The following is a 72,089-nucleotide window of genomic DNA, read 5'->3' as shown; positions in this document are numbered from 1 at the left end:
TTTGCTAAGTGGTTATAGATGTGATTGGTTAGCAGACATGCTATCGTTGTGCCATGTATATGTTCAGCTCATCTGTGGGTACTTTCCACACATGCTAGAGAGCAAATGTGATTTAAACAAAATGCATGTTAGTATGAAAGCAGAACAGATTTTGGGTAGATATGTCTTGCTGTAATGTGAACAAAGACTTTGTGGAGGCAGCCTGAATGCCAATATTGCACTTATTCTGTTCAAGCCTTGCCCTGGAATGTTGGTTTGTGGTGAGACCACAAAACTGGTTGCCATCTAATTCAGACATCATCTCAGTTTGTGGTTTTCTCAGTTCAGAGGCTTAGCAGACAACTGGTTCCCCCGCCCTGTAAATTCAGCTTGACTTCTTTAGCAATTGCTTCTTTACTGTTTCTATCAGCCACACTGAACACATTGAAAGATGAATAGCCAGACAAATCACTCCATAATTGATAGTCTGGAGTGCTCAATGATGTCATCAACCAGAACCTGGAAACCTCAGTTCCTCCTATGGCATTTAAGCCATGAATAGAGCCTTTTGCCCCTCTTCCCATACACACTTGTGACAAGAGATAGGTGCTGCAGCCTTCATCACTTATGAGTGGAGACCTTTCATTTATGAAGGGGCACATAAATGTCTTGTCAGGGTCTGAGGCTTCCAAGTTCTAGTGCATGATAAGGAAGGTGTCACCTTCACCACATAGTTAGGAACTTTACAGGCACAATCTAGGTCTATTTTGGCGGAATCCGAATCCTGCATAGTCCCAAATGACTCCTCCAGACTAAAAATCAGCATCAGCTCTTATCTCTTGGCATTTAATAAGCAGTATGCCCAAACAATTTCTTCATTTCTGCCTAAATTCTATAAAATTCTTATTAACCTGTGGTCCCATGAAAGGAGAAGGAGAATCCAAAACTAGTATCCAGAACAAGAATCTCACAAACTCCACCCACTCACCTAACATCTCAGAAGCGTTATTCTCAGGGAAACTTATTATGTTCCATTTTATACCAAAATAGATAACTAAACACATAATGAACACTCATACCATTTAGGTCACTGTGTGTATATATGTGTGTGTATTTATGTGTATAAATTACTCTTTTACCTATAAAAGAGGGTGCTGGACTGGATCTATTATGAGAATAGAACAAAGGAGTAAAATCAGGTGGTTAAAGAAAAATCCATCAAGAAAAGCCCTACCTACGTTATTTAATTCTCATGTAGCAATTTTTGATTCATAGACAATTACCAAAATCTTGCTAAATTAGTTGCCAAGGGATAGTCCAATCTATGTATTAACACAGAAGACAAGTCAGCAAGGAAACGTTAATAGCTACCAACTGCATACCATTTGGAATGGCAACAAGTTGAAACTGACAGCCAGCTCGGAGACTAGAGTTAACAGTAAGCTAATGCACAGGCTGAAAGAATTATACAGCTGTTTATGAAAAACAAGATAGCTGTGTGGAATCCAACTGAGGAAAGCTTGCTGAGCCGGAAAAGAAATCTGTCAGAAGTTTCTGATAGCTGCCTTTTATTCTGATAAATTCTTTTCTTCCATCTTTAGCAACTGATGTAGATGCATTATGGAAGTGACATGCTGGCACTGTTAAACACAGAGTAGGCATAAGATTTGGCCCAGGCAGTAAATAATCATTTTAGAGTATTGGTTTCATGGGGCTCACACAGAACTAACATCTCTGTCTCTCTCTTTCACTGTGGTCCTGATTTAATCCAAGACTTTGATTCATCCATAAGTTTTTGGGTACTTAAAAAGACCAATGCTTATAAAAAAAACAGATCAGGGTTCAAGATAGCTCCAAAATATATCATTATCCTCATCTGCTTGTATACTTAGGGTTATCTTGGGACTAAATAAAAGGCCAGATGGTAACCTTAACAAAAAATCAGTGGAGAGAGGAAGTAATCATTTCTACTTAAAGTTTTGTATGATTGTGGTGTTTGCCTATGCTGGTAGGACTGCTATGAGTGGAACTGCTGGCAAAGGGCTTTCTGGGAAAGGACTGGAGTGCGTGTATTGATTTAAATTTCATTTCTAACATTTTGCATATGCGGACCTATAGGGTGATGGTCCGGAATATACATGATGGAAGTTTACATTTTTATCTCATAAATACTAATAAGTAAAATAAATCAGGATGTTCATCTATACAAGTCTAAGGTATGAATCAACAAAGCTTCTTATCAATAACATTGCTTTCTGGATATCTGCTGTTGTTTAACCAGGGGTTCAAAATGTAGCAGAGTCTCCTTGGAGGTGTGGCTCTGGGAGCTGTCATTATTAGAGTTTGGATTTGATATCCCGCTTTATCACTACCCGAAGGAGTCTCAAAGCGGCTAACATTCTCCTTTCCCTTCCTCCCCCACAACAAACACTCTGTGAGGTGAGTGAGGCTGAGAGACTTCAGAGAAGTGTGACTCGCCCAAGGTCACCCAGCAGCTGCATGTGGAGGAGCAGGGAAGCAAACCCGGTTCACCAGATTACAAGTCTACTGCTCTTAACCACTACACCACACTGGGCTGTAAAACAAAATGCTAAATGAACAGGAAATCAAGGAAGTGTGGAGCAATGGGAGACACAATGGCAGGATTACTTTTGAAGTAAAATGCAACTAAAAGAATGACTGTATGGCAGTTATTCTTGTGTAAGAAGAACCCTCCAAAATCCTGTGAATCAACTCCACCCCCCTTAAAAAAGCACTAAAAGCAAAATGCCAGTGATGCAGTGGCAAAATTTGACTATAACTTGTAGATAACTCTTAACAAACTGCATTTAAGCTCTCTGCAACGTTTTTCCTCTCTCTCCTTAAAGTCATGCATATATGTAGGCAAATGGGGCAAAAAGAAATATGTGCAAGTGTCCTGCACATACATAAATATAACTCTTTGTGCTCATGTGTGTGCATTTTTTCCCCAGTACCTCAGCATTGATTAAAGTGAATTCAAGTACGGTTTTCCATCCCTCCTAAGCCAGGAACTCATGAAAATAACCACTGATGCCCCGTTCCCAAAAAAGACAAACTCAACAAGAATTACGGAGGAAGGAGGTAGCCTATTTTTCTTCTCCCATCTCTTAGCAGATGCCACATTGTAATGTGAATAAATTGTCTGATTAATGGTGAAGGGTGTGTGCAAAAATTGCTATAACCACAAGTGGAAGAAAAAGAAATCTATTCAACCCAATGCCATTTTATCTTCCCCACGGCTGTGGTATGAGCGAGACATAAAAAGAACAGAAGTAGCTAGGATAAAAGAAAAGGTGGAAAACTTGGAACATGTTCCTTCATTTTGTACACACTCTTCCAAATGGCTCACCTTCCAGATGCTCCCCAGCTAAAGCTGTTGGCAGGATACAAATACTGCAGATGAGTCAGCGTAACAGAGACATACACAAACAAGTGCGTGCACACACATACACACAGTCAAGTACACCAGTCTGACTCAGTTGTGTTTGTTTTTGTATAACAGAAATACAGCGTTGCCCTTTTGCAGAAGAAAAGAAAAGTTCTCATAGCATTTCAACCCACATAGAAGCTAAGTGGCCCTCAGGGCCATGGCCAAAGCTTATAAAGCCTGCAGTCGTGCCCCTGAGATGCCAGTGAGTATGTACATGCCAAGTAATCTCCCCTCCCCTCAACCCTGGGTGGCCACAAAACACTCCCAGGCACAGTATTGTGCGGCTGGTAGGAGTGGATTCATATTCAGAAAATCCTTGTTTTTAAACATTGCTTTAAGTTATGATCATAGTAATAAAGGTTCTGCTTTGGTCAAAAACCCCATAAAGGCAAAAACAACTCTACTGTGGATAGGCTGAAGCTGCACGGACAGGCAAAATATATTAGCAGAAAACAGCAGGTGGAAGATTGTAGGGAAATTCGCACAGGGTAGTTAAGTAAGGCAGATATTAGGAGAAGCAGGTGTCAGGACTAGCCATAGTGTCTGCCTAACTACAGATCTCTCCAAGGTAAATAGTTTTCTCCAAGGGGGTTCCTACCACCCAATGGTTTCTGTGGGTTAGCAAATGGAGCTGTGCTGGGAATCAAATAGGATACTGCCTTCTTCTCTGAGCTGTTACCCTTCCTGGAAAGGGCCACAACAGGAAGTATGAAAGTTACCACACACAAATTATCCACCATATTTTATTATTGATTTGGATTTGCAACATGTTTCCCCCCTAAAATTCTGGGTAGGGAATAAGATAATCACTAAACTTACCCACACAATCAACCTCTGAAGTTAAGACTCCATTTTGTGCGTAGAATATCATATTGTTGCTTGGTATTTGCAGTCACCAAGAGACATCATGCATGTACAGTGGTACCTCGGGTTACATACACTTCAGGTTACATACGCTTCAGGTTAGAGACTCTGCTAACCCAGAAATATTACCTCGGGTTAAGAACTTTGCTTCAGGATGAGAACAGAAATCGTGCTTGGGTGGCGCAGTGGCAGCAGGAGGCCCCATTAGCTAAAGTGGTGCTTCAGGTTAAGAACAGTTTCAGGTTAAGAACAGACCTCCAGAACGAATTAAGTTCTTAACCCGAGGTACCACTGTATAAATTCACCCTACAGGCTTGGCAAACCTTCTGGGGAACTGAAGTGTGCAACTGTAGGATGCCACAACAAATAATGGTTAATAATGTGCACTTTCCAAACACTATGGTATACAAACAGTATGGTTTAAACTAGTGTTCCCCAGTCTAGTTTCTCCCAGTTGTTTTTGACTATAATGCCAATTATCCCTGATTATTTGCCATGTTGGCGAGGGTTGATGGAAGCTCTAGCCTGAAACATCTAGGGGTTGCTAGGCTGGGGGAGATTGGTTTGAAAAAAGCTGTCAGAAGATTGTAAAGATTGCAGTGGAATCTAGACTTTGTTTTTAGAGAGTAGAACAGAGTAAATGGAAATACCTTGCCTCTATGTGTCAGTAAGTCAAATGCTTGGTGTGTTGTTCTGGAAGCACATCCAGAAGACCATAAGCTGCAGAACAAAAAGTTGTTCTACACAACCAAGTGGGTATTCCTACATCTACTTTAAAACACATTACTGAACACAAAATTGACAAGTAGCCTGTTCATTTTCCTTTTCTCAGACACAGTTTCTGATCAACATCTGTGGTGCTTTAAATGTAAAAATGGAGCATCTGTATCAGGTTGTATGTGGAAAAGGTCTATAAACTGTTAAATTGGCTAAGTTAGTAAATCAATTCTTTAGCGGGCTTGCCAAGCAGAGTTAACACTGATTTATGCACCCTGGGGAGTACATAAAAGACTAGTCTCCTGGGACAATCCTTATATAAAAGAATTTACTAGGCTCACTAATTCATCTGCTATATTTTCCCCATCCTCGACTGTAGCATTGGGTCAGCTGCTACATTTTTCTAACAGATATATAAAAAGTCATTTTACCATAGTGGGATTTGGTTTTGTAGAACTGATTTGTACATTTGGGAGGCTGGGCTGTCTTGCAGAAATCTTCAGCTTCAGTTCAGGCTTTCAGTTCTGTAGTCCCTAACCACTGAAAACCACATAAATGTGATTTTTCTATTTCTAATGCTGGCTTTGGTATATAAAGCTTAAAATGGCCAGGGCTGAGATGTCTGAAGGACCACTTTCTCCTATATCAACCCACCTGCTTGTTAAAATCATCTTCTGAAGCCAGCACCCAGGTGCATACATCTTTGGAAGTTCAACAGGATTCTATAGGTAACAATATTTTTGACCACGGTCATGTTCTGTCAGGTACATTGAGTGATTTCTTTCTATTGAAATTATCATATGTACCATGGCCTTTGATTAAATGTAATTAAGGATCATTACCGAACATTACATTAAAGATAATTATGGATTATTAGGACCCCCACCCCATAAACTTCTTTTCTGGTGGTAGAAGCTGATGTTTAAAAGATGTTGGTATGTATTTCTAAGAGTCAATTAAGGCTACATTGTGTGCTTCTGTAAATGGAAATTTGAGTATATAGTATCACAATCGTCATCAGAAGACAACAGACAACTGCACGGTATTAAATGTTAGTCCAAGCCCAAGCTGGTGGACTAGAGTTCTGTGGCCTGACTACATAGAACCCAAGGCTCTCCCCCCCCCAGAGAAGGGCCAAATTATGCCTCAGAACAACACAAGGAGGACTGGGCCAAGACACAGGTGTGTCAGTTGCCTTCAAAGATGCTGTGAGGAAGGAACAGGGATGTAGATGTCCTAGTTCTGCACAGGACTAAAGTCCACCCTGTTCTGGTCTGGTATGGGTATATGTGTTTTATGGGAAATCCACAAAAATCCTGAAGAATAAAACCTAATGGAAAATACATATTTTACCATTAAACACATGTACACACATGTGGCAGTTCAACTTCCACTGCTAACAGTTGTATCAGGTACTTCCATCTTCTTTTGTAGTTTTAAAAACTTATTTTTTTGATTTTAAAAACTACAGAAGTGGCAAGCTAGCATTAAAACCTTCTGCCGCAGTTTCAAGTCCCCCTTGGAGAAAAGTATTTCCTTGTCTCCCTCCTCCCTACAGCTCCCCGTTCTTCTGTGTGCCCTATGGTTTGAGAAGAGCCGTAGCTCAGTGACAATGTATTCAATACGGACCCATGGCCAATGACTTGGTATGCGGCAGCTTCCTATGTTCCTGTATCCTCCTATCTTTTGCCACCTCAGGAAGGAGGAATGCTGGTGGCAGTCTGCATCTGGCTCTGCCAGCTGAACCCAAAGTTGTTTATAATAATATAATAATAATTTATTATTTATACCCTGCCCACCTGGCTGGGCTTCCCCAGCCACTCTGGCTGGCTTCCAACACAGATTAAAAATACATTAAAACATCAGTCATTAAAAACTTCCCTAAACAGGGCTGCCTTCAGATGTCTTCTAAACATCAGGTAGTTGTTCATCTCTTTGACATCTGATGGGAGGGCGTTCCACAGGGCTGGCGCCACTACCAAGAAGGCCCTCTGCCTGGTTCCCTGTAACTTGGCTTCTCGCAGTGAGGGAACCGCCAGAAGGTCCTCAGCGCTGGATCTCAGTTTTTGTGGCCAGAAAATAGATACACTGGTACCTCCAAAGTTTTGTATGGGGGAAAACCATAGTTTGGTGGTCGACCACATGCTTTGTGTGAAGGAGGTCCAAGCTCAATCCTTGACATCTTCAGTTTGAAAGGATCAGATAACAGCTGGTGGGAGAGTCTTATTTCTCAGGGTATAGAGAGCTGCTGCCAATCACAGTAGACAAAACTGCCCAACATGGACATCTGATCTTATATAAAGTCACTTCCTGTGTTCCTTCTTACCCTGCAGGCTGCTGGTTGAGAACCCTATGCTTCCCTATTAATCTTAAACAGCAACTTGAGTCTTGCTCTCAGGTAAATCTGATTGCATTTTATTGGACACAGTTAAAATTCTCTTCAGCTTTCCCCCTTCCTTCATTATTTGCTTTTCAGAGCAAATACTAGCGTGCTCTTATAGCAGAACTACAAATGGAATTTAACCTTGTTCCCAAGGGCATACTTCAACAAGTTCTTCTCTACATGCAAAATTTTGCTATGTAGGTCTTGGATTTGTTTACACTACCTATTGGATAAATATATATATATATGTATATTTAAGAAGTGATGAAGCAGTTATATGGAAATGGGGAACGTGCATTAGTGCAGACTTTTCAAGATGTCCTTGATAGAACAAAGCATGTACGGTCTGCCATTGAATTACTTGATAAATAGTTCAATATTCTGAATGACAATTTGCTTTGCTTATTTTGATAAAATGTGCAGCTATTGTTGTTATTCAGCAAGGGTGCATGCAGGTAATCTGTACAGAAGTAAATTAAAAATGCATTATGATAAAATTATCTTGAACCTACAGAGTACTTGTCCACAGGCAATATTTTCACCTCACAGAAAAGGAGTTACACTGGATTAAGTGAATGGCCCATCTCCTCCAGCATCTTGCTCACATAGACATCAACCAGATGCCTATGGGAAGCCTTCAGACAGGACATGAGCGCAACAGCAATGTCCCCATTCATCTTCCACAGCAACTGGTATTAAGAGGCAGACTGTGATACTAGAAGCAGTACTCACCATTCTGTGCAACAAGACACTGACAGACTTGTTTTTAATGAATTTGTTTTACCTACCCCACACCTTGTATATGATGTCATATATGATGGCAGCTGTAGGGAAGGTAGGAATGGCTTGTCCAAATGTGCCTTGCGAGCCGAATGGAGTGCCCTAATTAGGCCTGCAGTCTAGAGGTTCTCCACCCACCCGCGATAGTAGAGATGGGGAAGAATTGGTTACATCTACTTTTTGCAGTGAACTGATAGAATCTGATACTCCTGGACTTGCTGGCAGATGGAAACACAACTCCCAGCAAGACTGCATTATTCCCTCAATTTTCTGATGCAGTTTCACTGCACAGAAAATGCACAAACATACACATTGTGCATAAACATGCACATTCTACAGGAAAGAAATGCACTGAAAAGCATTGAGAAATGCATAGTTTAAATAAAAAGGAAATAATGTATGTAAATAAATATGTACAAAATGCATACAATTTAAATGAGGACGTCTCTTGTGTTCTTTCAAAACCACATCAGATGGGACAGAAATGATCTGTGGAACTGAAACATGATGAAATTAGATTGCTATAACCCTCCCAAAGCAAAAGCTTTGGTGACATCAGTTCAGGGAGGAGACATGAGACTTGGAGGGGGGCAGTGTAAAAACATGGTCGTGCAACACTTGTCATGAGTCAAGAGGACTCAAATTTACATGTTCATTTTCTTTTTTGCTCCTCAGGCTCACTCTGGCCTAGTAATCTTGCAATCCATTTTAACTATGGCAATTTTAAAGAATAATTCCAATAAGCTGGTACATGTGCAGTTTCCCAAGTAGCTTCTGTTTCTGTAGTTAATTTGCATCTTTCTGCCACTTTGCATTGCCAGTGAGCTTGTATGCAAAACAACAATCCTGATGTGATTGTAAATTATGGCCATGTAAAGGTTTTTGTTTCAGTGTAGTGATTTACCAATATATGAGAGTGTACATGAGAATCACTAAAAGACACTACACCGAAAGACACAAAGAATTTTTTGAAGTATGCTTCATGGCGTCCTAATGTATACACCTACATCTGTAATGTAGAAAGAGGGGGTATTAAAAGGTGCTGTAAACTACATTCTGTGCAGAATTTGGAAAATCGGATCCTCTTCAAGAAGGGTACGCATTGCGCTCGGGCCCCCAGGCATCTCCCACCTCCTGGTGTGGGCAGGGTTATGCCCTGCTCCACTCTGGTTGGTTGTTTCGCAGTCACTTGGTCCCTAAAGCCAATAGCTTGGCTTGGGGGGTGGCCGCGAAACATTATTTAATCCCTGCACAATCTTTGCTGGACCTCTTTGCCTTCACACAGTGGATCACTCACCCACCCACCCCCTTAATCTGGTGTGTTGGCCTTGCTATGGACATTGTTGGTCGCCTGTTTTGCAATGGGGGCCTGGTAGGAATTTTTCCATCTGGCAGATTGGCGGAGCCATTTGCTTTTCACCTACCGCGTAGCAATCATGACAACTTTGTAAGATTTGTCGTTAGGCATTGGATCAGCAATGTGTGGGGAAGGGAGGTGCATCCATCACCTGCCCCTCCAAGCTCAAGGGTATTTTGTTAAAGGAATCAGGGGTTGACCTGGGTCTTGTCCAAAACCCAGCAGTAGGAGCTAGGGCCTACCAGGACCCCACAGAGGCACCAGGGGTGAGCTTGAGTTGGTCCGCATCGGTGGGGCTCCTCTGGTGGTGATTCACCCTTTTATCAAATTCACCGCGATGTGGGTGGGAATAGTTTGGATGTTACCAATACCTAAGCCAATACCACTCATATTCTGTATTCAATAAAGTTGTGACCTAAATTTTGCCCAACAACTTAAAGTAAAAATCCCATATCACTGTCTTCATTTTTGGGGGGTGGTTGCGGGTCTTGAAGCACAAAAGCAAAGCAGGGAGTGCAGTGGTTTGGGTATTTGAATAGGGGCAGGTAATTCAAAACTGCAGAATCTTAAAAGAGAGTCAGATGAGGAAAAATTGAAGAGGATTCCTAATAACATTACAGGGCAGTTAGACTTGGGACTTGCTCTATACAATATTTGGCCTGGTAGTTAATCCAGTCCTGCTGTCCAGTGTTTATTTTGCTACAAGTTGCTCTCGTGTTTATTGAAAACACATGGCACAAAATTAGATCTGGCGTAGCCTCACATTCACCTAATCCAGAACTAATTTGGGCCTTGTGAAAACGCAGCAGATGTGATACAGAGCATTCTAAAACAATAGTTTGAATCAGGCCTAAACTAGCAGCGATGCTCTGGCTTTTGAAAGGAGTTGCGTGGGGAGAGCAACCGTGTGCCACTTTGTATGCAGGTGCTAACTCCACAATTGTTACGTACTGAATTCCTTCCAGTCAAAAGAATTCGAGGATATGAAGTAAATCTATCCTATTACACTTAAGACATTTTGCCTGGAGAGAAAATTGAGGCGTATTCAAGAGGCTCTGAAGCATATTTCCCCACTTCGCCTGTTACATATACATACAGAGCTTCCTGCCCTGTATATACTTGGAACATGTCATGAACAGTAGCACCAAGGGTATTTAATCCACATGCCATTAAAATGAATAGCTCAGCATCCAGTGCCATAGAAACTCACTCTTCCCTTATCAGAAGGTTTTAAAAGGAATGTAAAAGGGGTATTTAATGATGTGTTGAATGTTATCCCTCCTTCCTCAGATTCCAACTCAGAATGAAAACGTAACAGACGCATACTTGATTGAATAAACACACATGCACATACATCATTTTCATCTTCCCTATTCATCCTACACCCCCCACACTTATTGAGAAGAGAATACAACAGGCTGTGAAGACTAGATTTAAAATGTATCACCCTTTAAAATAACCTATGCGGCCCCAAGATTTTTCACTCAAATAAGGGATTTGTTCACTGCAAGAGATTTACCATTTTAATGAAGGAGTTTGTGTTGGCGAATGGAAGAGGCACCCCTCAAAGTTCTGGAATAAAACTTATGGAAATATTAATTATGCCATGGGATTCCCTGTGACAGAGTTTTGCTGTTATTTTAAAGCTAATTTATGAAGCTATTTTTCATATACTTAGTTGGAAAGATTTATGTTCAGAGATTTAGAGAGGTGAAGCACTGGTTAAAGCAATATATTGTTGCAAAAGCTATTCCCTGCTCCTGGCCAGTTTATTTTCTTGCACCTGCTGTTTGGAAAAATGTCTATCTATTTTTGCAATAATAGGATTAGAGTGCCTAGCAAGCTTGCAAAAGGGGGGGGGGGATAGATGGGGAGGGGGGGACAGACACTGCTGGGATTTTTGCAAGTGCAGCCTAAAGAAATGCAGAGGTTGGGTATGATCCACCATGATGAATTGTTCCTGGAGTCGCTGTTCATTTCAGAGGGTGCACGCTAGCAGTCAGTGCACCACATCCCTTGAGTGAAAACAGTTTCAAAAATATAAAAGGATAAGGTGCTAACCCCTATTACAAAGCAAGACTAATCAACATACTCTTGGCTATACAGATTGTTGGTCCAGAGGAAAAATGTTTCACTGCTGCAAAACCTGGGGAATTGCTTCGTGGCTGAGACCTTAATTAACTTTAACAATGGGGCAAAATTAGATTGCAAAATCTTCTAGTCACCTAGAAAGTGTTAGAGATTTTACTCAGAATAGTTTCAGTGCCCTTCATTCTTTCACTATCCATGTTACAAAATACCCAAAACGCCCTGAAATTTCGGGGGGGGGGGGGTTGAGAAAGAGAGGTCAGTAGGGTTCATGCACAGGGTTTTTTTTGGGGGGGGTAAAAAAAGGGAATCTATTGAGCAGTGAAGCCGGATTTATTTATTTACTTAACTGTGTATAATCTGCACTTTCACAAAATATCTCAAGACAACTTAGAACACAAAAAAGCTTTTTATGTTGTAAACATAATGAAGGGTTGCATGTAATTCAAATACATACATACATACATACATACTATATACAATAAATTCAGTCTATAAATACCCATAAAATATCACTAGATACTGTTTGGTTGAAAAGAAAAATATCTGTATTGTGAAGGCGTTTCTAAATACAGTCATACCTTGTGTTACGTTTGCTTCACGTTGTGATTTTTCAGGTTACAAATGTGGCGATCTGCGCGCTTCGTGCATGCACAGAAACAATCTGTGCGCTTCGCATATGTGCAGAAGTGCTCTATCGTGCTTCGCGCGCACACAGTAACGGCAATTTACTTTTGGACTTTTTGGGGTGCAAATCGCACCCCAAAATGGATTGCGTTCATAAGTATATGTACCACTGTAATACAGCTTTCAGAAGCCACCTGAAAGAAGGTAAGGATGGTTCCTGCTGAACTTCTGCAGAGATGGTTTCCACAAGGCAGGGCCTGCCACGCTAATGACTTGGCTTCTAGTGATGGGCAATTGAACCTCAGGCACATGGAAACCATCAAAAGGGCCTTATCAGTGATCAAGGTGGAGTATAAGGTAGTCCTTAAGGAACACTGAGCCCAATTTTTTAAGGGCTTTCTGAATTAACTCAAGAACCTTGAACTTGGGTGAGCAGAAAATCAGCTCTCTTGGCAGCAGAGAAACATGTTGCTGGTAATCTGTTCCTGTGAGCAGACTGGCCACTGAATTCTGTACTATTTGCAACTTTTGGATCAGGTACAATGAAAGCCATGCATACACCTCCCATCAGTTCTAGCTCCCTGGCCACTATAAATTATGCTCAGCCACCCACATGCCTTTCAGATTTCACAAGCTACTGGCACTGTCAGTATGGTATGAGAATTGGTGTTGTATAGTAGTTAGGCTAGGACTGGACAGTTCTGGCCATTGACCTTATTGGATGAACTTGGGCCTGTTGCTAGCTATCAGCCTAATTAATCTATCTAATATGGTGGTTGTGAGGATAAAGTGGGGGAGGAGGCATATACTCCAATCTGAGCTCCTTGAAAGTTGGGAGAAAAATATAACAACAAACTTTTTTAAAAAAGCATGATCAGAAAATATATTTGCAGCCATTTGGGAAGTGAAGGAGATTCTCTCCCTTTTCAATCAATGCTAGGTGGGGGAGGTTATATACGGATTTCTGCACATGGAGATCCTTGCTTGCATGAGGTGATTGTGGAAGTGCAGAATACACATAGCTCTGGACACCTTAGCTATGTAAATGGTGAATTAAATTGACCCCATTGCCTCTGCTACAATTGCCAAAATTGTGCTGTGCTCTTTTCTGCCAATTTCCCATCTGAAATAATTGATAACTTTTTCAGGTAGGAAGAGTAAATCCAAGAGATCAAATATGGCATCTGAAGACAGAACTTTAGCCCTTAAGGTAGATCTTCCTCAAATCCTGTTTTCAGAAAGTTGAAAGCAAATATATCGTTCTGAGAAATATATTTTGGGCTTGCTATTTCCCTTGTCTAGAGTACAGCATTATCTTACACCTTAGGGTAGCAGTAGCAGATCAGAGTCAATCCTTTCCTTGCCTACCAATGCAAATTTCAAACATGAGCTTGCACTAAATTAACAGTAGGGAAATGATGCAGGGTAGAAATCTCTATACTGTGAAAATCTAATATAAACCTGATAGGAAAAATAATCCTATTACTGGACTCTGCATATCCTGTTTGAGTGGAACCCTTTGAAATAAACATAAAGTTTTTTTAAAAAAACTGGCCAAAAAATCGATGCTGTAAATAAACATTGTGGTACATTTCTCACAGTAAGTGGAATAAAAAATAATACATGCGTACAACCTTGCCTTTGTATTAGTAAGTAAACATTTTTGGGAAGCATAAATGTTTGATAAAAGGGCTTTGTTTTAGCAACTTGTAGAAACAGCATGGTAAATTTGGTACTCTGAAAGATTAAGGTTGATTTTTGAGGGATAAATAATCAAATTGAGATGGAGAAACCTTTACATTCCATAAGTTGCCCCGAGGCAGACTAGTCAATAACCAGAAATAGTGAGAGTTGTAATTGCATAACATATGGAGGACCACAGGCAACCCATCACTGACTTAGATGGATGGATGTAACCTGGTGATGATAGTTGCTTTCTATTCTCCACAGCCAGAAAAAGCTGTTCTGATGGGAAGCTGGTATTTCCCACCTCCCAAAAGGCACTCCACACAGATCATATCTCTGAGGGTTGTGAAATGATGGCTTCTACCTGGCAGACATGTGCCAGAATAATTCTTGTTGTTCCTGGCTGGCTAAGCCAGGCTTCCTCAACCTCGGCCCTCCAGATGTTTTTGGCCTACAACTCCCATGATCCCTAGCTAGCAGGACCAGTGGTCAGGGATGATGGGAACTGTAGTCTCAAAAACATCCGGAGGGCTGAGGTTGAGGAAGCCTGGGCTAAGCTAAAGTACATTACACCTTCCAAGTACAACCTTCTCCTGTGGATGGAAGGATCTGGAGATGTTGGTTGTCTCTGTTTCTCATTTCCCCCATCTTAAATTCAGTTCTCCACATTTCTGCAGCAATTTGTAACTTTTTAAAAAAGACAATTCATCAGCATTTTAGTACAGAATTCTCCCAATAAGCACATTTTTGTAGTCAAGTTTGACTAATGTGCACAATTTTCATAATATAACACACTTTTGTATGTTATTTTCACTAATGTTTTATTTTTTTAATGAACCCTTTCCTCTAATATACAGTAAACCCACATCTTACACACATTTAACATATATTATTTCATCCATAGGTGGTGGAAGGCAGGCCAGTGAGGGGAAGGATCAGAAGTGATAGTTGGAAACCCCAAGTGAACTCAGTGCAAGAATAGGAAGCTTTTAAAGTTATCAGCCTTTCTTCGTGAGCAATTCCTGCTCGTTGCACCTTGCGAGTGGAGTCCCTGTGGCCTGTGGTACAGTGGTTCTGGGAGTGGTAGGGAGGCACTCTCAGAGCCACCATATTACCAGAGCTGCTTGGGGCTTCTAGCTTCCTTCAATCTCTGATCCTCCCTCTCATAGGAAGTGGGCTGCTTAGCTCCAGGGGTGCTCCAAAGGTAATTTTGGCTTTATGTGATTTTTGTGCATACTGAAACCCTTTGTATGGTGCAAGTTGCCTGTATGCATTTTTGTAAACACCGGTTGGTTGGAGAGCTGCATCACAACATTTGGATAAATGCAAAATTTGAAGAATGATTCTATTTTCTCTCTCACATTGTTTCCGTAAGTGTGAGTTTGATCAATCTGTTCTTAAATGTGAACTGAATCAAATTTCTCCCCATCTCAACTTGCTCAACTTCTTATACTTCACAAATGCCCCCAACCCAGTTCACCAACCATATCATCCCAAGTTTGATGCCTGAGGCCTATGTAGCTCTGGAAGAACAAGTGCTACTGCTGCCTTCCTCGAAAACCACCCGCCCTGCAAAAAATGCTACAATTTCTTCTGCTGCTCCATCTCTCTCTTTCTCTCTGCCCCCTCTATTTACCCTTCCTCTGAATTTCAGCATCCCATGTCCCTTCTGCTCAAGGAAAACTCTTTAAAAATCCAGTTTAACTCTATTAAACACACATTACATACTTCCCCATAACACAGTATCTCATGCCTTTAGGGGATATTTGTAAGAATACAAATTGTGATAAATGCTTGGGAATTGCTACGGTTGCCATTTTTCGAAAAGTAAGAAACAGGACACCCACGACACCCTGAAAGTTGTTGAGCCATTTTTAGGCAAACCCCAGAGTTGTTGAGCTTTATTTAGTAAAAGCTACAAGAATTTTTGAGTTACAGATAGGTAGCCGTGTTGGTCTGCCAAAGTCAAAACAAAACAAATTCCTTCCAGTAGCACCTTAAAGACCAACTAAGTCAGTTCTTCAGATGGTATCTGAAGAAGTGTGCATGCACACGAAAGCTCATACCAAGAACTGACTTGGTTGGTCTTTAAGGTGCTACTGGAAGGAATTTGTTTTGTTTTGTTAAGAATTTTTGAGTTTGACATCCCTAAAATGGTCAGCACTGCCATATCAGCTTGATAGTGCAAAAGCCATACCAGCAGCAGAAGAAAAAGGCTTTCTCCCAGTCACTCCTTTATTGCTCCAGGCATTGCCTGGTGCTCCTGCTCCTGCTGTGTCTGGAATGAAAGCTGCTAAGAGCTGACTGGATATGATACAGTTGGAACCTGACCTTCAAAAATAAAATAAAATAAAATAGGTCACACATATTTATCAGTTCTTGGTAATATGAAGTTGGGAGACTGTGTCAAAGTGAACTGTGTCTCATGGCATATCATCAAACATTCTTCAGTTGAAAATAGGGACATTTCTCACTCCCCCCAACTGACCCTTCTTAACCCTCCCCCCCTTTTTAGTGTCTCCCCCTGCAGAGCATCACCTATCAGATGCAGAACGAGTGCTACCACCACGACACCAATAGGATGCAGCACACATGCCCTCAACTATCCTGGAAAAAACCACCCTTAATCCAGATTTTATTTTATATTATTCTTTGGTAGATTTACAAAAAAGAAAAAAAGGGGGGGAGAAATGGACAAGTGCAAGAATATATAGAGAACTACATCAAGGGCACAGAGAGAGAGGCAAGGAGAGAATTCACAAATTGCTAGCAAAAAGGATATTTTTTTTAAAAAAAAAAAATGCTGCACACCTTAAATTTGGCACAGGTGAGTAGAAAAGTGACCTAATTCAGTGGGGTAAAAATTAGAGTTGGGTACCAAAAGAGATCTGTAGAAATAGTGACAGAGGAATATAAGAACTAAGCTCACAGATCAGGTGAATTAGGTAGGATTAGAAATTGCATTTGAACTACAAGAGTGCTCAGGTAGTTAATGGATTCGGTTAATATGCATTTAGGATGTGTGTGTGTGTGTGTGTGTGTGTGTGTGTGTGTGTGTGTGTGTTTTAATGCCGTTAGAATTTTTTAAAAAATAGATCTAAGTTTCAGAATAGGAATTGCTCTGATTTGTCTACCAAGTTGTGCTCTACTATTCTGCAGCTTAGCTGAAATAAACAACAGAAGGTTTATTATAACAGCACACTTGCTCCTGAAGAATACAAATGTAATCAACACCGGTAAACGCAAATTTGTTGGGCAATAGTGCTACCCTTTTGAAGAAACACTGACATTTCCTCTCTGTTCAAAACCCTTTAACTATCTTACCACTTATTAAAACCATCAGTATTTTAAGTTCCAACAAAACAAGACAATGAAAGTGTAAATTGGATTTGGGATGTTTGAGGAATTTGATAGCTACGACTTGGTCTACATGTTTGGGGACCAATGTGTGGTTTGTAATTTGGCAACCCACCAGATTGCATACTTCCCTGAATGTGGCAATGGAATTATTGGCAGATAATATATGGAGAGCGTATATAAAAACATAATTCAGCAGATAAATCCAAACTTGACCTGAAGTACCATACAGTAGGGAATTCTAACTAAACATTAGGAATAACGTTTTGACAGAAGAGCTGTTTGAAAGGACAATTTTTTGTCTGGACAATTTTTATTCCAAGAATATTAAGTTTTTATTCATACTGTTGTTGTTTAGTGGCTTAGTCGTGTCTGACTCTCCGTGACCCACCGTGACTACTTCGAGTATGCCAGGCACTCCTGTCTTCCACTGCCTCCCGCAGTTTGGTCAAACTCATGCTGGTAGCTTCGAGAAAACTGTCCAACCATCTCGTCCTCTGTCGTCCCCTTCTCCTTGTGCCCTCAATCTTTCCCAACATCAGAGTGTTTTCCAGGGAGTCTTCTCTTCTCATGAGGTGGCCAAAGTATTGGAGCCTCAGCTTCATGATCTGTCCTTCCAGTGAGCACTTAGGGCTGATTTCCTTCAGAATGGATAGGCTTGATCTTCTTGCAGTCCATGGGCCTCTCAAGAGTCTCCTCCAGCACCATAATTCAAAAGCATCAATTCTTCGGCGATCAGCTCTCACTTCCATACATCACTACTGGGAAAACCATAGCTTTAACTGTATGGACCTTTGTTGGCAAGGTGATGTCTCTGCTTTTTAAGATGCTGCCTAGGTTTGTCATTGCTTTTCTCCCAAGAAGCAGGTGTCTTTTAATTTCGCAACTGTTGTCACCATCTGCAGTGATCATGGAGCCCAAGAAAGTAAAATCTCTCACTGCCTCCATTTCTTCCCCTTCTATTTGCCTATTGCTCCCAAAAGCACAATATGAATAATCACAATATCCCTCCACCAGGGGAGGGGGGGAGCAGGGAAGGCTCTACTATACCCACCAAAAGTGTGGTAGAGTGCACACTACTCCTGGCAGAGATTCTGCTGGTTTTAGCTGCCATTAGGCCCCAGAACGGGATGCGGGGTGGCGCTGTGGGTTAAAGCACATAGCCTAGGACTTGCTGATCAGAAGGTTGGCGGTTCGAATCCCCGCGACGGGGTGAGCTCCCGTTGCTCGGTCCCTGCTCCTGCCACCCTAGCAGTTTGAAAGCACATCAAAGTGCAAGTAGATAAATAGGTACCGCTCAAGCGGGAAGGTAAACGGCATTTCCATGCGCTGCTCTGGTTCGCCAGAAGCGGCTTAGTCATGCTGGCTACATGAACCGGAAATTGTATGATGGCTCCCTCGGCCAATAGAGCGAGGTGAGTGCCGCAACCACAGAGTCGGTCACAACTGGACCTAATGGTCAGGGGTCCCTTTACCTTTACCTTTAGGCCCCAGAACTGAGTGTTATAAAGCTGGGGCAGGATCTGCTGAGTCCAAAGGATCTGCTGAATCCATCTCTCTGTGGGCCTGATCTGGACTCCCCTGCTGTGCCACCCTGGAGTTGGTACAGAAAAAAAAAGCAAAAATAAAAAAGCAGAGAAATACTGCCAGCCCCCCTTCCACCCTAGCAGGCTGGAGCCAAGTTTGAATTGCTCTGTTAAATTCAATTCTGAGATCTTACCTTTATATATATATAGTTTTGAAGTTGTTGAATACAGAAACAGAACAAAATAGAATTGTCAGCGGTAGCATGGGAAAGTGACAGAGACTGCAAATGGACAGATTCTCCCATCTCAGGCCTTTGGGGGAATTTCTGAATGACTAAGGAAATTATTATGATAAAAGCTGAGGTCCTGATATTGCTGGCATTTCATAGCCATTTCAGCTTGAATTCACTGCTAGGAAGAAATGTAGTAAACACTGTAAGAAACATTACACATTTTCACTGAAAACATGCCCCAGAACAATGTTGGTAGTCTTGTTTCTTCAGGAGGAGACAGTAAGAGCAGGAAAGCTATCCTTTCATTGATCCAGCTAGTCGTTCAATATGTTGCAACCAAGCTTTTCTGTTTACAGGTTTTTCTTCAGGCATAAGTGTTGAAAGCAAAGTGAGATGTTACCCTTGGTGTAGTATCCAAGAAGTAAAAAAAGATATTCTAATAAAGAATTATGCTTCTAAAGTGACCCTGGTATGTGCATTTTTTCAAATAAAGTGATGATAGAACCTATGATTATCAAATCACTGAGAGTGTGAAACATGTTATGTAAAATGTGCCTACACCCCAAATATTGGTTTAACCTTTTCTTTGCTGGCCATTTCCCCATTTCAAATTGCTTTCATTCAACACAACTCCAAGCACATAGCTACACAACAGCTCACAGCCACTCACAGCTACTGAGGAAAAGATCAAGCATCCTTTATCCTCCAACATCTCCCTCTTGCCACTTTTTTGTTCAAAATTGTAGTATCCCAAAGCTGCTTTTCACTGAGACTTCATTCGTGTATAACTTATGGTTTGTCTCTGATAATTAGATGAGAGTAACTTTTTCCCAGGCACATGACAGCTCATTTGCAACAACAGAAGTACGTGAATAAAGAGAGGGCATAAACAACAAGGAAAGCCTTTAACCAGCAGTTGGAGAAATGTTTTCCCACCACACCAGATTTGAGCCTGGATCCAGTTAGAGGTGCTGCAAATGGAATCCCTGATCTGGACTTTGTGTGGAAATAAATTTGTTCTCCTTAGAAGGAGGGGGAAAATAGGAGTTCGTTTCCAGGACAATGGTAGTTCATTTGTTGTTAAGTGCAACAATAACCTATTGGCCAAGCTTTATGTTGTAGAAAGAAACATCATTATATCATATGCCTGGGAGAAATTTAGTTGGGATTTTTTTTTTTAATGAAAATGAAAATCTATCACATTGGATTCAAAAAAGACTTAATGCTGAAAAATCAGGTCATGATTTTTAAAACTATTTTTAATAATTTGATAGAATGAATGTATAAATTACAAGTTATCAGGTGATAATATAACTCCACTTCATTCAAATTCTGAAAATTGTGTGATAACTATAGCTATCCAGTGACCTACAGTGTACATGTGTAGAGACATGTTCAGGATTTCTAGGTGACAATGATTAAGGAATGGAACTTCATGGACCTTATGCTAAACAACACCAACAGCTTCTGCTTCCCATTAAAAGGAGACAGTTGTTGTGTGTGATTAGATCATCTGTTCCACACTCAGAATGCTTTTCCTTTCTCATTCTCTCTCTTAACTTTAGTTTGGCTTCAGTGATCAAAGGGAGGGAAAATATGTCATCTCTTTAAAAATGCATCTTTCACCTGCAACTGAACCCATTGTTAAGCCATTAAGGCTGCTTTTGTCATACTTAGCCATAATATGCTATTCCATTTCTCCATCTGCTTTAGAGAAATGTCCACATTCATCCAAAAAGGCAGACATGACCTCTGACATTGCTAAGCAATTGTTATTTTTCTCTAGATCAGTATGGAAACACACCTTCAAGATCTCACAAAACTGTGGGGCAAGTGTTCCCATGCATTATTGGTTTGATTCAACGAGAAAACTTGCTGTGGTATATTATCATTGGGTAATGTGCAGCACAATCCTAAATGTTTTAGTCAGAAGTAAGTCACACTATTTCTCAGTAAGAGTCTTTGAAATTACTGCCTAAAATTTACATGCTAAGGGGCTAACTACCTGTGACATGGCATCACCTGCAAATCATGACTTTTTTCTTTATTTATTTACAAATGTGTGGGGTTGTGTTCATTGAGAGCACCTGTGTGAGGTGTGGAGTTTTAACCCTCTACCTACTGCCATTGCAACAAAAACATCAGGTTCCTGTGCTGTACTTACATGTAGAAACTAAGATCCCACTGAATTTAATTTTATTGTAAATGGCAGCTATATACTGCCTGGCATATATGGCAATACTGGCAGCCTTCCAGTATATATTTTCTAGGATAAACAGACTTGAATGTTTTGCAGCTCCTTCCAGTACAGGATATTGCTCAGCTGTTCACCGCTTGGCTTAGTATACATGTTGTCTGTCCTTTCTAATGTAAGTTCTGCTGCTGACTAGGACCAAATTAGAAGGAAGGCTAAATGACGAGCTTTTGTTGTCTTGCCTTCCAGGAGGACCTCCTAAAATAATGTGAGAGTCTGTAACTGGTAATGTTTGAGAACTACTCAGTACCATCTCCGGAGAAGCATGTTATAGGCATCACAGTATAAACAAGGCTTACATGGGGGATTTGAAAAGAGTATAAAATTCTATGTGTGTGGTTTCCTGTGCTCACCTGTACTCTCAAAATATTGTTGGCTTACCTTGGCTTTTTACAGTTTTATTTGTTTGGTGTGTTTTTTTCCAGTTTTCTTCTTCCACCTTAGTTACAGTTTACAGTTTTATTTGTTCTGAGTGCTGGTACAGCACCAGACAGTAAGAGTTTGCTTTAGAAAATAAAAGTATACCTATGTGTTGAAGGCAATTATTTTTGGTATGTGCGGTCACATCCCAGCAAAATGCAAGACATAAAAAGAACACATACCATACTACAAACACATTATGAAAACAATATTGCTAGCAGCTTTAAGTAAAGCAAGTTATTAGCTAATATTATTTCTGGTTAATGGAATAAATCCATTATAATGCTCACGTTATAAGAAAAAAGGTGGGGGCTCATCATGAAATCTGCAAGGCCCACCCCAGACTCCCTACCACCACCAGTTGAGTCACCTTTAAGACCTAGGGCTTGTTCTTATGCTTTGCAAGTTCTCTGGCTTAAATTTAATTGGTTTTTGAATCCAATTATTGGCTGTCTTACTACCATGTGTTAATCCTTTACATTGGAAATAAATACTACAAAGGAATGAGCTCAGTTAAAAACTCCAAATGAATTAAATCATTGTTTGTTTCAAGTTGTCCTTTTGAGCCATACCAGAGGGCTGCCTTCAATATATGGCTATACTTTTATTTAGCTCCAGATCACAGCTCTGGTCCCAGCTCCATGCCACTAAACAGTGCAGCAATGTTTTGGGATGGGATGTCAAATAGTGTACCAGGGCTAGGGCTTCCGATAGGCAAGCAAAAAAGGGCAACATAGATGTGGCTAGGTTTCCTAACATGACACATTAGCTTCAAGAGCAGAAACCATTGCCTGTGCTGATTCATCCAGACTCAATAGATCTCGCTAGGTTTAAATCCAATTCCTTCTGTTCAGTTTGTTTGTAGATTTGGACCTGTGTAATTTTATTCTGCTGCTGATTTCAATTTACTAAATAAATTTAAAAAACGCAAATCTGCTCTGATCCTTTTCTCACATGCACTAGTGTCATATCAAACTTAATGGAACTGTAATGATGTGAGCCTCTGCTTCCCCACTGCTTTCGGATGTGTAACCTCCATGAACGCTAATAATTTAAAAGAAAATACATCATTTTTTTTTTAAAAAAAATTTATTACTTTTAAAGCTTACAAAAAAGAAAGAAGAGAAAGAAAACAAAAAAGAGAAAACAATACAATACAATATATAAACAATACAAAACACAACCTTAACACATTAAACTAAACACAATAAACAAAACAAAACAAAACAAAAACAATATAAAAACATACATCATACCTTTTCCATACTCTATCTTTCATTCCCTTGTTTCATCGACCTCCTCTCACCTCCCTCTTTGTATTCCACTTCCGTTAATTGTTTCAGCAATTCCTTTCCATCTTTCTCTATTTTCTATCATATAAATGTCTTAACATATTTTTAATCTTATTTCCATTAAAACTAGTATACTTATTTAAGCTTAACTCCTTATAACATTTCTACTAAGGCCATAAAATTTCATTCCAACATTTTTCTATCACTCATTAATTTTACAATATTTCTATATATAGACTTTAAATTTTCCAATCTTCTTCCACCATCTCCTCTCCCCGGTCTCGGACTCTGCCAGTCACTTCCGTCAACTCCACACAGTCCATCAACCCGGAGATCTTATGTCTGAGGCTCTTAACTCTTTTCCAAGTCCCTTCTGCAGGTCTTCTTCATATTCTTTGATGCTATAGAGCAGATCACGGGGAAACTCCGACCTAACAATACTTTTGTTCCTTCTCGACAGGTCAGCCAAATTTCCATAGTTAATGCTAAAATCCATGAAGTATTTCAGGACATGTTTCAAGATTCCTCCAAATCCAAAGGCCCCCAGAACTCCAGTCTCCTCCTGACCCAAGTCCATGTCCCAAAAGTCAGTTAATCCCTGCATGGAGGGATCTTTCCAGCTTTCCTTCTCCAGTCCAGGCCGTGCTCCGATCCTCAAAATCTGACTTTTTCTAGATTCAATCATAAAAGGCCTCAACTTATAGTCCTCAATTTGCCTCTGTAAGGCTGAGGCTCCCACTTGTATTACTTTAGGTTCGACAACAACAACTTTCTCCTTCTCCTTCTCCACATTTTGTTCTGCTAAAGTAGATTCCTGTAGCAAATCCTGAATAATTTCTGTATTGGTGCTCACTTTTTGTCCCAAGTTATCAATTTTAGTAGCCCTAACATCCGTCTTCTTGTGAAGCTGTTCCAACGAATAGCTTATCTTGCATAATGCAGTCACTAAGGCTTCTCCTGTCGACATTCTTAAATGGTCCAAGGTCAATCCTTGATTCTCACAGTTCTTATCCTGCAGCTGGAGATTCCCCAGCTCCACTCTTGTAACAGTTTCAAAAGCTCCCTCTAGAGGGAAACAGTCTCCACTTGTATCAATCCTTTCAAGCACAGTTCCAAAAGTAAAGTTAGTTTCAATTTTCAGTTACTTTTCCTCCTTTTTAAACGCAGAAGAGGGCAATGGAAACAATATATTTCTCTTATTTAACTAACTGTCAACATACGTTTTATTCACAGTCAATGAACTCTCCCAAAACGTCAATCTACTGGCAGCCCATTTCCAGGTTCAGAGCAGTGGTAATTTAATTTTTATCACTCTCTCCTGCAGGCTTACACGATCCAAAATTTCCCCCCTCTTCTCCTGCTTTCAAGGGGGGTTTAATGATTTTAATCTATGGAAGTTTAATCCTTTACGTAAGGCTTTCCAAGACCTTAGCTTGCAGCTTCTTTGCTTCAATTTATTTACAAAAGGGGAAGGCGGACTTCCTGTTTGAAACCTTCCCGTTTCAGTACCAAATTAAGACATTTGTAAATCCAATTTTCCGTTCTACTCACGGGTAGTTGTTTAGAGTCAAATTGTACACAGGAAAAAGTCAGCGCTCTCTGGCAACAGCAATGCGACTTCCCTCCGTGAAAAAAGCAGTCAATTCGAAGCACCGCGCCACTCACCCCACGTCGTTCCGGATCCCCAAAACTGGGTTTCCCTGCGAGCAGGGGAGACGCAAAGGGTGCCAGCCGAATCCCACGTTCACAAGCTTCTCCTGCCTGTGATTTTAGTGGGTCTCCGCCTTCGCCGTGGCGGTCAGACCCTGATTTCCACGGAGCAAATTCCTCCTGATCGGAGGAACTCCGCCATTGCCAGAGGCGCCAACCTGGAAGTAAAAAAAGAAAATACATCAAAGGTGTCCCAGAAACTGAGCTTTCAGTTGCAAATCCAGAGTCAAGTTGTTACTATCTCTTCCTTTTTAAAATGTACAGTGTAGTCTCCTTTTAAGGTTTACCTTGAGATGCATAACAGCTGGTGTTTAGGCCATTCACTTGTCTCAAAAGGTATGATTTATTCACAAACCTGTTGCATAGCATTTGTCCACCATCACAAGGCAGGAAAACCCAAGGCCCTCAGAGACCAGGCAAAATTCCTTACTCTCTAAACACCATTTTAAGAGCTAGAAGAAGATAATCATGCCATGTGTATACATATAACAATCATCCAATATGCTATCTTTTTAACTTCTTGCCATAAACATTCCTTTAATCTCCCACTTTACTAGCAATTTAAAAGAAAATCTAACAGTTTGGCTGGTGTTAGCATTTTTATTCATTAAGCATCTTGCATGCCCTTATTAGTATGCAAGGCTATGTTAGACTAACCTTCAGAGTTCACAGTCTAAAAGGTTTAAGTAACCAGATGAACCCTCTTCAGGTGCAATGCACTGACTGCTAAACTGACTGATGTTTTTTTCAGGATTGTGAACTTTCGTAGTCTTCCCATTACACATGCAATACAAAAACTCTGGTTCTGATGATGAAGCTAATGAAGTTCAGGAATCTTCAGTTTATAAAGGTGTGTACATGGGGGATCATTGCAAAGGTGTTTAACATAAGAAAAGCCCTGCTGAAGACCATCTAGTTCAGCATCCTTTTTCTTCAAATGGCATTTTTTTCAGATAAAATATCTAAGAGTTCTCATTTTCCTGGAAAAAGAAATTTTGGAGATTTTTCACTGTTCATTCTCCACCATTTGTTAATGGCATTGGCAGCCATTATTTACCTCCAGAGCCAACACTAGGTCCACTGTGGAGAACGCAAGTAGAAAAACACAGTTGTTGTTGCTGCTGCTGCTGCTGCTGTTTGCATTCGCAGCAACAACACCAACAACAAAATCTTTCTGAATAAAGAGCCCATGTGCTACTGCCATTACTAATGAAGAGCCCTTCTCCCAGGAAACTATTGGATAACCTCCTGCCCCAGGAGAATTTCAGTGAAATGAACCCCAAACCTTTCTGGCCACAAATATAATTTCAAGAAACTATTTGCACACTTCTCTGGTATTTTTTAAACATCTACACAACAATTACTAAATTTCAAAGGTTGGTGAGGTCTAGCAACATTATAACATCCCGTTTGCAAGCCAAAATAAAATTCTAAGCACACTTAATTTAAACTAGGGGTCAATCCAATGAGATTTAGGAATGTAGGAAGCTGGTTTATACAAAGTCAGACCACAGGTCCATCTAGGTTCTTTCTAATTATAAGGTCTTATAATTTGTATGCAAGATAGATATTAGTCTGCCAGGCAAATATATACAGTTAAGTTGAACAAAAACAGTTCAGTATTAGTTAAAAAGCTATCACATATCAACTATATAAGCACAAAATGAACAAACTTAGTATATGGCGGTCCAAATTGCTAAGAAAAATGTGGGCCATATTGACACCCACTTCCTTTTTCATCACTGCACAATAATTTTTAAATGCGATCTCACTAGTTAATCATAAGAAACAACAAATGGGATCCTCCTAAATCGAGGGTCCTGGATGCGCTTGGGACCCTTAAGCCACCCCCACAGGGTGTGTTATTGCTAGATATGGCCCAAGCCTTGTCTGCTGGGCCCCGGGAACACACGTGGCTGTTTGGGCCAATTGGGGCAAGTGGGCGTGATCCCAGGGACCTATAAATGTGGCAGTGCAATGGGGATGGGGCACTTGCTTTGTGCTGCCGCACACCCTCCCTCCCTCCCTATTTTAGGTGCTGCTGCTTTGGCCTTGCTTTGGATTGGGTTGCCTGCTTTGGAGCAGGGGCTGGGTAGGAATTTTTCCATTTGGCAGATTGGCTTAGCCACTTGGTTTTCGCCTGCCCCCTTAGCAATCGTCACAACTTTGTAAGGTTTGGTGGTTTATAGAAATGTGCGGGAGGGGAGGTGTGGCCATCACCTGCCCCTCCAGAAATAGGGTATTCCAGTAAAGGAGTCTGGGGGTCCTGGATCTCGTCCAAAGTCCCTTTGAGGGACTAGGGCCATGCCAGGGCCACAAGAACGCCGGGGTGAGCTTCCATCGATCTTCACCGATGTTGCTCCCTCGTTTGGTGTTTACCCTTTCAGACTGCCAGCCAGAGAGGCTGGAGTCAGTTATAGCCTCTGACCAATGCCTAGGCCAATACCGCACAATTTGTTTTATAATCAATAAAGCTGTAACCAAATTTTGCCCAAAAACCTAAACTAAAATTATGCGTCCGTTTGAAGTTATTTTACTGGAAAAGGGCTTGTGGGGCCTCGGGGCGCAATCCAGTAATAATGAATAAACAACAATTTTATTCACATGGAATTTCTGTGCCCTATCAGTGCATTATGCAATATATTAAAACTGAATGTCTGCTCCAGAAACTTTGCACAATACAGTAACACACATTCACACAATATCCAGATAAAATAATTATTTATTTATTTTTTAAAAAAGGAGAAACAAAGTGGAAAAGGAAGCCAAAGTAAAAAGACAACACTTTTAAATTAGCATGGTTCACACAACCAATCTCTACAAATAAGATGGGGAAATCACGGCGCTGACAATTGGGATACCAATTCTCAGCATCCGCAGCCAGCATCCCCAGTGATCAGGAATGATGGGAGTATCCGTCCAACAAGCTCTGGAGGGCCACTGTTTCGTCTCTGCCTGGGAAAGCTTACATTTTTAATTTAAAATATTTTCAGATTTGCACTTTGTCTTCCTCAGTTTTTCAAACCCGGGCACTTTATCCCTCCCAATTACATTTGTGAATTTTGAGAGGCTGCAAACTCACTACCACTGTGAGCAAAAATGCCTGCCCTTTGAAGTAACCAGAGCTCTAGATCTAGTATAGATTAGTCATGCATTCTTTCCAAAGTAAAAGCAAAGTTTAGCCTTTTTATTCATTATGCCATGGCTTTTCAGAGAGTTCCATATTCATTAAGACAAGTTGGCAGATAGGAATTTAGGAGGGTGTGGGATTTATTCAAGAAACAGACGCAGCATGGTCATGAGGGAACATTTCTTTTCTTATAAGTATTGTGCACACCTTCTCATGTGGATTTGCGAGACATTTTATTTGCATAAACAGCTGTCTTCTTACCTCATTTCGGCAGCAACAAATAGCACCATCTAAGAGAACTGCCATAATAGATCCTATTCTTATTCTTCAAACCCCTCCCCCTCCCCTCCCTGCAGCTGCTTTCCACAAGCTCATGGGGGTGGGGACAGAAGGGGTGCAATGTAAGGCTTACACTGTAAATTTGGCAATGATAAAGAAAGGGGTTGGGCTTTAGTAATCTAAAAATCGAGGGTGTATTGAGAGTGGGTGGGAAATCTATATTTTATTATGTTGTATTCATTTCAATAAAGTTCACCTTGATTTGTCAAGCGCTACCTCCCCACTTGGACATCAGAGAGGTTCTTAAGAGGATGATGAGTGAAAAACAGCCATCCAATTAAACTACAAAATTCTGAAAAGGTCAAAATAGTACATGTTACTAGTGCAGTTCACAGAACAAATGAAGCATTTAAATGCCAATATTTCATCCTGGTAACAAAAATTGCGAGAGGATGAAGCTTAGGACATTTTGTTCAGGAGAAAAAGCAATGATTTAGCTGAAAGCCTCTTCTTTTTTTTACAATGGTCAGAAATATGATGCTTTATGGCTCTGTTCTGATAGAAAAAATTCTTTAGAAATAAAACATCACAGAATCACTCATGGCACAGAATTCCACATGCATTGATGAGGTGTTTGTGCACTGTACTGCATGCTGTGTAGCTCTGTTGCAACTATTGCCAACTGCATTGTTTCCACACTGGAAAAGTATTTTGTGAAATATTATTTTTTGAACATTTGCAACCCTCAAGATAAAATTCTGTTTTTTAACTGTACAGCAGATATAAAATGAATTAACAGCATCAGCAAATGGTGACAAGTCCTAAACTCCATTCTGTGCTGCTGATGGGATGAGGATATGGCAGAGGAGTCCCGTCATCATGATCCACTGGGCTTCATTGGTGGTAAAGAGCGCATGGAGGCCCCCACTGTATACACAGAGGTCTGAAAGCTGATGGAGCCAAAAAAAGGGAAAGAAAAATAAGCTGCTCCATAGCTGTCAACGTTTCCCTTTTTTTAAAGGGAAATTCCCTTATTCTGAATAGGATTCCTCGCAAGAAAAGGGGAAAGTTGACAGCTATGAGCTCCTCCCAACTCCCCTGCAACCTATTTGTAGGATGTGAAACAGTCAAAGAGCAGTCAAATACAACATCCCTAGAGTGGACATAAAAGGGGATGTCTGGACCAGCCAGTCGGAACTTCCTGTTTCTTCTAGGCTGGGACAGACTTCCTCTGCATGTGACTAGATGTGGGCATAACCTCACCTGCCCAGGTAACAAAAGAGCAGGACTAGTCAGCCATTTCTCTCTCTGTGACCACATTCGTCGAAAAAGCAACATCTGCTTAGCCTAAGATGCTCTCTTGGCTTCCAGCCAAGACAGGACAAAGGAGCTATCTCCTTATAGGATAGTTTCCAGGTATATTACTTTTCTAACTTAAGTCTGCCTTCTGGGATCCAATTGTGAGCAGAATGTGTGAATAAACTCTTTTTATACTTTTATAGAAGACTGTGTCATGTCTATCTTTTTATGAGGGACTAAATGGTGAATTACCAAAGGAAATCGTATTTTAGATGCTTTAGCGAGCTTGAGCAAACGCATCCGCTGTGCAAGTTTAAAAGGGGGAATGTTACTCCTACTGCTAAATTATAGAACTTGTTAACACAAGTTGGAAAGGATATTATAATGAATGTATGGGGGTTGCTTGTGCGTAAGTTGCTACCATGCCTGGCTAGTTTGCCTGGTTAAACCTTTCCTGACTGGACAGCCCTTCACTTCGTGGCTGTTCAGTCACTAGCAGAATCCGTCAGTGGGCGTTTCTTAAGCTTCTTCCAGCACATAAGCTCTTTGACGCCAAGTCTACGCCTACTTTCCCTGCACGGAAGTCTTCTGCACAGGGTGGGTGTGGGCAGAGAAGGACCAGTGCTCTCCCCGCTGGTCTCCAGCGAAGAGTCCTGGAGACCTCTCTCTGATTCCCCCATCCGCCCCCCTTTATCCCTGGTGTCACGCTGATTTCCTTCCCCAGCTGATGAGTTCCCTCTCTCCCTGCTTGCCCCTTCTCCGGCATCGCTTGGGAGCTCTGCCTCCACTCCTGGCTCCAATGTCAGTTCCCTGACAGATATAATCAAACAATATATCCTCTCCTACATCGCTGAACATTCCCACACTATTACGGTTCTCTCTCTCTCTCTCTCTCTCTCTCTCTCTCTCTCTCTCTCTCTCTTTCTCTCTCTCTCTCTCTCTCTCTCTCTCACACACACACACACACACACACTGACCCAGTTAGGATTGTTCACTGATGGTTTTAAGTGCCAATTGTTGTGTGGGAGAGAGAGTGCGAAGGTAACTACAGTCGTACCTCATTTTGCAGACGGGATCCGTTCCGGAGCCCCAGCCGCTAGCCGAAAAGGGCGCAGGGCAAAGTGCTGCGTCTGCACATGAGCGCGGAGCGGTTTACACTTATGTGCACGTGCAAAACGTGATTTAGCGCTTCTGCGTGTGCACGAACAACAAACCTGGAAGTAACACATTCTGGTACTTCCGGGTTTGCTGCAGACACTAGACAAGGCAGACGTTCATGGAGGTATTACTGTAGATTGGGTGCATGGTGCTATGAAGTTCAGACTGTTTGGATTATGAAAATATGATCTCTTAAGCAGCTATTCATCCTGTTAGGTGAAACACATATGTGCCTGTAATAGGAGTGGCAGTTTTGGCAGGTGATGGTTTCTTCCCTATTGCATGACAAGCTATGGGTTGAGGAGCAGTGTCCATATTTGGATCTGTTTACCTTAAATATTTGGATCTGCAAAACACGTCTCCCTACCAGAAGACTGGCAGAACTCTCAAGAAATGATGCCAAGGCATTGTATTTGGTCAAGCATTTAATGGTGTGTAGTTGCATGCCTACTAGAAAGTATTTTTGTTTTCAGATTTGTAACTGTCTTGGTAGGTTCTCAGGGATATGAAGACAAGAAAATAAATAAATCTAAATCGATCTATGAACCTTTAGAAATCCTGTAGTCGGAAGCAAAAACTTAATATTATCCCCTTCTTCCTAGGCCGTGTATCTCACTAGTCCTGCTCCATACCTTCATGGGCTTTTGCATGGCTGCAATATGTCCTTAAAATACGATAATGCATATTGCCTGCCTGGGTGGAGTAATGGAGAGATACTGTGGCGACAGAGTGTGGAGAATAGGCCTTTGACTTTGCATCTAGATCAAGGGAAGTAATAGTGCCACTGTATTCTGCTCTGGTCAGACCTCACCTGGAGTACTGTGTCCAGTTCTGGGCACCACAGTTCAAGAAGGACACTGACAAACTGGAACGTGTCCAAAGGAGGGCAACCAAAATGGTCAAAGGCCTGGAAACAATGCCTTATGAGGAACGGCTAAGGGAGCTGGGCATGTTTAGCCTGGAGAAGAGGAGGTTAAGGGGTGATATGATAGTCATGTTCAAATATATAAAAGGATGTCACATAGAGGAGGGAGAAAGGTTGTTTTCTGCTGCTCCAGAGAAGCCGACACGGAGCAATGGTTCCAAACTACAAGAAAGAAGATTCCACCTAAACATTAGGAAGAACTTCCTGACAGTAAGAGCTGTTCGACAGTGGAATTTGCTGCCAAGGAGTGTGGTGGAGTCTCCTTCTTTGGAGGTCTTTAAGCAGAGGCTTGACAACCATATGTCAGGAGTGCTCTGATGGTGTTTCCTGCTTGGCAGGGGGTTGGACTCGATGGCCCTTGTGGTCTCTTCCAACTCTATGATTCTATGATTCTATGACTTTCATGTGCCCGGAACTGTACTCTGCCCCACCATATTTTTGCTTCTGGTCCCACCATATTTTTGTCCAGCTTTGCTCAACATAACAGCATAAGAGGAACTCTGCTGGATCAGCATCCTCTTTTCACAGTGGCCAACTGGATGCCTACAGGAAAACCCCAAGCAGGACCTGAGTACAACTGTGCTCAAGTAGGACCTCATGCAACAGCACTTTCCCCTGCTCATGATTCCCAGTAGCTGTTAGTGGAGATAGAACACAACCATCGTGACTAGTAGCTATTAATAGCTTTAATCCCTATGACATATCATCTACAGAAGGATGCCAATGAAGGGGTACACCCATTTGGTTAAAAATGGATTCCACACACTTGAATTACAGGATTGTTTGGAACAACTAAGTTTCTGAAGATCACCAAGTTGCCTCGATGTATCATGTATTTTATTTTATCCTTGCCATGTGTAATCTATTTCTTAGTTGAGGTGGTGGGTGGTGAGTTTTCAACCCAGTAAGTGTTCAAAATATTGCCTGCCACTTTTCCTTCTTTTGGAATGATCTTGCCAGGATAGTTTTAATTACCCCATAGTTCAGTGTTTATATTGAATCAGAAGCATCATGTGAACACAGGCATCATGTCAATAACTGATAGGAAGCTTTGCCTCCAGGAGGGCTGACTGTGCACACTGCTACTTTCCAGCTATCAAGCAGCAATAAAAGAAATGTGTGTGTGTGTGTATGAAAGCATGAAGTCACAAGAAGACAGCACCAGAATGACAAGAAAGTATGAAGACAGATGGAAACAAATGAGCAACCTTCCAAAACTTTCTGTTTTATGGGGTCTACATTTCTTCCATCTTGCACAGACACCACCACCATCATCATTCCCATCATATGTCAAGGTGAGCTGACAAAATAAAGTTTGCAGCTCAGTCTTATGCACATTTACTTAGAAGTAAATCACTAATACTTAATCTTAAGGATACGTGTATAGCATTGCAGGCTTCATCTTTACCTAATGCATTGTTAATAATTATTAGCAATCCTATCATTCTAAAATGTTCCAGTAAAATATCCTTGGGGCATTTTCACAAATGACAGCAGGAACACCTTTTAGTCTCCCCAACGAGTTGCTTCTGAATGCTGTTTAATGAGCTACAAAAAAATGAAGCACAGCCATTACCATTTCAAAAATCAGATCTGTGTTCTGGCCAATATGATTTTCATTTAATTTACAAATGTAGGAAAATGAAATAGCACCCTTACAGTGCAAGCTTGTACATGACTGCTCAAAGGCAAGTGCCATTGTTTTCAGTGGGGCTTACTCCTCATATAAGTATGTACAGAGTCACAGTCTGAGTTTCACAGCTCTTGCCCCCAGCTAAATGTTAAAAATGAGCATAGCAGATAAAAGAAATGGCTTGTGCAAGCAAGGTCAGCTCCTCCTGTCCACCCCGAGCCTGGGGTATATGGAATATTTGCACTTTAGCAAGTGCAGGAAGCATCCTCTAACTTCCAAAAGCAGGAAGGCCTCTCCCTCAGTCTCATAATATGGGCTCCTTTAGTCCTTTTAAGAAAATATATGAATGCCTATGGAGAGGGGGTAGGATAGCACATCCTGGTGCAGAGCCTGTGCATGCACAATTCTCCATACTATCATACAATCCTGAAATGACAGCATGGAGAGAACTTTACACATATATAGAGCTACATGCATACGGGCTCATAACTTTCAGCGGAATGTGCACAGGTCAAGGGCTGGGTTTGCTGCTATTCTCCTGCTCCTGTCTGCACACCTGTGAACTGTGAAAAGCCTCCCTCTTTATCCTTCACTTCAGCCACGTCTTCTTTCAGTGTGCTACTCACATTTTCAGCTGAAGAAACTCAGGTGACTACCGGTACTTTAAACTATGTCTCCTTTACGAGTGCTTCGACATTTCCTACCTTTTTTCCCGTCTTCCATTGTCCAGTGCCTTTTCCTGTCCCTCTCGTTATCTTGACCTACAGTTCCCCTTGTAGCCTTCAGTTTAAGTGATGTGTTGAAGCACGAAAGAAAAGCTGGTCTAACCCATTACACAAATATGGGTGCTACAAATTACTGCAAAGTTTTGGTGCAATTAGCAATTTCCCTTCCATAGAATCCTAGAACTGTGATCGCAAGTGGCACTGATGATCAAAACAAACATATATTTACAGAGCTTGTGTCAGATTATACAGCACCTGTCTTTTACATCTGTCTCAAAGAGAAGTGATTTAATCTGTTGTTTTAATGAGCACTCAATGCATTTTTTTAAAAAAGAAGAAATTCCAAAATTAGCTTTTTTAAAATAAAATAAAAATCCTCTTCCATGAATACTACTAAATGAGCACTGGTACAGGGGAAAAAACTTTTATATTGGGCTATGTTCTAAAACAGCATACTTTCAAAAATGCAGAATGACAAACCAGTACTGGTTAGAACCTGTACACTCAAACACCATCATACATATTCAAATGATGAAGTAGTATAGGGAGTAAGAGGAATGGGAGAGGAACAAGCCCTCAGGACCAGCCACAGATGTGCAAAACCAACAAGAAGCAATTCTGCAAGAGGAACTCATTGTGGCAATACCTCTCCAGCCAAAGTTCCTGGTGAAATCATAGTATCCTATGGGCCCATTAAATAAAGAGAATCCTGTCACCAAAAGCAGAGCTAGCAGCTGACATACACAGGCAGCTCCTATTTAAGGCTCAGGCTGAGGATGACTGTTGATGAAGCAACATCTGAGCTCTACTTTCATGTAGTCTGCAGCCTAAGCCCAGCATGGATTTCGCCAAGTACTGCTGAGGGCCCACCTCACCTCTGCACTGCTCAAAAAACACACACATGAGGCTGCTGTCCAACTGATGCCATGTCCTCCATTCCTCACAAATAAATTTAGGTACAGTACAGTTAACGAGACAGACAGATCAGTCCATATCAAGACACATTTTAAAATATATACTGCAATAAGTATTTTGTCACAAAATACATACTGTATTCAGATATGTATCTCAGTGTATGTATTTCTAAATACATTTAACCAAATGCATTTGTAATGCATTCTGCTGGTAGATTTTTTTTAGCCAGGAATTGTGTTGAAAATCTGAGAGTATTGCGAAATCAGAATGATAAATTCATTCCAGTGTGGAAGGGTCAGTGCAGATTAGGTCAGATTGAAGTGGCATTCACAAAACTCAAATTTCTCAAGCCTTCCCACTTGTGACATAATTGTTTGTCCCGACCACTTTCAGACCCTTCAAGTGTTCCTATTTCCCAGTAATGTCCCTGATTTAGAGAAGCGGTCCCGGTTTCTGATTTGATCCCAAAATGTCCCACTTTTCCTTAGGGTGCCCTTATTTTCATTGGAGAAATGTTGGAGGGTATGGAGTTATCCAACCACCGAGCCGTCTGAAAGCAATCCTGTATAGGGAATTTTTTAAAAAAATGTTTAATGTTTTATTATGTTTTTTATGTTGGAAACTGCCCAGCTACTGGCTGGGGCAACCCAGTAAGATGTGTGGGGTATAAACAATAAAATTATCATTATGGAATGGTACATCTCTATTTTCACTGGAGAAATGTTGGAGAGTATGCACTTTTCTGACTACACTGACAACAGCTGGAGAGAGTAGAAAAATCCATACTACATGTTAGTAGTTTAATATATTGAGATTATCAGGATCACTCCAGCTGGCTTTAGAGACATTCTTGTAAAGGTGAACTGACTGCTCACCAGCAGGAGTTATTTCATGCCCATGAAATGGCATACAATGTGTAGGTATAAGAAGATTTTGGCCTATTTGGATTCTTTGTGTCCTTTTTCAATCATCGCCTGATATTGACTACTAGCCTATGAGACTTGCTACTTCTTTGGGATTACTTCCTGAAAATTTAACTCAGTTTGGTTCAGTATAGTTTTCTGAAAGAGTAAAAATGTTATTGGAAGAAACTACACTGTGAAATAACTGAACAAAGAATAGAACTATGGGTTTAGCAAACCAATCAGATAGCTAAAGTATCTTGGGCTGAAACACAATCTTGTACTGTTGTTTTGACAATAAGAATTTCATCAGTCAGAGAGAAACCATTTGTAAGGCAGAGATAGATTGTCGGGAAAGACAGAAAAGGTAGATCAGTAAGAGAGTCAATAAAATGATGGCTGGAGAATACCAGGTGGATTAGTATTATAGTGATTTTTGAACTGCAAGATAGAAAAGGAGAAGAAAAATGTAATATTTTGCACAAAAATATATTAAAGACTAACAAAAATGGAAAATTCGGGAACCAAGGGGAGATTACTAGTTTCATGCTGTATAATAACAGACACATAGTAGCTACAAAATTGAACCCACTTATTCTAGAGTAGGTTTGGTACCCTAGGGATTTGCTACTGCTACTTACAGAAACCAGAAGTGACATGATGAAGCATACTTAGAGGGTTTACAAGCTATGCGAGGCCAACTAGCTAGAGGAAAGGAATTCATAAAGATTCATCGAGGATCAGAGATGAGATTGGAAAGGCCAGGGCAAAGGAACAGTGGGATGGGAGTACGGATGCTTGGGTGTCAAATTGTTGATAATAATTTGAAGAAAAGCTAGGTCTGGAATGCCAGACTTGCTCAAACACCCAACTTTCAGGCTGGGCCAGGGTGGAAATGACTTGAGGGAATAAGAACAACAGTGCCTAGAATGTAGGAAGGAGAATAAGGAGATAGGAAATGTGTGACACAGCCAGAAGAACTGAAGACTTGCCTGACTTACTGTATTTTGAATGTTTTATAGGTTGCCTTTCTGAGTGAAGCTCTTCAAGGCAGCTTACAGTCCTAGAATTACAGAAGCCATCCTGGTTTTTTATTTAAACCTGGAATATCCTGGTTTTCTTTTTTCCTCCACTCCACATCTCAGAGAACAATTAAAAGTGGTGGAGAGATCAGACCACCTCCACTCCTGTTCTTTTTGGAAACAGGAAACTTTAGTCTGTGTATGTGTGCAAAAATGAAGTCCATGTGAAAAAAATGAAGTCCATGTGAAATCAGTTGGAGGGGGATGTAGACACTCCCCCCCCCAAGAAAAATCGAAATACTTCAGCTTAGAAGTTAACAAGAAAAGATCCCGTTTATTTCTTCATTTCCTACCTATTTGAAGTACACTCTGTTTAAGAGTTCTTTGTTCTGTCTGCCATAGATTTAATAATAACATCCATTACAGAACACATTTCATACCCAAGCATTTCAGATGATAAAGGCATACAGAAATTTCCGATGATAAAAGTATACAGAAATAATACTAAAGGGGCACAGGAGTTCTTCTTAAGTTAATGCAAATGACAAAAATAAAATAAAAGTCTGTCATTATAAGCCTCAAAGTTCTATAGCTTAAAGAAATTGCATCTGTTGAGCTACTAACGTGAAATGTGGCATATATGATGTACCAGAGCCTCTAGGAATGTGCCAAATTTCAATCCAGTTCAATAAAAAATTGTCACAGGTACAGCATTAAAAACTGTTGAAAGTTGACAATTTGACCCTTTCTAGTCAAATTGACCCTTTCTAGTTGTATCATATACTTCTAATGTGCTTTGTTCAGAATTATTGAGGAGCACAAGCCCTCATTTCTTTGGTTAGGTTCTGAACAGTGGTTCAAAGGTTTTTAAGGTTTTCCTGCTCCATAAAAGTATGTGGCAGCAACTACTGGTGATATAAGTCAAGACATCCATGGAGCAATTTTTGATGTAATTCTTTTACAGGGTCTACAATATTTGGAGAATAAGAACTATCACGAGGGCGACCACACATGTACTCCACTACAAAAGTTTGTTTGGTTTGTTAATCATTAAAATAGAGAGAGAGACATGTTTGTTTCCCGTGTCCTTAAAGTTCAATTGGCCTCTGCTAGGACCTGAACCTTTAGTGTGGCAGGCCCTGCCCTGTGGGAGTTCTTACTAATAGTAAGTCCATCAAGAGTCATCTCTGTTTTCTTCCAGACAGGACTAGCCCACCTCTGAGGCAAGGTGAGGCAACTGCCTCAGGTGGAAAGATGCACAGAAGCAGCAGATCCCTATATAGATCTTTATTTCACCACCACTGCTACCCTGCCACTGTTCCTCACATAGATCTTCTTCCCTGGTAGAGGGTGTGTGCCATTTTGTGGTTCACCTCAGGCACCAAAATGTCAGCATCCAGCACTGCTTCTAGGCGTCTTCTAAAAATGGTATTGTTCAGGACTTTGGAATGTGATGTTTTTAACAACAGCAACAACAACCACCAGTTTTTGTTAATATGTTATCAATGTCTTTATTGTTGTTATCTTGTAACACTGCTTTATTATATTTTCCACAAAATTGCAGTTTATAAATATTTTTAAAACTCCATCAGAGAAAACACATGTTTTCTGACTGAATATATGTACAGATACGTAATTCAGCCATTTGGCTCCACCTCTGATGCACCTCTTCTGATGCGTCATCTATTCATGTTGCTTTTGACTAAAGCCCAGGTGCATTCAATTTGTTAGTGCAGTTTTTTCCTTGCAAAAAATGCAGACTCCTTATTACAACTTATTACTTCTTATGTTCAGAAGTTAGGATGAGCATGCGGAATGCGTGCGGCCCATCCCTATGCATGTCACCACACATTTCTTGTCTGAACAGGGCTTTAGGTAATCTTACTGTTTTTCATTCCGGGTGTACCTATTGCTTTGAATTCCACAATCTGTTCTCCTTAGTGATACAAAAAATAGTACCTTTCCATCTACTAAGCCCGATCAAATAGCAATGAAAGACTTCTGAAGCAAGGCTGGGGGAATGTGTCAAGTGCAGTGCTATCTCCTCCTTTGACAAGAGGCATTTATTGCTGCGTTATAGATAGAAATTGTAAAGAGGTATGTGTAGAAAGGGAGGAACCTGGTAATTGTAACTTGTCACAAATTACATCTGTTTGAATTCAAAAGAACTAACACGACTGCAAAGAAAGCGACAGACCATGTGTGCTCTCTCCCTCTCCCCTCCACCCTCCCTCTTCCTGCACTTTCCTTGACTGTAAAGCTTCAAAAAACTTAGCATTACTTTGGACAGTTAAATAAAGCTCTTCATCACTTGGGGGGGAAGAAAGAGTTTCACTTGTTGATCAGAATATATTAGATAAGCTCTGGTTTATTCACTGAAACTGAACTTCATTTACTATTACAGCAAAATGTCACATCAGGCGATCAACAGTATAACCTAAAAAATATACTTTTTTTCTATTATATCTTAGAAATTTTCCCCAAAGGGGTTCTATAGGATAGTTAACTTCACTTAGAATAGATGCCTTATTCAAAGTACAGTGCGACTCAACCACCTATTTTGTTATTCTTCTGTATTCTGAAGCAGTTTTCATTCTACACATTTTCCAAGATTCTTAAACAACTCAATATATTTTTCTTAATGTGCTAGACCTTGACATTCACCAGTCACAGAAAGGTCAGTTCTATGGTCTTCAAGCCACTAGAGCAGTAGTTCCCAATTAGGGGTCTGGAGAAAACACCCAAGGGGTCCACAGCACCATTCCCTGCCAGAGACTCACTTATATTAATTGCACAGTGAAAGCAAAAACAGATGGAGGTGCATCATACTCTGAGCTCCTACCTGTTGTGGATCAAAGCGGCAAAGTCTTTTTAGCTCAGGAAACTCAAATCAGTAGTGTATTTACAATATACAGTAATTCTCATTTCATTATATTTTCTTGAACTGCTTTCTCTTTGTGCCTAGGAGAGAGAGAATTCAATTCTTTGTATGCACTTTACTCCTGTTTCTTAGATTCATTAGGAAATCTCATTTACTGTTAACTTAATTACTTTTTATTAATCAAAGCAATAAATCAAAATGGTCATTTATTCCATTTTCATGTCTGATTAACGAAGGGTCTCTTTACCATCTTTGCATGGAACGGAAGAAATACTAATTTCATTCTGTATAATAATAGTCCCATTAAAGGATATGTAAATAATCCAGAGATGAGCAGACTGTCAAGATACAGGAGCCAAGATGGAACGAGGTTTGGAGAACAGCAGTTGCAAAATGCAAAATAGAGTTGTTTAGCCCCAATAGCTATCTTAATCAGAACAGGTCATGAAACCTATGTAAAACTAATATTATGAAGTGGAATTCACCAAGTGCTGGATTCGAACAACATGCAATTGAGAGCATGCAGTTTAAATTCAACTTATGTTCATAAGTTCACAATGACAAGGAAAAGTGGAAGAGCATCTGATATGACCTCTCCATTGTTGATCTCTTCAGGGGCACCATTCATATTTGCATCTAATATTGTGGAAGCTGTTTGCCCATGAATATTTTCTATGCTGATGTGGTGTTTGAATGCAATAGCAGAGCTAAAAGTATTGTTACGTCCAACAAAATTGCAACCCCATAGGCAATGTATCATGTTTATGTGACTCTGCAAGAGATAGGGGCAAAGGGTTCAGCATGGGATCTGTATTTAATCACTGTGCGGTTCCTACAGTAGTATAGAGTTCCAGCTTCCATACTGCACATTTAGGAGCTGTATTGCTTTCATTTGATTCTCCAGTATGCCACATACATTGAAAAGCAACAGTCTGAAGTTTTGCCAAGCTACCTTATAAGTGTTCCAAGTGATATATTAAAATTCTGAACACTTAACCACCCAGTTTTGTTGTTGTTTCATTCTGGTATTTTTATTTTCCATCTTCTTTCCCAAACCCTATCCTGAGCTAATATCATTATGCCAGGCACATGCACTTACAGCATGCTTAATAATGAAAAAACCTTTATAGCAGTCAGTAATTGACTTGTGTTGTGTGCAATTGCTGTAAGGGTATCTAAAAGCTTCTTTAAATGGTATCCATATTCAATAGGTGAAGCAGCCCAGACTACAGAATTATAATAGTCTGCAGCATAGATCCAAATCAATACCAAGCTTGTCACTAAAGGTAGGAAAGGGGAGCTATTCAAACAACCAATTTAGCCCACTTTCCTGTTTGTGAAGTATCCACAATGAAGCTTTAGTTTTTATTTTACAGATTTGTTCATCATTCATAATTTGACAACTGGCTTATGCAAACCATTTTGCCATAAGCAATACTTACCTCTATGACTCTTTGAAGCTGTCTAGCACAGCACTTACCTCACAAACCCTACTAAAATTTTCTTTGGAATTTAAGTGTTCTATACCCTATGGAACTTAATTGCTTTAACAATTTGCTCAAAATGCTTTCAGTGTAGAGGTCAAGGAACTCATTCCAGAGCATTTGTAGCTAAGAAAGCCATTGCTAGGTGCTTAAATAATTAAGGGTATAGGATTGTGATACATATTTGTATAAAATGTGCATATGCTAATTAATATGTGAGAATGCCTCTGGCCAAATTAAATGTCATATGGCTCAGGTCTCGCCAGTACTGAGCTTTGTTGTGTAACCAGCCAGCCTATAAGCAATTATTTCTCCCTGGAAAAAGTATTGTTTTGTTATTAGGGGAGGGAAATGGAGAAGAGATCTGACCCAAAGGCCACACCCTAACCAGAGAAAACATTGCTGTAGGCCTTAGTCTAGGTTTCAAAGGACTGTTGTGCCAGAGGGCTTCCAGTTGCTACCCTTTTGCTGCTGCCTCTGCACATTTCTCCCTTGCCTTCTCAATCAAGGTCGAGAGCAGAAAAGCTGCCACTGGCCATTATTGCTGCAACTTCTCTAACTCCAGAGGCACTAGGTGCATGGGGCTCTTTCCCCACTACTATGCAAAAGGAGAAGAAGGAGCAAGGGAATAGCAGAGCCTGTTTGCTTCCTCTCAAGTGTGTGTGGGGGGATGAGGGGCCACAGCAATGAGAAGATCCAGCAGCCTTGTGGAAATCCTTTTTTTTTTTTTTTTTAAGGAAAAACCCGTAGTGAATATACTTTCCTGAAGAAACCAGAGGCCTTTCTCCTGGGCATAGTCGGCCAACTGGTGACAAAGAAGGATAGAACTTTCTTTATGTACGCCACAGCAGCAGCAAGAATACTCATCGCAAAGCGTTGGAAGACACAAGATCTACCCACCTTGGAAAAATGGCAGATGCAAGTAATGGACTATATGGAAATGGCGGAAATGACTGGCAGAATCCGAGACCAGGGAGAAGAGTTGGTGGAAGAAGATTGGAGGAAATTTAAAATCTACTTACAGAAACATTGTAAATTTTTTGAATGTTGATGACATTGAAATGAAATGAAGGGGTTCTAGTAATAAAGTAAAGATTATGTAAGAATTGGACTGATGTTAGAAGAAGGTTTGAAATTAATGAATTTGCTGAATAAATTTTTAAGTGGAATACAAAAAAGGGAGGTGTGAGGAAGTCAGGAAAATAAGTTAACCAAAGAGGAGAAGATAAAAAAGAGGGATTTTTGTTTTTTTGTTTTCTTTTGTCCTTATGTTAATTGTTTGTATTTTCTGTATTTTTGTATTTTTGTGTTTTTGTATTTTTTCTTGTGATTTTTCTATTGTTTGTTTTACAACTTTTTTATTGTTAAAATTTAATAAAATATCATATAAAAAAAAAGAAACCCGCAGTGACCTCAGCTTTAGCACTGAAGCCATACCCACACAAATGTGTCCCCCCCCCTTTCAACTTCATCAATTTCCTGAAGATTGTATCAGTCTTCAGCATGGGGGTGGGAGTTATCCCACTTCCAAAACTGCTTTAAAAGAATTAAATGTTCCAGGCCTCAGGGAAACTTGGATGGGAAGCATCTTGCCAATGCTGTACTGATCATAACAATCCTTCCAGGGGCCCGTTGACTTGGAGGGATGTGTTGTAGGCAGAACTGTTGCTGTGCACAGTTAAGGTGTCTGGTTAGGTGTGATACAGCAGAGGAGGGGGAATGTTCCAATTCCCCCTTCATAAAGAGTTTCCTTGAAACATATTGGGAGCCATATCAAGCAGTTTGGCCAATTTCCTTTTAGTCTATGGAGAGTTGTTGTTTTTCTTTTTTGTTTATTTGTATGACTGCAATTCATCTTCTCTTTGTGTGGGGACAAGGAAAAGTAAGACCCTGGTACCTTAATTAAACCAAGGCTGGAATGGGGTCACCTGACAAAGATGGGCAATGGGAGACAGGATACATGTACTGAAAAAGAGATGAGAAGCTGACATCATTTTGTATCTAACAAAGTCCCCTAAATGCAGCAGAGTCAAAGTGGATGAATGGGTTTCTGGGTCAGGGCAGTCTCATCAGACATGACACAGAAGAAAATGAGGAACAGGCAAGGATAAAGAAGTTAGTCTCTCTTTCTTTATTAGAAAGATTTACATCTTTCTCTTCACCTAATCATCTCACTCAGGTAAGATACAATGCAACAATGGAATAGAAACATGTATGCAGTAATCTTCCAGCTCTGAGTGTACTTGGATATACTTTCACTTTCTCCCTCATCAACTAGCTATGGGATGGCTCCAAGGGTTTGTCTATCTGCAATGTTCATGTATCTGTGTAGCCCATGAAACTGAACCCCATGTAAGATGAGGGATTGCAGAGCAATTCTGCAATTCCCCAGGTCTGACCATCATAGAATGACTGCTGTTCAGCATTGGCCCAATGATAAAGAAATGTTTTTGCTTGCCCTTGGCACTCACCCAATATCTGTTCCTATCTAATCTCCAAGAGAATAGCATCCCTGAGCTGGTGTCCCACTACCAAGAAGGCCCTATTACAGTCTTTGCCTGCATCTGCCCCGTTAAAGACAATGTTGCTGCATGGTGGGGTTTTGTACTGAAAAAACTGAACACATAACAGGTAGCAAATGTCACATACAAAGGTGAAAAATTGGCAGTGCACAAGAGCTATTCAAAGAACCAGTGGTTTAATTATGGTTTTGTGTTATTCATAGGATTTGATGTCACTTATCAAATAGTGGTGGTTGGTTGCTTTAGACATTTTTAAAGGTTCAAAGATCCACATCTTTATTCTAGCTTCTGGCTTCTCCATACCTGCTGCTATAACATCTGTAGCCATGCACTTTGTGCTTAGAATGCTGGCAAGTGGCTCTTTTCCAAAACTTGCTGCCAAAATAAATAAATACATTCCATATGAGGCACCTCTAATGATACAAGTGAGAAGTCCTGGGAGAAAATACAGAAGCAAAGCAGAATAGTTCTGGCTCTCATACAACAAATGGGAAGATGCTCTAATATCGCTAACCTTAATTAACTTTCAAGTATTCTTCTCCTTTTCCTTTGAGTAACTATCACCTGTGTATTGATCAGTAGCCTTATGTTTATTAACAAGCATCACAGCCCTATGGTAAGGGCATTAACAGGGGAAAAGGAACATTTGACCATTAATTGAAATATTTAATAGCTACATGAGGTAAACCACCACTAGATGTATTGAGTGGGGTCCCCTTCAATGTCACATCCAACATTCACAACCCACAATGCACAAACACAATATTTTTACTATTGCTCCTACCTTGTTCCTAAATCTTACCCTTGAAAGGTCAGGCACAAATAGAAAAGAAAGTGCAACGTTCAAATTGGACTTGGGGCCAAGTCAAATGTATTGAAAAATGTTTACCAAAATAAAAATGATAAAAATGAGTCACATTTCAATCTTTTTGAACTTTTTTCTCTTAAGCAACTTATTTATTTTTGCAGCTTTGAGGCTGCCTGATGCTGGCATGTGCCTATGGGAAATATTTCCTAGCCACCTTAATTTAGTCTTTTATGTCTTTGGGAAAAGCTTTCTTTAGGGGGCTCTTCAGTGCCTTTGCAGGGGCTTAACTTTCCCGTAATGTTCTTAGTTTTCTAGCAAAAATTAGCACTGACCTGCTCATTTGGCACTGAATGTTGGTGTAGTGCAAATTTTGTAGGGATGTTATATTGAGTTGTCATTGATATTCAGAATCTTATAGGGCAAAGCAGGTTTAATTTGGGAGTGGGTGGGTCACTATAAAGCAAGGGTGGCTAACCTGTAGTCCTCCATATGTTGCTGGATTCCAGCTCCCATCATCCCCAACCAGCATGTCCTATAGTCAATAATAATAATAATAATAATAATAATAATAATAATTTATTATTTATACCCCGCCCATCTGGCTGGGTTTCCCCAGCCACTCTGGGCAGCTTCCAACAAAACACTAAAATACAATAACCTATTAAACATTAAAAGCTTCCCTAAACAGGGCTGCCTTCAGATGTCGTCTAAAAGTTTGGTAGTTATTTTTCTCTTTGCCATCTGGTGGGAGGGTGTAACACAGGGTGGGTGCCACTACCAAGAAAGCCCTCTGCCTGGTTCCCTGTAACTTGGCTTCTCGCAGTGAAGGAACCGCCAGAAGGCCCTCAGTGCTGGACCTCAGTGTCCAGGCAGAATGATGGAGGTGGAGACGCTCCTTCAGGTATACTGGACCGAGGCCGTTTAGGGCTTTAAAGGTCAGCACCAACACTTTGAATTGTGCTCGGAAACATACTGGGAGCCAGTGTAGGTCTTTCAAGACCAGTGTTATATGGTCTTGGCAGCCGCTCCCAGTCACCAGTCTAGCTGCCGCATTCTGAATTAGTTGTAGTTTCCGGGTCACGTTCAAAGGTAGGCCCATGTAGAGCGCATTGCAGTAGTCCAAGTGAGAGATAGCCAGAGCACTACTTGCTTCACTGTTTTTTTTGTTATTCCGGCTTGGATACAATTTCCCCCTCTAGAGGACTAAAAGAGAGACTGCAGTATTGAAGTAAAGAACTGGGATTTTCCACTTGTAACTTTCCTGTGAGAACGACCTTGAGTTATGAGCACGCCACTTGATGAAATATCAACAAGAAGTAAAACAAAGCAAGCTCAAAAGCAGGCTCAGAAAAGAACCTCTATATCAGGAGCAGCAGCTGGACAAGAGAGAGTAACAACAGCATCAATGGATTCTATGACACAGGCACTGCTCAAAATAAATCAATCTTTGGAAGTACTCACTAAGCAATCTACAGAAAACTCCAAGAAGTTGACAGAATTAACAACAAGACTCGACTTGAACACAACGACTATATCGTCTAACACAGAGTCTATAAATCGTTTGATACAAGAAAGTACCGAAACAAGGAAAATAGCTGAATCTGCTAAAATTACTGCCGAGGAAGTCAAGGGAAAATATGTACCTATTGCAAAGAAGGTACATGAACATGATGCAACCTTAGCTCTTATGGAACTGGAGAGGAAAGGCAAAAATCTGAAATTGAGATTGGTACCAGAGGAGGAAGAGGGCAACCTTGGGGAATTTCTCACAGATAAATTTCAGGAATTTTGGACTGATGAACTAGAAGGAGAAGAAGATGAATTCGTAATAACTACAGCCTTCCGGATTGGCAGAAAGCAAGGCAAGAAACCAAGGGATTGCCTAATCACCTTAAGATCCAAGGAAGAAAGAGATAAAATATTGAACCTACATTTCCAGAAGGCATTGATTATCAAGAATTCCCAAATACAGATTTATAAAGATATTCCTAAATATTTTTTGGAGGTGAGGACTCAATTTAAAGATTTAGTGGATTTGCTGAAAAAAAACAATACTCCATTCAGATGGGAGTTCCCACAAGGGTTGTCCTTTAACTTCAAAGGGAAGAAAATCAAAATAAAAACAATTCAAGATAAGGAACATTTTTTGGAGAGAAACTTTGAGGATTTTCAAAAAGGAACTGTGACTGAGGGAGAAATACCAGACATTGCAAACTTATCATTTGGACTGAACCCAGCACCGACTGATCAGGAACAAGAACTTGGAGCGGTTGGTGGAAAAGACACCCAGTAACAAAAATGTCTCTGCAACTCCTGAGTTGGAACTGCAATGGCCTTAACCATCCCCGAAAAAGGACTCAAGTCTTTCATATACTAAAGAAAGAGCAATTGGACATAATATGTTTGCAAGAAACTCATATTGCCAGAATACATAGAAAACTCTTAATAAATAAAAGATTAGGACTGGAATTTATTTCCTCAGATAAAGTTAAGAAAAGAGGAGTCGTGATCTATGTTAAGGAAAAATGGGAACCAAAAATGATCTTTAAAGATGAACAAGGAAGGTTTCTGGCAGTGGAAATTCAAATACAAGGAGAAAAAATCTTGATTGTAGGAATTTATGCACCTAATGAGGGGAAGGCTGAATTCTTCAAGAAGTTGCATGAGACATTAACGGACTTTATGGACTATAAAATAATAATGATGGGCGATATGAACGGAGTCGTCTCCACAAATATGGATAAAGCTCAAAGACAAGTAATCTCTAAGGATGGGAGACTACCAAAGACCTTTTTTGAACTGACTGACACAATGGACTTGATTGACATTTGGAGAACAAGGAACCCTCTGGAAAGGGAGGGGACCTTCTTCTCTGAAGCAAAAATGACATGGACTAGGATTGACCAAATATGGATTTCCAGCAATCTGGCACCAAGGGTTAAAAATACAGAAATCTGCCCAAAAACCTGCTCTGATCATAATGCAGTAAAGATGGAAATGAAATTGATAACAGCTGGAACTTTCAGATGGAGAATGAATGACACCCTTTTTAGAGATGAAGAAATTTTAAAAAAGGCCCAAAAAACTCTGAAAGATTACTTTGAAATAAACCTTAGAACAGATCTGGAAAGAAGAATAATATGGGGCGCAAGTAAGGCTGTCATGCGTGGTTTTCTAATTCAACAAAATTCGATAAAAAGGAAACAACAAAATGAGAAGAAAGAAAAAATCTGGAATCAGATGAAAGAAGGAGAAAAGAAACTGAGGTCAAAACCAAAATCCCAGGAGATTTTAAGAGAAATAAAATACTACCAGACCCAATACATGGAACTGATGAACCAAGAAATAGAATGGAAAATAAAACAAATGAGGCAAAAAACTTTTGAATCAGCAGACAAATGTGGGAAATTGCTGTCATGGCAATTGAAAAAGAGGCAAAAGTTGAATACTGTGACGTCCCTTGAAGTAGAGGGGAAATTTGTAAACAAACCAAATGAAATCAGTAATTGTTTCCAAAGTTTCTTCAAGAAATTATACGCACAAGGGCCGAAAGATGAACAAGAGATAGAAGAATTTATTAAAAAATATGGACTATCAAAGATCTCGGAAAAAAATAAAAGGACTTTAAATGAAAAAATTACGAACCAGGAAATTGAGGGTGCCATCCAGAATATGCAATTGGGAAAATCACCAGGGCCAGATGGACTGACGGCGAGATACTATAAAGCAATGAAGGAATGGTTAATACAACCATTGAAAGAAGTGTGTAACCAAATCTTGGAGGGGAAAAAGGCTCCCGAATCGTGGAAAGAAGCATTCATCTCACTTATACCGAAGACAGAAACTGAGAAACATCAAGTTAAGAACTACCGCCCTATATCACTCTTAAATGTGGATTATAAAATTTTTGCAGACATTTTAGCAAAAAGATTTAAAAAAGTGTTGGTAGAGGAGATTCAGAAAGACCAAACAGGCTTTCTCCCAGGGAGACATATGTCAGAGAATGTAAGGAATATTATAGATATTTTGGAACTATTGGAGACTGATTTAAATAGAAAAGCAGTATTGATTTTTGTGGACGCGGAGAAAGCCTTGCCTCTGGCAAGACAGTCTGCGGGCAGGTAGGGTCTCAGCCTGCATACCAGATGGAGCTGATAAACAGCTGCCCTGGGCACAGAATTGACCTGTGCCTCCATGGACAGCTGTGAGTCCAAAATGACTCCCAGGCTGTGCACCTGGTCCTTCAGGGGCACAGTTACCCCATTCAGGACTTGGGAATCCTCCACACCCACCTGCCTCCTGTCCCCCAAAATCAGTACTTCTGTCTTGTCAGGATTCAACCTCAATCTAGTCAGGTAAGATGGAAGTTGTAATCCAATAACATCTGGAGAGCCATACATTAGCCAGCCATGTTTTAAAGGATGCCCGTTTTTCAAACCCTGAGCTCCAGCCTGGTATCATGTCAAGGTCACTAAAGACCTTATCTTCCTGGATTCTTACCACCATTTTAAATGCAGTTTATATAATGAGTGAATCATTTTCTAATAGGCACCTTTGATTCTGGTGTGACAGTAAGTAAACAAGCAATTCAAATAAACAATTCACAGTTGACTAGCTCGGACTTTTGTTTTGTGAAGGAGATGCTGAGGTTTCTATGAAGAGTCACCTAAAAATGCAGTTCTGCACTGCAGCCAGAGTTGCAGTACTTGGGCTTTGATATCCTTTTCATAGGCTTAATTCCACGCTAATGAGTCACTGAGTGCTTCGTGACAGTATACAGTAGGAATCAGGATCTGTATGATCTCTCTGGAATTTGGAAAGCAATAATAAATTCAAAGCACATTGATTACCACTGTGTGTTTGTGTGTTTGCGTGTGTGAATCAGGAGCTCAAACTTACTATTGTAGAACAAATGAGTTACAAAGCATGGTTATACTGATCCTTAACAGTGGAAATGGGTAAAATTATCAGATGAAGCATGATTAATCTGCTTGTTAGTTTCTGGGAAAGACACTTAAAATGCAAAACTGACAAACCAAGCATCTAATTCCTCTGATGCCACACACACACGACACCAAACTTTTCACAGTATTAACTGCAGACTTGTTTTTACAACATTCGTGCTTGAAATATGTCTAGCCTTTAAAATGTTATAATATTCACTTTCATTGTCAAAATCAATTTTATTCTGTGTCTCTGGCAATATATTTTCCTCTGCATATAACTCTGAGTGTCACAGTAAAATATAATTTAGAAGTCAGCTGGAAGGACTGTGGCTCAATTCCATAAAAATGAAGAATCTGGCGCTTGCAGTGCCTGGACTCCTCTATGGAACACAACACATTGACTACAACACCTGGATGCAAGCAAAAAACTCAGTCGGCCTTCAGAGTTCTAATGTTATTATGTTAGGTATCCATTGTAAGCAGTAGTAGACTGCAGTCATTGCTTCTTCAAGAGTAGTTGAGTGTGCTGCACTGCAATTAAGCTATCTCAAAATTACTGGCATGTGTGCATATGCAAAGCTGGCAAAAGCTACATGAATGGGAAATGAGACCTCACTGCCTCTTTCTGTTTCTGTCTCTCTTAACACAGAGACAATACTATTATTTATAAATGCTAAAAAGGCAATGTATGGTCAGTTTTAATAATAATAATAATAATAATAATAATAATAATAATAATAATAATAATAATATCTTTAATACGGTCAATGACCAGTTTTTATATAAAAAAACCAACCAGATAAATAATAAAGGAACCAAAACAATAATACAAATGGAGGGGAGAGGGACTTCAAGTTGTCTGAGAAAACAAGACCACTCTGCATTTATACTCTAATATGACAGAAGACAATTATCTATAGATGTCTCGAAAGAGTTAAGCTCCTGTAAACTATAGTGATTACTCATGGCCAGTGGCATAAGCTTCCAGAACTCTGGCAACAACAGAATGTCATTTTAGACTGAGTGAGATGGCAGTTCATGTATGGCAGGCCAAATGCAGCAGAAGCTGACATTCGATCCAAGACGCATTTCTCTTCTTGCTAAAACAATATGGGTTTTCAATGGAATGATGGACAAAAAAAGACCTAGTGGTGACAGATACCTTGTCTGGGGCATGCAAAAAGATTTCAGAGAAAGAGATGCCTCCAAGTTTACCTTGTTTCTCTTTTTCTTATTTTCTCTTAATCCATTGTTGGAGATAAAATGTGTGTTTTCAAAAGATTTTTTTTAAAAAAAAAACCACACAAAAAAACTTAGGCATCATGTTGTATTTAAATACAAAGCATTTGAATTTCAGACTATGTGGATTGGGAATTATTTTACCATAAGAATCGATTTGGATTCCAAGCACAATTCAAAGTGTTGGTGCTGACTTTTAAAACCCTAAATGGCATCCGTCCTGTATACCTGAAGGAGCGTCTCCACCCTCATCATTCAGCCCGGACACTGAGATCCACTGCCGAGGGCCTTCTGGCAGTTCCCTCATTGCAAGAAGTGAGGTTACAGGGAACCAGACAGAGGGCCTTCTCGGTAGTGGCGCCCGCCCTGTGGAACGCCCTCCCTTCAGATGTGAAGGAAATAAGCAGCTATCTTATCTTTAAAAGACATCTGAAGGCAGCCCTGTTTAGGGAAGTTTTTAATACTTAAATCTGTATTGTTTTTAACACTCGATTGGAAGCCACCCAGAGTGGCGGGGTGTAAATAATAAATTATTATTATTATTATTATTATTGAAGTAATTGAATGCCTAGGATTGCTGTAATGAGCAGTTTTAATTCAACTCAACTGGCTTTTTCTTATGGCTGTATTTCCCACCTGCGTCAACAATATTTTTCTGTCCTTGTCAAATATCCACACCCAACATGTGCACAAATGGACGAATGCACGGACACGTGTACATGCATGCACACACACAGAGGAGTGTTTGGGATGTTTATGTATGTTATCATTCTTTCTGTGCTCTCTCGGAAGGGGGAAGAAGGAAAATAGCCCCCCCCCTCATTACCAGGCCTTTGGCACAGCTTCCTTTCCTCATCAATGGCTGGGAGTGAGACACAAAAGTATTTGATATAATAAGAGCAAATGGGGAGGAAGCAGATTGCACCAGCAGCTGTCCATTTGCAGATGACTGGGTCAGGCTAATGACCAGATTGGACTGGGGACACTTGAACCCTCCATGCTCCCCAGAATTCCATTAATGTTGGAATTATCCAAGGAGGAAATCTAGATAGGACACCATATGATATAGACAGAATACACTTGAAGTGAAAAGAATTGGTAGGGAATGAGTCTTCTACCAGTTTAAGATTTAAGACAGGGCTCAAGCCTTATGAATGAGTTTGATACCATGGCCTTCATTCTCCAAATCCATCCTTGTCCCTGACCTGCATTAGAGTCATGAAGGTGTCATTTACACAAAGCTTTTCTAAAGCTTGAGTCTATTCAATTGAGATATTCCAAATTTGGAAGATAATTAATCCATTTCAAATATTCACACCTCTCCCAAATCCAATTGAAATAATTTCCCACGAGAAATTAAATTAACCCTCATTATTATGCAGAATTTCATATCTGTAAATTAACCCTTTGATTTGCTAATTATATCGTGCACATTTAGGGAATTGTTCCGTGGGTGGGTTTTAGCAGTAACAAAGAGGCACTTTGCAGTTGGCGCTGCAGTTATTGCCTGACGAGATAAGCATAAGTTCAATTTTTATCAGAAAAAAAGAAGCCTAAAATTTATTAGTTCTAGGTAATGTGATGTTATTAAATACACACAGGGCTTATGGTAGGCACATGCTGCATAATGAAAATAACATGACAAACAAGTCGAAAATGTCTTTTATTTCCTCCTCTATACAAAATCAATGATTCTTGAACTGTAAAGGGAGAATATTAGCATTTTAAACCTGTCACGTTCATATTATTACAAGTGTGAACCCTGCCTGCACTACTATACAAGCAAGGATTACTAGGTTAGAGATTTAAGCTATTGTTAAATTCATTATTTGTCTCAAAATGGGAAGCTTTAATGTTAAGAATTAATAGCTATCAATCCCACAGAGGTACTGCTTCTTTTAAAATACCTGCCACATCAATTCAGGGAATAGTTAAATGTTCAAGCTTATAATTGAACATTTCAGAAACAGAACTTCGAAATGAATTACACTCTTAAAGCACTCTGAGGACATTTCAATGGTACTCTGAGGTACAAACAATATACTTATAAGTTGCTTAACACGTTTTATGATCATGATGGAAGATTCACATAGCTTAATTTGTAAAGAACAATGAAGCTTAAATTTTTTAAGAAGATAAATACAGTGTTCAGATTCCATCTGACTTAAGCATGCATGCAAAGTAAAAGTTAGAATTTATTTTGCTTTAATAATATATGTTGCAATACCTATTCTATCAGGAACTAAGCAGGTAATATAATTACAAGATTGCCTTATCCACCACTTGAATGCTTTGATTGGTGGAATTGGCACTACTACAGGTTCCACATAATACCTATTCCACCTTTGTAAGATCTTGATCATTAACAGCGCCTACATTTTGGAATGCCCTGCCTCCTGAGATCAAGCAGGTACCTTCACTATCCTTTATTTGGTACCTGCTAAAAACAATCCTATTTCCTACCTCTGTTTTATACAAACTTATTTCCATCCATATGTATGGTGTATCTAAATCTGATAACTGGAGAGGAGGGAGTACACATGCAGACAAACAAAAAAGAAAGATGTCTTATACAAGAAATCCCATGACTTTTTTCTCAAGAACAGAGGAAGAAGACCCAGAAGAATCAGCGAGACTAAGATTGTAGAGATAGCAGTAGCCAATACTGTTAATAGGATTTACAGGTGTCACTTTGATCTTCAAAGTCAATAGGGGAATTAACCCTAGATCCCAGCGATGGAGAACAGTGTCTACAAGGCTTTTCTTAGACTTGAATAATTAATATGCATATATGCCGTACTGCTATATTTGTCTAGAAATACAAATTGAGCTTCTGGAAGCACAATGCTTAAGTAAAGGCATGAGAATGAACATCTGCTGATGTTGAAAAACATATAGAACTACTGATACTAGCAGGGGGTCACAGACATGACCATGAGGAGAGGGCCTGAAGAACAATCACATGAGATAGTAGAACAATACATCACTACCAGCTGGAAGCTGGAAGGTGTTGCTCAAGATCTAAATATAATCATAGTCACAAGATGTGTTGCTGAACCTTTGTGAGCTTATCTATGCATTGCTCCTTTGGGCTTACTATTTTGGTTTGCTGACACTGCTGGATTGGTTTGTGGACATCACTATATTGTTACATGGCTTCAGTATTGCAGGCTAGTAAGTAAAAAAAGGTAAAGGTAGAGGACCCCTGGACAGTTAAGTCCAGTCAAAGGCTACTATGGGGTGCGGCACTCATCTCATTTCAGGCTGAGGGAGCCAGCGTTTGTCCACAGACAGCTTTCTGGGTCATGTGGCCAGCATGACTAAAATGCTTCTGGTGCAACGGAACACCGTGACAGAAGCCAGAGCGCATGGAAATGCCATTTACCTTCCTAATGCAGCGGTACCTGTTTATTTACTTGCACTGGTATGCCTTCAAACAGCTAGGTTAGCAGCAGGACTAAACCGTTTCTGGCATAAGGGAGCACCATGACGGCATTTCCTTGTGCTCTGATAGGCTAGTATAAGACTTGTACAGACTTTGCTGAAGATAGTGTCATTGGGACAGCTAGCAGAAGCACATCTCTAAGAAAGCACTGTATAACACAATTGTGTTCATTGAACGCAAGGATTTAGAGGCTCCGAAAGGGAAGAGAAAGACCCTCTTGTTGACAAACTATCCTGGGATAGTTTGCCTGTTCCATCAGTGAAGCCTCGGGTCTCACTTTCATGCAAGGTCTGGTCATCCCCCTTTTTTCTGAAGGTGCCCTGTGAGGATGAAGGGAGGCATTGTTCAGTAACTGATCACATTTCCTGTTGCAGATGGGACCTTTTGGGCAATTGTACTTATGTCTTGTGTGCATTTGCATTATAGTGTGCAGTCTTGCAGCTCAGTGCATTATACCCGATAAAATTGAACTACTCCTTATGCCTTTTCTGGTCTGGATTCCTCTTGTGTAAAAATTATGGTGAACCCTTCTGCTGACCTCTATGAATGTTGGCCTAAGGACCACAGCTCAGTAGTAGAGCACATGCTTTGCATGCAGAAGAAGAGCCCAACTTCAGATCCTGGCCTCTCCAGAAAAGGAAACAAGAAGGCTCAGGTGAAAATGTGGAATAAGGCCCTAGACTTGACAGGTAAACAGTCTGAACTTATATAAGGCTCTATGTTCCTCCTCACCTGCACTTTGGTCTATCTCTCTTGCAGTGCACCACAGCTCAGTAAGCCACAAAAATAGCCAAGCCAATACACAGAGGTAGAGGTAGAGGTTAGTGCACACCCTAACATGCACTTAATGGAGCTATATTACAATGAAGATTTGGCTTGTGGCACATTTGCAAAAAAGGTTGACTGCATCTACCTTACAGGTATTACTCAGTACATATGCAGCAATGAGTAAGTGGGGAGCAGTTGTTTTATGTTGTGAACCATGCTTAGATCTACAGGTATAGGGCAGTATACAAATTTAATAAAAATAAATAAATGAAATAAACAGAGAAGGGTGGAAATGACCTCTTCTAGTGCAATCCTAGGGCAGGAAGTGATCCAGTTATGATCAATCAGATTTGTTGATGTCATTTTGGTTTTTAGTGATTCACCTTAATGACGATTTTGCATTGTCCACTGTGTTGATTTAACAACAAAAAAATTTGTGGTACATAAATATTTGCAAATAAATAAATAAAACAAGGAATGATGACAGAACAGATTTATAAACTTTGATAGAAATATTAGGAGTTTATATCCTGAACGAATCAATGTACTAACAGGAGTCAGTGGGGCCATGAATGCAGTAGCAGGAAGGCTCAACAGGAGAAACAGGAGCAAATAAAGTTTGTGGTGTGCAGTGTAAATATATAAGAGGAGCTGTGTTGAATCAGACCAAATGCCTATCAGTTCCATCATCCTGTTCCCCACAGTGACCAACAAGATGTGCCTGGGATGCCCACAAGCAGGACATTAGGGCAATAGCCCTCTCCTACTGCTGTTCCTTAGCAACTGATATTTAGAGGCATGCTGCCTCCGAAATTGAGAGGCTGTTTCAGGCAGTACTGGGAAGCAAAGATGTTGAGCCAGCAAGAGCCAGCTGTGAGAGCATTTTAATGCTATGAGCCTTAGTTCTGCTCTGATGTCAATGAATGTCATGAATCACCCTGCTAGTGTGTTACCATGTTAAAAAGACAGCATTTGCTGCAGTGCAGGTAAACACTAAACTGCTTGAACACAGGGCCAGCCCTTTCATGAACAGGCCTTTCAGGCATCAGCATCATCAGGAATAGGCAGGAGCATTAGCCCTAAGGCTGTGGAGAGTATCATTTGGGCTCTGCTTCAGGCAGCAAAATTCATCAGGCTGCCATTGCTTGTACATAGATCTTTTAGCAGTATTGCTCCCGTCAGTACAAATAAATATAATTGTGTCCTAGGAAGAAGGAGGAAAGGTACTGGCATCTTTGGAGGATCCCTCAATACCTTGATGTGAGCAATCTAGCCATTTATTATTATTCTTAAGCAAATATCTCAATCCTAGGTGAAAGCTGTGAGATTGCAGGCCACCAGATGGAAAGGAATGAGTTCTGCTAGTACTGTAGAACTTATTACTTATACAGTAATGGGTGGTTTCCCATTCAGTGTGATTCAGAATGGGCTCCATTAAAATTAACACAAATACCCATTGAAAAAATAACTTATTTCTGCTCTTAGTTCCATCATTGGCAGCATGGTGAGTTATAAGCAACTCCTTCCACAAGTCCCTGAAACTTACCCTGCTGAAAGCTTCTCTTTGTCTAAAACATTCCTGGTGGCAGCAATGAGAAAGTCCTGCTGGAGGCTTCTTTGTGAGTGCTTTGTGAGAGTGCTGCAAGGAGAATGCTGCTGGCAGAGATTCTAGGAATTAGGTTATTCAAGTGCTTATAGTGGATGTCAGTTAGCCTGAAAATCATGTGTCCCTCGACTTCTTATGCCTGGCCTCTGCTGTTGTGACATTCAACTCACCAGAGATAAGATAGAAGGGATGGAGGCATCACAGAAATATCTCTAATGTGTTCTCTTCTTTTGCTGTTACCAGGGAAAGGGGTTGTTGGGGTGAACAGTGACCTATGAAGATCCTGGTGAACTGATTCCTATCAAGATCTGACCACCATTAGTGTTTGGGCTCAACTCAGTTTGTAAGGATGCAAGAGCAATTCATACATTTGCTATTTGTTAGTTCCATATTACTGAATTTCAGTGCACTAAATTTCAGTGTCAAATTAGACTATAACCAGTCTGGGAAGAACTTCCATTCTTTCTCAGAGTACATTGCCAGACTTTGAGAAGGAACAATTAGAATCTCTAGATCCTGTGTATAGAACATTATATATAGATATGTGATGTGGCATAGCCAGTGGCGTAGCGTGGGGGGTGCAGGGGGGCCGGCCGCACCGGGCGCAACATCTGGGGGTTAGGGTTAGGGGGTGCAAATCCACGGGTTAGGGGGTGCAAATCCACGGGTTAGGGGGCACAAATTACTTGCCTTGCCCCGGGTGCTGACAACCCACGCTACGCCACTGGGCATAGCTATGTTCCAGCATAGTCAAGAGATGGAGCAGGACTATATAAGCAGAAGGATAGCATGTGCCACAAGCTGCTATCCAAATGTTTTGGACCACACTTATCATCAGCCCTGGCAGAAGATGATGGAAACGGTAGTCCAAAAATATTTAGGGCACCAGAATGGATACTCCTGTGGCATGCAGATGGTTCCCAACACTATCATGAATTTCAGTGATGGTGACAATATATTTAGGACCCAGAGTGGGCAAAGAGATACCCAACCACCTCTTTGCCCCAAGCCTCCTGCCACTTTTGCTAAAAGACACATGATTGCAAAGGGGGTGATAAATATTTTGTTTCCCTGGAAAGTCCCTGGGAAAAGTTTATGCAGAGGAATCAGCCTTGTAGCCAACATTTTAAATAAATGTTTTATTTCACAAAATTAAAGCAAGGTTTGATGAAATTAGTATCTGTTATCAGAACACCTCCAAAAATCTAATTGTTGCAACTGTCTTGTCTAATGTTCTATTGCAATATCCTTCTGAATTTTTTATTATGGGTCACAGTTACTGAACTTTCGAGGGAATTCCCTCTGTGTTTCTGAGACGAGTTGTTTCATGTGCACACTCAGATTGTGCCACCAGAGCAGGGTTGAAACACTGAGGATTTTGTGTTTAGTCTTCTGAAGAACTGTGAGTCTGAACTAGTTTAATAATAGCTGGTGTACTGAAAGCTATCAAGGGAGCCCATTTAGTGCTAGCAAAGCAGAGCAGAATACAGCAGTTACATTTGTATGCAAGATTCAGTGCAAACTCTGCAAAATGTACAGCACAACCAGGGAAAGTACAAAGTGCTAGTTCAGGGCCAGCCAGTTATTCTATTACAAGGTCATTCTTTCCCTTCGCACTTTAGAAACTTTTTTTAAAAAGAGGATAGTGGTTTTTTATTTTTTTTATTTTTGTAAGTTACAGAGTAAAGAAACACAAGTGGAATATCTGGAAGTAGGAGACTGCATTCCTACAGGGAGCACAAGAGACGATGAGGCATCCAGTTCTAATCCTAGTATGGTATTCCTGCTCCCAGACTCAATGAACAATGGAGCCAAACACCTATTTTTGGTTCTACTAACACTGGTGTTTAACATCCTTTGCCCAGGGCATCGGAGGATTCAATGAGGGATGATTTCCCTCTCCAAAGCTGGAGCTCTTTCTTCAGTGACACAGAAAATCTGATCTAACCTATGTCCTGCTGGGTGTTACTGGACCACAACTCCCATCATCTCTGAATGTTGGTCATACTGACTGGGGTTGAATAAGATTGAAGTCCAACATTATCTTGAAGGCCCGGGTTTCTCCCCCTGATATCTAGGATATAGGATAACCCAGAACTGTATCTTGTGATGAAATATCAAATCTTCTCATTCCTTTCTTTGGTCAAATATTCAAACAAATACTAGTCTCAGGAAACATTACTGAGTAGCCACAAAGAGACCATCTTTGTTTTGTTCTCATTAAGGGGAAGCAAAAGTTTCCCTTCATTCCATTGACAGGTTGTGAACACCATGGAAGATGACCCTAAGAATACTGCTAAATTCCACAATCCCCTCCAGAACTCTATTATGAGACTTTCTCTTTTGAAGCATTTGAATGGTCTACATATGTTTCCTTTGAGCAGATGTATCAGTGGGGAATGGAATTGTGAAGAAAAGGGTTTAAAAATGTACTCTGCCCATTTGATTATAATTAGCTGTGCACATGTAGAGAATGAGGCACAATGCATATGGCTCAGCATCTTTACTCCCACGTGCATGCCCATGATAGTAGTCAACCTTCACAGAATATTCATGTGATCAAGTAGAGCAGCTGTCAGATGCTTCATAATTTAGTTAACTGCAGCATCATAAGAGGAAGGCTATGAAGACAGGAGCTGTGCTAAACCCCCTAGCATTGCATGACTATTCCACTTGAATTCTGACATACTAATTCTTTTGTTGTTGCTGTTATTTTAATCTACAGGGAGCTATGTTGAGCTGTGAAGGAGTGGCTTGAGTTAGAAACTAATCTAACTTATATTGAATGCCTTGAATGCCTCAAGGTTCAGTAACCTACAAGTTTACATTAATACTTTCTAAGGAAAGGAGAACAATTGAACATGGTTTACAAGTTAACATTATTCTAACCATCCATCTTTCAGTGCTATGCTTATTTTCCATACACTAGGTTGCAAATGGTTTAAGTGAAGCTACATTGTCCAACAAAACTGAAACTAACTCACAAAAACTAATTAAAAAAGGAGGATCTAATGAAACATGTGCATGAATCAGAACATGATGAGATGAATTTGGGCGTTTCAGTTTGCAACAGAGATACAACTCCTGATAAGCATTTAAAAATATATCAAAAGGATTGCTTAATTAGCTGCTCTTAATCTAATTTACTGAAGAAAAGGGGTCTATGCAAAATGATAGTGATGTATTTTTATACTATTATCAGTGGGTGTGGGTGGATGTTTTCAATTATCTAAATATAGGTGTGCAGGGGCAAGACACATAATCAAACTGATACAAGGAACAGAAGTTAGTACCTGGAAAAGATAGCATTTTTCCTGGTGTTGCTCACCTTTTCTGTAATTGGTTTCCGTCAAAAAACATTGTGAATCAATAAACACAAAGTTTATTTTTTGAAACTGCTTACCCAACATGATGCATCATGCTGATATTTAAAGAAGAAAAAGTGGACAGCATAATACAGGATGCTTCCAGATGGGAGCTTAATTTACAAATGAGCCATTGAGATGTCACAAATGGGTCATTGCCAATAGGTTTCATTTTTGAATTTTCACTATCAGATCCTCTCCAAAAAGGGTAAATCCATATTAAATGTGGGAGATATGTGGACTGGAATTTTAATGCTGATGACATTGTGTACTGCAGAAATCTTGCATGGATGAGGAAGACTGATCCCACAAATAAATATTCGTCTGGAAGCAACCATAGTAAAAGTGAAAGAGCATATTTTCTCAAGAGGGCTTCTATATGCTTTTGTGAATGGAAGAGGTGCCAAATCAGTTTACCACAAGGTAACTGTGCTAATGCTCTTCGTTGTTAGTTCAAATGGATTTAGCAGATCTTGACAAGAGCACTACCACCATCTAATTCTCACTACTTTAAAGCTATTTTCTTTTTTATATCTAAAGTTGGTGTTATTGTCACTGGAGAAGCCATTAACTGGAAGTGTTCCAAATTAGCCATTATCAGCACCAGCTTTAAAACTGAAATGACTGTAGTAAAAATATTTTGATTAGAATATTTGCCAATCAGCTGTGATATTAATGTTAAGTTTTCCTTAATCAACAATGCTGCAAAGCTTTTTTCGAAAATACTGAAGCTGTATACTAATTCTGTACAAATATTGCAACATATCTGAATGAAGTTTTCAATGGATTGTAAATCATAGGTGATAGAAAAATGTGGGGCTACTGGAGACCTTATCCATCTTATCTTATGCCAAATACATAAAGCAAACCACTGAAAATTTATTGATGGTTTTATTGAAATAATTAATAAACCACCCACCATGCAAAAATATCATGGTGATGTACAAATAAATAAATAAACAAATAACAGTAAACATATAATAATACAGTAAAGCTGCCTGTAAAAACAGCATGAACAATATTAAAAAATGGTAATCAGACTGACTGAATTAAAAACAAATATTAAAGAGCCATCTTCAAAGAACAAATTTTTGGTCCTGTTTCAATTTCCAAGGGGCATCTGGCTGTAGGTGTCACCAAATTAAAAGCTCTGCTCCACGTTATCATTGTTGTTGTTTAGTTGTTTAGTCGTGTCCGACTCTTTGTGACCCCATAGACCAGAGCACGCCAGGCACCCCTGTCCTCCACTGCCTCCAGCAGTTCAGTCAAACTCATGCTGGTAGCTTCGAGAACACTATCCAACCATCTCGTCCTCTGTCGTCCCCTTCTCCTTGTGCCCTCCATCTTTCCCAACATCAGGGTCTTTTCCAGGGAGTCTTCTCTTCTCATGTGGTGGCCAAAGTATTGGAGCCTCAGCTTCAGGATCTGTCCTTCCAGTGAGCACTCCGGGCTGATTTCCTTCAGAATGGATAGGTTTGATCTTCTTGCAGTCCATGGGACTCTCAAGAGTCTCCTCCAGCACCATAATTCAAAAGCATCAGTTCTTCGGCGATCAGCCTTCTTTATGGTCCAGTTCTCACTTCCATATGTCACTACTGGGAAAACCATAGCTTTAACTATATGGACCTTTGTTGGCAAGGTGATGTCTCTGCTTTTTAAGATGCTGTCTAAGTTACATTATCATTAAATGAACATTAAACAACACCCTCAATACAACTCCACTTTATGACCTAATGATTCAAGCAATAAGATTTGGGAGAGGTAGACTCTCAGATAAACAAATCCTAAACTGTTTAGGGCTTTATACACCTGAAGCACATAAATTTGGCAATGTCCCCTTTTTCTAAATTTAAAAGCCCAGATCATGTAGCTTGGTCTTATAGGAGATGTTACTGTATCATCTCATGACCATTTTCATTACTAAGACAGGATAGCCAGTATTCCAAATGAGGCCGTTTTAAAAAAATAAATCATTCCTTAATGCAGGATTTACTTTTTCATCCCAATTAAGCACTGGATTGATATTTGTGATGAGACACAATTCCAAAACTCCTTTTCTGGTTCATTGTAAGCAACTCAGATACAGTCTGTATATGGTAGGATTTCCACAACTGACCATGGACTAGAATCTGAGTTTCATACATCTCAGTGCTTTTTTTGCTAAATAAATAAATAAATGTGTGGGGTACTCTCATTTTCCTACTCATATTGAAATACTGCCCCTCAATGAGGCCAAACTTAGATTTACAAAATGTTTAGAGGTATGCGTCCCCCTGCATCCCCCATAGCTGTAGAAACAATTTCAAGAAAGGACAAGACAATTTCATCAAAGGACATAACTGTACGTTGGTTGAAACCCTGGACTTGGGTATTTTAGAAGTTACTCTAAAGTAGTTAATTAGAAGAGGCTTTTACCATTAGTGTTGCCAATGTATTTGCAGATTGGGATCATGGTCTTCAAGAATAAATGGGCCAAGGATCATTGCCTTTAAGCAAATGAATCTCCTGCTGTTTAACACAGGGAATACCAGTTTCTTTCTGAATTGCGGGAATTCTAAGCAAACTGCATAAATCAGGCAACATAACTAAAAACAGAATCTCTTTCAGCTGAATTAATGCTTTGCTGTTTTCCTGCCCTAAGCATAGTCTTAGCTCTAAATCATGCTGCAGCTGCTTACTTTCCAAATAAATTATTTATTGAAAATTGTTAGGGAGAGGATTTTTGCAAAGTCTCCCAAATTAGCATTTTACTGAAGGTACAAATTTTATCTCTGAACATCTGGATGAAGTCCAATCTAAAGAAACATCTAATGATGAACAAAAAAAATTATCCTCTCACATGAATGAGTGAATAGAAAAATGCAGGTTTTGGCTTTGTAGTTTAAAACCTATCTTCCTAGCTTAGTTGTGTTTGTAAAATAATGCCCTTATAGACAGTATGGAGCTATGCTGGCATGCACAGCTATGACACTATCAGCATATAGGGCTTCTCTCCCCTCGCCTAAAAAAACACCCTAGAGTTTATTACTATTACTACTAGGATATTGGAGGGGGGATCCATATAATGTATAATCTTCATGAAATGATTGTGTGGTGTGATGTTAAGCAAGGCTATATTGTGAATTCTAATCCACATGATTTTTGTAGAGAACATTCATTGGGATTGGGGCAGGAAAATTTCCTAAGAATTAAAAACCTATGTTGAGTTTCAGAAAAAAAGCTAAGCAGCGCTTTTGGGTGGGGAGGAGGTACTAGCGTTCTGAAAGTGCTGGTACACATATGGGTAAAAGTACCATGGGATGCCGGTGGCACTGTGGGTTAAACCACAGAGCCTGGGACTTGCCGATCAGAAGGTCGGCGGTTCAAATACCCGCGACGGGGTGAGCTCCCGTTGCTCGGTCCCTGCTCCTGCCAACCTAGCAGTTTGGAAGCATGTCAAAGTGCAAGTAGATAAATAGGTACCATTCTGGCGGGAAGGTAAACAACATTTCTGTGTGCTGCTCTGGTTCACCAGAAGCGGCTTAGTCATGCTGGCCACATGACCCAGAAGCTGTACGCCGGCTCTCTCGGCCAATAAAGCGAGATGAGCGCCACAACCCCAGATCTGCCACGACTGGACCTAATGGTCAGGGGTCCCTTTACCATTACCTTACCATGGGTGCCAGCACAAAATGGCTGCCAAGAGCAGCAAAAAAAGAAGAGATAATGGTACTCTGTATCGGTGTGTTCCATTATATCCAAAATCCTGGATATATGAATCATCAGGACACTCCAACACAAATAATCAGAGATCTAGACTACACCTACTTTATTTTAGCCCAACAACTCTAATCCTATTCTTCCAGAAATCTTAACACATTTTAAGGTTAGATGATTTCGTTAAATAATGGGCTCTTTATATTTACAGACTTTTAGGCACTCTGCCGCTTGCACACTTCTGTGTATATGTACGCTTGCCCTCTTTCACAACATTCATTATTGATGAGCACACATAGTGTGACAAATCTAAACACATCCATTGCCCAAGTTGTTTCTTATAGTCTAAGAACTGCACTTTTATCTCTCAAGAACTACTCAGAAAACAAATAAATGCCCAGGTATCAAACTGATGATGAAGTGCACCTCAGGATGAATGCATTATGCATTATTTTGCTGCCAACTTAGCTAGCTGTAGTGCAGGAGACTACCATAAAGCAAGTGTTGTTTCTTTCTTCCCTCAGGTAAGTTTTTAAAGGTTTTTTTGGTTCATATGCTCTTGTAAATATTTCATTAGACTAGAGCATATGAAATCCATTTTTGCCATACACTTTAAAATATGATAATAGCAAATGCATTGTGAAGCAGAAAGGGGGGGGGGTTCCATATATTTCCTTTTGCTATCCACAATTCAAGATGTTTCTCAATCATTCAGTTGCATTTTCTAGAATTCAGATTCTGGCAACGAATCTCCCTCCACCCCAATTTGTTCTGATTTGTGCACCACACAGAAAAATGTTATCAGAGAATTCAACAATTATTGAGTTTGCTAAACATGCGGAGCTCAGGTTCAGCTTCATAGTCCCATCATGCATATTCCCTCAGTAAGTGGGGTGTCATCCAAACCTTTCTTTTGTAATGGAGCAATCACACAAATTTACTTTGCAGAAGAATTCCCTCAACCCATTGGGACAGAAAAACATATCGGGTATATGCATTGCTGCAATAATTTGCTTTCACATATGTGTACCTGCACACAAATATGTCAGGTCATGTACCAGTTCTATATGCTTAAAGGGAGGGAATGGTCTCTGTCCTTTATTTTTACACTTTCAGCTTTACAGCAAATAATATCATATCAGCCATGTGTGATTGGTTTCAATTTGGCTTTCAGATATTGAATATTGCATCACTCTAATCATTTGAATTGCCTGAATAAATCCAGTGAGAACTATTCTGTCCAGTCATAGCCAATTCAAGTCAAGAAAGAAATCATGTCAAGTTTCCTCTTCAAATACATTAAAGCGATCCATGGTTGACATCATAATCCAGTTTAACATATTACAAATTTTGACTTTTCTCTCTGCAGTCAATGCCACGAACACAAATGCCTTGAATATATGCATAGAGCTGTGCATTATGTGCCAGGGTTTAAACTATAAGCTTTCAGTTCATGTCTCTTTATGAGGGAATTGCATTAGAACCCCAACATGCATTTCATAAGGAGCTATAACATCCATTTCAACTAATTTGTAGGATCCCCCTAGAAATAAAATCTTTCTTATACCTATGTTGGGGTGTTTCAGAATAGGGAGATTCTTTGTTATATCATTTTTATATAGTGCAGTAAACATTGGTAGTCCAGCAATCACAATTTGAGATCAAGGCTTCAGTCTGTTCTAATTCCTCATTACATTTAGGATTTTCAGAATGAGTTTTGCTTTTTACTATTTTGTTTCAACTGAGCTATGCTTGCACATTTCAGAGAGTATCTCTGTTAGTCGCTTTAGAAATTGTGGAAGGTGGTGGAAAACAAAAATTACAAATGGCTAAGAAGGAAAGAGAACCAGAAGAATACGTTAGTTGTTCATCATGAACCCATTGCATTTGAACTATCAGAAGCCTCTATAAATCTTTTTCATTACGAAAGAGGAGGAATCCTATATCCCTTGCTGTAAAGATTAATTTAATTATTGCAACAGAGCCTACTGTCATGGGTCTACCACTGTCATGAGTGCCAGGCAGCAAATGGGAAAAGCCCGTCCCTCAACTTAGAGTGAGAGAAGACAAAGCTAGAGTTTGAAGTAGAGTTGGTCGTGATGTGACGGGGGCGGGGCGGATTCCAAGTGCTAAAGGCAGCAATCTGGAGAAAGTCAGAGCATGATGGTTGATTTCTGTTTGAATCCAAGACTGTTGCTATAGAACAAAAAAGACCATCTTGGGGTCTTAATGCTGGGAACACCTACGTCATAGGTCCAGGTTGTATATTTGTATAATAAACCATATATCATAAAGACACTAGACTCTCTGCTGTGCCTAATTTCCTAAAGGAAACACAGAGCCTAGGTATGCGTGGAACCCATGGAATTTTGCAGTGGGGTGCAAAATTGGGGTGGTGTGCAACAATAGTAATGACAATAGTGTGCTTGGGATAACTAGATATTGGACTTTTGTCTGAATTCCTTTTGTATATTTATTCCCAAAAATAAGCAATGAAGGGGAAGAAACACCACACGAGCCCTCCAGCTTTCTTAGCACACTCTCCATAAACTAAGGGACAGATTTATCTTGATCTTGGAAACATTTTAAAATGGCTCTGCTACCTTCAAATCGGACGTGAATATGCAAAATTATAGGAGCACCTTGGCAAACCTTTGACTTCCTGGCAAAAATATAGATCTAGCCCTAGCTATAGTTTTATTTATGAAATATCTTTGAAGCCTTTCACCTGAGTAAAAATAGTAGCAGAGGAAGCTGGAAAATGTCCCTTTAAGCAGCAAATGGATCATATTAGGGGACAGTTAATAGCCTGAAGGGATCAGGTTTAAAGGTAAAGGGGGGAAACCTACATTGTGGACCATTTCTGTGAAACACTGAATATAAATTTTCTGACTGGGTTTGCCCATGACACTGAGGTTACAATCCTGTCACTTGGGCAGAGCTGGAAATTGCCTTGTTAGTTTGAATTACTACCCATGGCTACTTCAGTTCTGTAAGTGTGGATAATACAGACATGTACCATACTTGAGTGATGACACTGTTTATCAAGCAAAAGGCAGCATTTTATGAGAATCTCCAAACTGCTGCACTTGTAAATATCCCTACAGATTGCCAGTTAAAGCACACAGAATGTCATTTCCATTACTTTCTGAGGACTGTGATACTATCCTAGGTGACTTTAGAAAAATATAAAATAGTTCCGATAACACAGGAAGATAATATAAGTAGTTAAAATAAAATCTGTGCTGTGGGCCTTCGAGGAGGAGTGAAATTGAAAGGAAATTTTAACTTGATAGGATCTGAAGTATTCAAGACTTAAAATCCAACAATTCAGGGAAAGTGTTCAGCGATTTAAGGGGCTTAGCACTCAGTGCAAAGCCCAAATTCATGTTTCTCAAGAACAAGCAAAGAATGGAAGTAGTAATATACCCAGTATGGAGCCTGACAAATACAGTTTCTGATCCCCTCTTATTAAGAACTATGGTGCTATTTAACACACTAGGATTTAAATTAAAATAGAATCTGCAAAAGGGATTACTGTCCCACTGTTCCTGCCACAGATTCTTAATGGCAGTTGTAGCTAGCCTTCCAATTTTAGTTCAGAATAAAAGGACCTGAAGAGCAACTTGATGAATATTATACTCTGTTCAGCTGCAGCCTCATTTTTTTCATTTCAAGCTATTTCAGTATAAGAACAGATGAAACATTATGGGCCACAATATTAATGCAGGTTTGAATCCATGCTTCCAAAATTGCCTTTTTGTTGGCAATATATGTGAATGGAATGCTATTACTTTATAGTATATATTTATACATGTCTTAGTGGAAGGTATAAGTGACACAATTTGTGTACGTCTTCTAGAGATATACAACTGCTTCTCTGTTAAAGAAGTTAAAATTGTAGAACAGTGGTTTTACCCAAATGTTTGTAATGAAGGTCAAATGAAGGGGGGGAGTTGATTTTAATATATTGTTGGTGTTTTTCCATTTGACATTTTTTGAGTAAGTCAAGATGAAAATATGAATATTTTGATTAACTTCCTATTGGACTGGGGAAAATATTTCAGATATGGCAGACTGCCTAATGCATAGTGGTTCAGAACATTCCACAGAAAAATGTAGTTGGGATTATTCACTGCATACACACATAGGATGGATCCTGCTCTTATAGAATTTCTATCTCAGTTTATGTTACTATGTTTTATGAGGTTTTAATTTCTATTGTAACCTACACTGATAATTTAAGGTATAACAAGAACCACCACCACAACAACACAAATAGTTATTTATAGTGCTTAAATTAAATCTAGAGTTAAATAAATGGTTCACCTACACCACAATCCATGCATACTTGCTTGAGAATAACCTACCGGACTGTAATGGGATTGTCTTCTCAGTACACACACGTAGCGTTGAAGTACCAAGATACATTTTCTATATATGTTTGGAAGTGGTTAATTAAGCAGAGTTGCATAACTCTTTTTTCTATGGGCAGTTACAAGTCTGAGTGGAAGAAGGATGGGCATTCCTTCTGGTATTGTTTCTGCTCAAGTTCATCTCCCTCCATGTGCTTTTTCAACACATGCCATTGCAGGTTTAAAAAGGGCTTAGGGATTTGACTTGCTCCAAAAAGGTTTCCATTTTCCCAACATACATAGCTTTTGATGAAAAACTCCCCCTTTTATTAAACCCCACAGCAACTTTAAGACAGAAACAAAGAACTCTTCCCAGTATGTGCATTGAAACTCAGGCAGAGTCCTTCCTTTATAAGCTTTAGTCATTCGAACTTATTCATGGTAGTCACTGCCTGGAGAACATGCAGTGATAGTTTTGTCAAAGCTGGATGAGTAGGCATTAGATATGTCATATTGACCAGACAGATGAATATTGTCCTGGTTCTAGATGAGCCACTCAGTGTTTATTTGGGACATTTATTAGTATAGATTCCAATGTTTCAGTTATTATTAAGTGACTACCCCCTATAGTAAAATGTGCAGACAATATTATGCCAAATTTTCAGTAGAAAGCAAGCCATCTACCTCTGTTCCTGGCAACGAAAGAAGCCACCATTAACACTGGCTCACAGGACCATTCCTTGTACTTAGCACAAGATAGAATCATTTTTATTTTATTTTACTTTCCTCTTATTGATAAAATTGATTTCTCTTTTTCTAATTGGAATGGACAGAATTTTATGTGGTGTGAAATCAAGATTTAGCAACTAACCTTCCAAGAAATTGATAGAAAATGGCTTCAGATTTACATCTGATGTCTATTAAGAGACTTTATTTTATTCCAGACTGTACAAAGGGGGTGCTTTGCTTCAAGATTTGGGAGAATAGCAAGAAGCTTCTCTCATACTTTCAACTTTAGCTGTGGCTGATCTAGCCTTCCATTATCAGCCTTATATAAAGCGGGAAGACAAAATAAAACAACACTCATGCCCTCACACTCTCTTGTCTTTTTTCCTTCTCACACTTATACTTTCTCTCAGCCAACATGAAGAGGATTTTGGTCTGTGAGGTTGAGGTAGGCCTCAACCAGTATCCAGAAAATCATGCAGTGTTCAATGCAAGTTTATTGGTTTCTCATCACGATGGTAAGATGCGCTATTTAAATGAAGGCTGGTGGCCAAACCACTTCGTTCAGAGCAAACTCAAACACACATTTGGCATGACAAATGTCAACCAGATTCTCTCTCCAGCTGCCTCAGTGTCTGGACTGGAGCTACCTCAGACTGGTGAAGTGGAAAACAGACTGCGGATTCTCTTAACATTGCATGAAGTGCAGATATGGAGTTCAGATATAGAGCAAGCAAAGCAGTGACAATATGGCACAACATTGGTCACAACATGTCAGCTCCGGGAATCTCAAGCCTCTCGTGCCTCCACTGACAGAGCCTGAGAATGCAAGAGATGTGATTAGGTTGGAATGTGAAGTGAGGGAGGAGGAGCCAAGCTGCAGTAGGAGCCTAATCTCACAGAACAAAGGGTAGGAAGAGAAGTGGGGGGGGGGGCGGCACACAGAGACTGTTAGCTCAAGTTCCAGCTCTGACACAGAGACCCCGGAAATAACCTGTCCAAAAAATTGTAGGCTCAAGAGACTCTGCAAGAAGAGGGAAAAAGAAAGGAAGTGAAAGTGGGGACTTCACTGCTGGGGGAGGAAGGGGTGGAGCTCAGACTCGGCAACTGCAAACTGGGATGAACATGCCGAAGACTGAGCTCCACAATGATTTATGAGTTTGAGTAATAAACATGAGATAATTACTGCTGGAGTTGTCTCGCTTCTGTGGGGGAGAACCAAGCCATTATACAACAGAGCACCAAGCACTGTATTAAAAACAATCATGGAAAAAAGCAGCCATTCTTTTTAGGGTATGAGCAACTAATAAGCTAAAGACTTAAGGTATAGCATACACTCTGCCAGTGTGCTGTAGTGGTTAGGGTTGCCATATTTCAAGAAGTAAAAATGGTAGCATGCAGGCCTCGGGCAAAGTGACGGCTTCCACTTCTGGGGCACAGTTATAAATAAATAAATAGCCTCCCAAACCCCAGACATTTCCTATGAAATGCAAAAATCCCCTCCAGGTGGAGATGTAGCTGCACCAAAAGAGGACCCCTAGTTGTGGTTAGAGTGCTGGACTAGACCCTGGGAGACCAATGTTCAAATACCTGGGAGACCAATGTTCAGTCACTCACTCTCAGCCTAACCTACCTCACAGGGGAGAAGGATAGAGATGTATGCCACCTTGAGCTCCTTGGAGGGAATGTGGGAAATAAATGTAATAAATAAATAATGATAAGTAAAGTACAATCTTTCTTTAAGTTCAGAAAAGGCTCACGTATCCCGAAAAGGCTGCAAAATGTGTTCAGAAGCAGATACAGTGGAACCTCGGTTGTTGAACACTTCAGAAGTCAAACATTTTGGCTTTTGAATGCCGACAACTCAGAAGTGAATGCTTCCATTTTTGAATGTGCCTCGGAGGTCAAATGGCTTCCAAAGTGCGTTTCTCAATTTTTTCAATGGATTTTGCCGACCGGCAATTGCACCTCGGTTGTCAAACATTTCGGAAGCTGAACGGTCTTTCAGAATGGATTACGTTTGACAATCGAGGTTCCACTGTATATGCTGCTGAATACCAATTGTTGATTTGGAACAGTCAAAGTGAGCTATACCCTCCATGTCCTGCTTGTTGGCTTTATGGAGGCATCTGGTTGTCTTCTGGAGTGATCCAAGAGACCTGCTTTTGTTTCATTTTGTCTTTTATAAAGCAGTACTACAGTGAGAATTACAAATACAGTACTTTCATATAGCCCCCACTCCTCTTGACCCTATATTCTGGCCAGACAAGGTAACCAGGAGTAAACAAGAATGTTCACACTGCTAATTAGGTGTAGGAAAAAAGGGGGGGACTGTTTGAGTGTAAGTATTATATCCAGCTCCCTATTTTGGAGAACAATATGTCTAAAGGAGACATAAGACAAAACAAAAGTGAAGAGCCAGCCATCATAGATGCTCCTCATATATCATGAAGTCTCTTGCCATGGTAAATTTGCATATATATATTTTGCCCATCCAATATTAGGAACGAAATGATTGAAAGATTTCTGGTTCTCCCTAGTGACATAGTGAGTTAGAGAGAGAGAGAGAATACAGACTTCACATGTGATTATTATTATTATTATTATTATTATTATTATTATTATTAGGCGGCTTCCAACAGAATATTAAAATACAATAGTCTATTAAACATTAAAAGCTTCCCTAAACAGGGCTGCCTTCAGATGTCTTCTAAAAGTCTGGTAGTTGTTTTGCTCTTTGACATCTGGTGCCACTACCAATAAAGCCCTCTGCCTGGTTCCCTGTAACTTGGATTCTCACCGCGAGGGAACCACCAAAAGGCCCTCAGCACTGGACCTCAGTGTCCGGGCAGAACGATGGGGGGTGGAGACGCTCTTCCATGTGATGAAAATGTTCCATTTCTACTCTAAAGTGGCTGCTTCCCCTTATTATCACAATACACTTGGCTTTATGCATTGTTGTATCTCTTCAATGGTCAGTCATTGTATCTAAGATTAACACCTATAAATGATGCAAAATATGCTTTAAAAATGACAGGATAAAAAAATCGAAAGAGGGAGGACATCTATATAGTCTCTCTCTCTCTCTCCCTCTCCCTCTCTCTCTCCAGAGTTAAGAATCTCTAGATGACATCGCTGTCATTTATCTTTCATGGTACATTAATATTTTGATCAAAACCTGCCATATCTTGGAGATTTACTATTCATAATTCTGTGGGATAATAAAGTTAATGAAAGTAGGACCATCCACACTGAAAACTGAATAGATAACAGGAATTTGACTTAATGATGGGATTAGATGTGACTTTTATTTAGGGATCAAGTTTCATTATAGTTTCATGAACTGACTGATAAATATTTCTTACATGGATAAGGTCATAATCATTCCCCACCCCAATCTTCCAATTGTTCTCTGCTGAAGATACAGTTGATATGAAAGATGTGTTCAGAAACAGGAAATGATTAGTTCACTTCCCCTTTTCTCCTTTTCCTTCTTAAAAGTTTGTGATGAAAGTTGAAAACTTTTTGTAAAATAT

The sequence above is a fragment of the Podarcis erhardii genome (genome assembly GCF_964252035.2).
Source record: "Podarcis erhardii genome assembly, chromosome: 4".
NCBI lineage: Eukaryota > Metazoa > Chordata > Lepidosauria > Squamata > Lacertidae > Podarcis > Podarcis erhardii.
The sequence above is the reverse complement of the archived record's forward strand: the minus strand, read 5'-3'. Positions refer to the sequence as shown.